This window comes from Glossina fuscipes, unplaced genomic scaffold (genome assembly GCF_014805625.2).
Source record: "Glossina fuscipes isolate IAEA_lab_2018 unplaced genomic scaffold, Yale_Gfus_2 90, whole genome shotgun sequence".
NCBI classification, from domain to species: domain Eukaryota; kingdom Metazoa; phylum Arthropoda; class Insecta; order Diptera; family Glossinidae; genus Glossina; species Glossina fuscipes.
This window is the reverse complement of record NW_023998444.1, coordinates 2,744,883-2,805,541: the sequence shown is the minus strand read 5'-3', so window position 1 is coordinate 2,805,541 and position 60,659 is coordinate 2,744,883. Positions and strand designations below refer to the sequence as shown.

Genomic DNA, 60,659 nt, shown 5'->3' with positions numbered 1-60,659 from the left:
CATAAGTATACATAAGTATATATATAAAGTATAAATATATTGTTGCAGCTCTCTCTTTTTTTCAACTTTATTGAAAATGTTTGCTTATAACAAAAAATACAACATAAAAAAATTAAAAAATTATTCGAGCGTAAATAGGCGGCAAAACTGAACCCACGATTCACCAGTTATTTTAGTAACGCCCTATAACAAATCATATAAAAATATAATAGAATAAAAATAAGAGGTATATAAAAACGGAATAAAATATCGCATTCACCTGAAAAGCTGAACCAGTAGCTCCTTTGCCTAATTCGCGATATCACTACCAGAAATCAGCGAAATCATCAATAATGCTTTGAATGCTGACGATATTAATCTTGACGTTGCCCATAGGTTCATTCATTTTCTGATTGTTCCCTTTAGTAAGTTCCGTTAGTAAGTTTCTGACTAACCTCCGGCTTATTATGTGCATTCTTCACTCTGCAAGCCTGTTCTGATATGCTTAATGAAGTGTCATTGCGATCATCCAACAATTCTTCTTTTGATGTCAAGGAATATTCCGAATTCGAATTCACATTGATTTTATGATTCTGATTAGTAGCCTACAAGCTTTGGGTAATTTCTTTGATAAATGGAATTCTCAAGGCGTATTACTTTCTAGGAAGTGTATAATGAAAAGGTTTGCGGAATGCTATTCTCGAACTTATTTCCAATTATAAGTACAATGAGAGGACCGGAATATTCTCCGTCTGATTCGTAGTATTTAATTATACAAGAATTGGACTTCAGTACATAGCGACAAGACGACACATAATGAGAAATTTGACTTGACCTTACCGACGCAGTAGTAAAAATGCAGGCTTTTCGGGCATTCGATGATTTTCTGGATGAGTCTCGTTAATATTAGCTATGACTATGAATTGCAAGCAGAGACCATATTAAAGCATTTTCACAATACTTGACTGGATATTGTGATGCCACTTACTACCTTAATATGTGTAGCCAACCTTTAGAATAACCCAGACTTTTCTTATTCAAAAATAATATGTATTGAGCCCTCAATTAGCTGCTCCTAGCGACGATACAGACCAACCATTATCTCGAATGTATCAAATAACAAAAGTTGTCCACTTCAAAGTCCACTAATCGCTCCAAATTTGCTGAATATATGAAGGAGTTTTTGTATGTAGCCAGCCTAAGGGCTGCACAATTTTCTCTTCTAGAACTTTCCAAGTAAAACTTTATGCCTATCACACGTGTTCACAGATGTATAACAAAAATCAAATTGAAAATCATTTCTCAATGAAAAATTGATTTTCAAAATCAAAACATACTTGATTTGGAAAAGAACAAAGAGATATAAGTATAAAATAACAAAGTGTTTTGTTACTGCAGACCCTTTTTTTGGTGTTGTGAAATTATATAGAGGTATGTAATGTCTTTTCAATATATGTTCGAAAATCTCTTTATTTCTATTATCACAAGATGCAGAATAAATGTAAACCACATGACATGACTACTATTTAGCAATTTTCTCCTGATCAATATTCTATCATCTATATGAATATATATATTTATCTTAGTTATAAACATGCCGTTAACTTGGGATGTGTGTTCTCTTTAACGTAGACGATATAGACGATGGACAGTAATGCCAGGCATATCCGACATATCTATTGATGAAATTGATTTTTATTCCTAATTCAATTTTAATTTTTGTCATTCGAAAAATCAAACTTCTTTCCTGTTGTATATTAATTTATATAATTTATATATAAATATAAATGAAATAAATAGCTTTACTTATATAATACCTTTATTATACATTTAAAATACTTTATTAATATATATACATATATATAAAAGAAATTGTTATTCTTTTTAATGGTTTTGATGGTTTCCTGATTGTTTCCGATTCTTCTTCCTCGACTTGATCGCTTTTGCTCTTCTATCATCTCCTCTAGATGTATATATAGTGTTTTGGAAAATACGCGAACTAAAGTTATTTAATTTTACAAGTTATCCGCCTGAATGGCAAGAATCTCGATTTTCAACTCAATGTCGTGGGTTCAAATCTCAAGTGCGGTAGAGTTTTGTTTATGCAAGCGCTTTAAGAAGAAAAAATTTATTCTCTGGCTAAATTTATAATAATAACAGTAATAATAATAATAATTTTACAAGTTAGCTTAGAATTAAACCGTGATAATTTTTAAACAACGTCGTCGCTAAATTCCCTGTTCAAAGGCAAAGCACAGAGTCGCTTATAATAAATAAATGGTTAAAAGCCTAACTTAACAACTTAAATGTTAACGCCAATCAGTTATGTTAAATGCTCAACTTAAGAAACCAAAGGGAAACAATTCTGTTAAATAACAGACCAAAGGGATTCAATTATGTTAAAATGCAAAGCCGTCGGCAAAACAAAGATTCAATTCTGTTATATTGAATAACCAGGGATGTTATAACGGTTTTTATTTAGCGTAAAAATGAACATAATTAATATCGTATCAGATAATACTGCAAGTTCTTAACATAAACAAGACGCCTTTACAGGGCTGTACAGCGTATACTAACTGAAGAGTAATAATATGTCTGCTTGAAGTACTAGTTACGACAAGCTAAGAAATGATTTTATAATAAAAGCCAAGGTATGTTGGTATTATTCGATAGACAGGATTGAGTTTCTTTTCTTTCCGAACGTTTATACGAACAGATGAAGACTGAGAACCAAAGAAATTGAATATTATACGCATTGAATTGTTTTTGTAGCATAAGAATCCTTCTTGCTAGGTAGAAATAGGAAGACATACTAACATTCACAGAAAACTCGATCAAACCAAGCAGTTCTTCATAAGGTTTTATTCATACTTCATTTTCTAAATCATTGTTTCTGCTGCTTTTCAAGTTTTCATGAAAATCTCTAAGGCCTATTGCTGCCTTCAGCCAGTTCCAGCTTATGTATTTATTGTAAAAACACAAAGAGCAAAGCATGTTAAGTTACCCTATTCCTATAACATTTTGTTTTTTACACGATAGATACGTTCTTTATAAAACCGTGCAAAAAAGTCGTGTAAAAAAAATGCATGCCACATATAGTAAAAGTGAGGGCATGTTCCGTGACTTCAGAAAATCGTACAAGGTGGAAAAACTCTAAAATCTATTTTGAACACTCGTAAAGAAAAAAGTTTTCACATAATTTGGGTATTCCTCGTAGTAGACCAAGTCAAACGCACAAAAACAGAGACAAAGTTAGACTTGTTAGAAGAAATAAATTCGTGTGAAAAGTGCATTTACCGTATTTTTCGAATTGTAAGACGCATCTCAAATTTATCAGATGATTTTTACAAATATATATTTTAATGCTATTCTTATTTATTGTTAACATAACTCTATTCTAATGACAATATTCAGTTCATTTTCACTCTCGTTCAGTTCTATCACTCGTCTCATAATGTCACCGTCCGTATTACTTTCATCTGAACTATTGTTGTCACTCATTTCAATTATCAAATTTAGAGACGTTTTCTTGAAAAAATATATTAATGTTACCTTCGGACCATAAGACGCAATCAAAATTCAAGTCTACTTTGCTACGCAAAGAGATGCGTCTTATAGTCCGAAAAATTTTGTGCTTTTATTGGTGAATCGTGCGAAGAAAAAGGTGGGTATATGTGTAGGAGGCAATTGTAAAAAAATGAAAAACAGGCAATGAGCAACAGGTCCATAAACAAGGAGGTATGGAAATTCGATTGAAAAACATATGAAATGGAAATCCTTATTAAAAAATCTATGTTGTTCAGCATAAAATGATACTCTCATTATTCAATTATCTGCTACAGGAGAAAAATTCATATTCATATTCTCCCTCTAGCTTTTTTAAACAAGTTTTAAAGATTTGAAATTTTTTCCCAATAAATATATATATCTAAAACATAATAAAATGAACCATTCACGATAGAGTAGAAAATTTATTCAATCTTCGATTCGCATTGCTTCTCATGCATACTCGAATACCCAACAAATTGCCCCTAATAAAATCTATTCCTATTTTTCGTAAGGGGAAATTTTTGCCATTGGCAACGCTGCCAAAAAATGGAGAAAACAAGAAAAAAAAAACATTTAGGAGAAAGAAAAGGCTTGGATCAAAACAGAAATGAAAATAAGTGTTAGAAAAATTATTAAAATATCTCAAAGAGTGTAAATTTGTATTTTAAAGAGCCCATAAACAATAATAATTAAACTGCAATATAAAATGTATACGAATTTATAAAATTATTAACCAAAAATTTAAGTAAATGAATGATGAAAGAAAATCTGCAAGAAAAAAAAAAAACGCCAAAAAAAATGAGTGAAAAACTAAAGAAAAAATGTATGAAAATGCAAAAAAAATTTAATAAAATCAAAAAATAATTGTAAACGATAATGCAAAAGTTTGAAATTTTATTACAACTTAATAAAATTACTAAATAATTAATGTGAAAAATATGGGTAAGTTCGTAGGGGGTTTGTGCGAAGCGAGGAGAATTTAAAACAACAATTCCCGTGTATATAATATATAGTACATGTGTTTGCGCCTGTTTATAACTGTATATATAGATGCCCGCGCGTTTTCATGTATGCTAATATCTATTATTATTAATTATTATTACTATTATTTCATGCCGGATGATTTGTTTTATTTAATATGGATAATTTTTTTTGCCCTTTAATTGTTCATCTTTTATTATTTTTTTTATAGCCGATGAGTTATCAGAAATATTGCGAGCTGCCGACAAGCATCCAAACTCACGAGTTTCTAAACTTATACGCACGGTACAGGAAGAGCCCTGTCAAAAGAATATCGTTTTGTTACTTGTCGATTTGGCGGAACATGCTGAATATTCTATAGACTTTGCTATATCGTTAAAATATGTAAGTTGCTTTTTCCTTTTTTTTTATTTGATTTCTTGTTAAATTTAGTAATTAATTTTTTCTCCTTTTTTTTGTTTTTCTTTTTAGTATTTGAACTTATTTGAAGAAATGGGTTTAAATCATGATATGATTTTAAATGAAGCTGGACTTCTATTGATACACTCATCAAAAATCTACGCTAAACGTGTTGATCATGTATTTGCTTTAGTGGAGAGGCAAATTCTGTCTTTAAGTAAAGCCGATCAAGAAATGGAGAAAAAAAAGTGAGAACAAAAAAACAATAGCATTAATAATTGGTCAGACCATAAATTCGTAGCGAAAATCATTGACTTTTTAAGGGCAAAAATACCATGAAAAAGTTGAATCTGTTTGTAGTTCACTTCCGGGGTACATGTTGATGTGATTAGTTTTTTTTTTTTTTTTGATCCTGTAAAATCGGAAGAGAGCGTTGATTTACCTTGGTATTTAAAAAATTGAAATCTCGCCAACAATGCATATTTAAATACTCACAGCTTACTGCCCGTAGATGGTTTATACCTTGAAAATCCTCTACTGCAATAAGACGCATACGGAGACAAAACGATCGACAAATTCTTGCCGAATTCTTTTTTATCCATCATCATGTCTTCGCTGGACTTAGTATATGCCTGAGAATATTTATTGAGTGTCTCTGGTAATTTGTGAGTAGGGAGCAAAAAGTTGGGAAAGTAAAAGTGTTTAATAGTTTATGGTGCAATGTAGCTTAAATTTTTTAAACGGGTCGTGAAAGATGAAAGTGTTTTAAAATTTAATGCTTTATGGATTCTCTGAAATTTCCTTTTGATTTTTAAAAACGTTACAACAAAATGCATACATCCCTCATTCATCGGTAATATATACGTATATTTTTTCACATTCGCGTCTGTACATATTGCTACGGGATTATACCTGCAGATCTAATAATAGAGATTTTCATTTCTTTTTTTTTTTGGTTTTTTCTTTTCTTACATCTTTTTAGAAAGCGACAAGAAGAAGAAGAATCTCCAAGTAATGAAACATCAAATGAAAAAGATACTGGTTTAGAGCGTAAACGTGGCGGTCGTAAACGTGCTCTCGACGATAATCTCGATCCTTATGAAATAGAATTAATTCCGAAAAAGATTCGGATATTGAATGCTGATAAACGTTTCAATTTATCACAAAAAAACGTATCAACAACAACAACAACATTAACAAAAGTTAATAAAACGTCACATTCTCGTTTAGAGAATGATCAATATTTGCATCCAGCTTGTTGGCTATACGGCACCATTTATGATTTAGAAAATGAAGAAGAATTCGATAGTAAACGCAATTATAAATTGTTTACGTATCATATAGAGCATCGTTACAATACTTTAGTGCCGGATATAAATTTTCGTTTGCATTTTAAGGTAAAAGATTTTTTAGAGGCTGAAGCGGATCAACGCGTAGAACTGGGTAACGAAGAAGGCCGCATTTGGCCGCCATTATCGCAGGCTTATGTACAACAATATATCGATTTGGAAAATCATATTTTAAATAAAGAAAAACCAGTACAAACTTCACAATCAAGTACAAATTTTGAGGTTAGAAACCGTGACAAAGAAAGTGCAATTATAACATCGGAAACGCTATTAACAGCAGATGCAGATGCGACAGCAGAAGCGTCAGCGTCATCTGATGCAAATTCTTTAATTAATGTAAATGAAAGTGAAAATCATGACTTGTCATCTATAGAGAATTCCGGCAATAACAACAACACTAGTCAAATATCTGAGACATTAAATGAATTTTGTGAACTTTCAACAACAGAAAATGCAACACCCAATGATACCCAAAACTCTAGCCTTAATAAAACTTTAAATAATACATTGGAAAGTACAATCGATAACGGAAACCTTCAAGAAACCGAACACACATTAAATGAAAGTTCAAATCTTATGGAGAATGAAAGTCAAAATCAATTAACAGAGAGCCAAAATGAAACCGGTCCACAGGATAATAACACAGCAACCGAAGAAAGCCAAAGTCAAAGTCATTCAGTCGAGGCTAGTGACGTGGAAAAGAATCAAACTGCAAATGGTCCCGAAGATAATAGCATAGTTGCAAGTAGTGATGCTTCAAAGAGTGTTGAGTCGGAAATGCAAGATAAAAAATTAATGGAATCTCAACCAATGGAAAATGGTATGCATTTTATAAATTATAAACTGTTTTTATCCAATTTCTATAAACGGGGCCTAGAGAAAATTCATTTGACAAATCCGTTTAAGATTTTCAAAAAAGAAAAAAAAAAATGTAATCATTTTTTTTTAAAATAGTTGCTAATAATTTTCTACGAAAAAAAAGATTGCATAAAATTAAAAATAAAAAATACAAAAAAAAAAATTCCGTTATCTTTAATAAAAGCCAATATAATATGCAATTTTCGAAAAAAGCAAGTCTTAAAATTATGCAAATTTTTTCAAAAAAATGATTAAAATATTTATACATATCCCTCATATCACATTAATGTTGTACTAATTTTTTTTCACTTTATTTCTTACAAGCGAAAATACGTAACAGGGATCCCTTAGAGTTATGTCCTTCCGTCTGTCCATCTATTATTTTTTATGATTATTTGATCAATTCTTAAAACTGAACACAAGATAAGATATTGCAACCACGCCCTTATAGAAGATTTTCGTCGACAGACAGAAATTTCCTGCCGACCAAAATGCATACGTTCTCTTCCTGAAATTGTTTGTGTTCTTGGCAAGCTCAACTCTTATAATGCATTAAGTTTTTTCATCGAAATTAAATCCTCCCCTTTCCCAGGGACTTTTTCCTGATATTCGTAATAGTTTTGCGTTTTCCGATTTCAAAACTTTAAATTCTTTACACAATAACTTCGATGCATGGATAATTTCATTTTGCCGCTGGGACACTGAATCCGCATATTCATGTTACGTTTCCAACAAAACTCTTTTGCATTCTTTTAACTTTTTCAGTTTTCGAAGCACTTCAATAATTTTGCTTTTGTTCATTGTTCTTTTCGTTCGTAAGTTCATATAACTTTTTCAGTTCTTGCAATGATTTACTGATTTCTACGTTTTCCTCCTGTAAAATCTAATTTCTAGATTTGGCTTGCTGCAGTATGTTCACTTCATCTTCTAACAATTCTAAATGTTGTTTCTGTTCATGACCCAATGAACAAATATTTGTTGCATGTTGTGCTCCATTCGCTGTGAATCATTATCGCCGCTTAAACGCTGCAATTGACGTTTAACGCATTCATTCTCGACAGATAGTTTTTCCACAGGGCTTCCACATCCATTCTACGCTGATTTTGATGTTCAGATACTTCAGATACGCTAATTGAAGTTTTACTTTCTGTATAGGACTCTACCATTTCTTTCATGATCATTAGAGATTTCTTGTCGGCCTTGTTATATCTAATCCTCCTTCTTCTGTTATTTAGCAAATTAACATCCGAAAATTCGCTGGGATGTGTACAAAAAGCGCAAAATGCTTGACACATCCAAAATTAAATGAGCGAGTCTACTGCATACAATTGCTTCCTATAAATTTGGCGGTTTAAGAGACTGAGAGTTTTAGCCTCTTTAGCTGCGAACTTCTTCAATCGAACTTCTTGGGATTTTATTTCTTCTAAAAATACAACGGATTTCAACTTTTTTTGGTTTCAATAGAACTTTTTACTACGAATCATAAACTGGCCGACAGACATAGGCGAAAACAAATGTAATTTCATTTATGAAGTGTAGGCCAATGGACAATATTCATAGGTTCAAATCTCAAGTCCGATAGAGTTCTTTTTTTTTTTTCTTTTTTTTTTAGTCATAGCTTTAGCCAGTGCTGCTTAAACGGTAAAGACATAATATTTATCGATCGGCTACACATCTACTACGCCGTAGCCATAACCTCCTTATTCCTTTCTTACTCCTCTTTTCTTCCTGACAGTTGCCGTGTTAACACGTATCGGCGGACAATCCTTTAGTGATTGGTCATAATAACAAAAAATACATATGTAAGTGTTTAGCCATTGATCACGTAAATTGTTCAGGCTAGGGGGGAACCTTTCCAAAAAAAAAGAAAAAACAAAATTTCCTTACTCTATAATATTGAATGGGCGCGGCTAATTTTTTCGTATAAAAGTGAAAACTAACTGCAGTTTATAAGCAAAAAGCCATCTTCTACATATGTTGGCCCGCCAAGCCCACCTATTTGATGCCCTTATCGACGGGACGTCGGTACTTCCACGATATTTAATTTAGAATTAGTGCATTTTTAAATGCATCGCAAATCTTCATGTGAGTAATACATAGTACAATTTTCCTTTAATTCTGTCTTGTTTACCTTATGAACAATAAACTGAAAAAAAAAAGAAAAATGTGATCGCTTATAATTACTTGTATAAGCCTGACCGTGTTTTTACATTTTTCTACAGATGCAGCAGGGCCATCCATAGAAATTAGATACGAATTTTTACCGTTGATTTATAAGCAACGAACAAAGAGCCAATTTTTTATTTCGTTTTAAAAACAGAGAGGTTCCCGGTTTAGGTGGCGCTGTGATCGTCCCCTTTGACCGATTTGCCCCGTTTTCAATATCCATCTGTGTGCAAGATCTTTTAACGTTTCGGCTGAATTTCAAGCCGTTAGATTCGTTTTTGCGACTAGGAGCATGTTCATCGCCGACGACATGACAGACGGACATACTTAAATCGATTTATAATTCGATGTTGATTAAGAATATATATAGACTCTGCGGGATCTCTGAAGGTTTCTTCTAAGATGAATATAAAAAAACTTTTACTTCATATTATTAACATTACTTTCATAATTTCTTTTTGAATTATTTACAAAAAATTAATAACAATTAAAAAAGCTTTTAAAAAAACTCCTTTGAAAAATTTTCGAATTTATAAAAAATTTTTTTTTAAAATGCTCGGCAAATTATTTACTAAAATATTTATAAAAATGCTTTGGCTTGGACTTATGCAAACATTTTCTTCGAAAAATTAAAAGTAAAATTTTTTGTTGTTGTACAATTAAAAGTAAAATTAAGATTTGTACATTTTTTATATATATATATATGCGGAATTTTTTTTGTGTAAAAAAAATCTTTTCTCAGATGATTGCAAAATCAATCTGAATGAAATACGTATACACCTGCCACATCATGATGACGAAGGAGTTTATTTTTCCGATTTGGATGAAAATGAACAGAGAATGTTATCACCTAAAGTCATAGCTACAGATATATTGCCCCTCATACCCAACAAAGAAAACATAACCATTGTCATAGATGCTGAAATACGATCTTTATTGAACCTAGGCGATGATCATGATCAATCGGAGGGGGCTATTCATCTGCCCATTACCGTAAAACCGAACGAACCGGAATTGCATTTTAATATTTTTCAAATTCCTGAAAAATATTTCAAAAAAAAGGTCTTATTTAAATTGGGCACAGAAATGGATTTATATATGAAAGCGGTAAGAGAATTATTCTTCTTATTATTTGATTATTAAATTAATTAATGTTGTCATTTTTCTAATTTAAAGCGCCTTTTGAAACGGGCCCGTGGCGTTCAAGAGACCTGCAATTTGCGATTATACCGTCAGTTAAAATTATTCCCTTTAAATAATACCGATATCTCAGATATTTACTTAACACCGATGCAAAGTCCGGCACAATCTGATTTCTTGGGTTTTACCGATAATGAAGATTTTTGTAGAATGTCGGTGCAAAGTCCAGCACTGTCGGATTTTTTGGGTTTTACCGATAAGGAAGATGAAACGAATCAAGAACGTCGTTTAACTCTAGACTCAGGTGTGGATGTTGTTACTGCTGGCAATGGCAACCAAAAAAAAACACACAATAATGGCGAATGTGAAGATAATGGTAATAAAGTAAGTGGAGATAAGGAAAATCCCGCAGATTTAAATGCATCAGAAATAGTACAAAATCTAACAACGACAGATAATGAAAACTCCGAGCGAACTCTAACTGCTGAGAATGAAAGCCAAGAAGAAAACTTACAATCCCAAATGACTTTAAATGCCACGCATCTAAGGAATACAGAGTTGGAAAATAGCGATTATGTTGACGATAACACGGAATTAACTAACATGCTTCCAAACGACGATGACTTTAGAGACATAGAAATTCAAAGCAATAAAACTAAGGTAAGTTTAGTTGCAAAGTTACAAAGAATCATATTTATGCATCACATATTTCGAAAAAAAAAAAAAGAAAATCATACAAAGTATCTAAGAAATTTTTCCTGTTTCATCGCTTTTGAGCGATTTTGGAGTTTTACGCAACACGTTCTTGTTATTATAAATCAAAAGCCAATTTTATCTTGTTTAATTAAAAGATGGTGACTCTGCAAGTTAAACATAAGATAAATGAAACGTTAAGGTAATGAAATTGTATGAAATAATTTATCAAACGCATATACTGAACACACCTCCCCGCAGTCCTGCAATAGTACGCTCCTGCCAGCAGTTGAAACGATAATGAATGAAAAAATGCAATATTCGGAAATATAAACAAAAAAAATTTCATTTTCGTATGGATGAGAAAATTTCATTTTTGCTGAGAGTGAAGAATATTCAGCTTTTATTGGTAGCGCGAATTTCAGAAACATAAACAAAGTTTCTATAATTTTAGTTGCCTGGGAGAATGAAGAGAATGAATGTTTAATTTTTGTGGAGAGCGAACTTTGGAAACACCCGAGATTGCAATTTTTTTTCATTTCTCTCTTTGATCATAAAACTTTAAACAAAATTCAAATTTTGTTGTGAGAGCGAAAGTCAGAAACATGAGCAAAACATCAAACATTGTTGGGAGCGACACTTGGAAACGAAAAAACTTTTCAACTTTTGTTGAGAGCGACATTCCGACAAATAAAAAATATTGGTGTAACCTTCGTTGCGTGAGAGAATATTCGATTCTTGTTAAGAGAGAAATTTCATTCTTTTCTTTTGTTGTTGGTGAAACTCTAATCAAAATTTAACTTTTGTTGTGAGAGGAACATCCTCAGTTCTCTTGAGTGCGACCCACAGAAACGAAAAAACTTTCCCAACTTTCGTTACAGCAACACTGGGGAACATAATAAAACTTCTAATTTTAGCTGGATGAAAAAACTCAAACATTTTTAAGAGCGGGACTAGGCAACTAACAAAAATTGTATCTCGAAGCGAAAGTATATAAACTTTTGTTTAAACTAAAGCAAATAGAAAAAACTGTATTTTGGAACGAAACTCTTGGCAAAATCACTCTTTTTGTTGAAAGTGAACACAGAAACATAAATCAAAATCCACTTTTGTTGAGAGCGACACTGAGAAAAAAAAGAAAAACTGGGAGCGAAACTCTACACAAAATTCATTCTATACCAAGGGCAGCACTCAGAAATCGACGAATGAGAAAATGAAATTTTCGTTTTGAGCAAACCTCTCAACAAAACAAAACATTCAACTCTTGTTTGAACTGAACCACTGGCGCATAAACTAAAACTCAATTCTTGCTAAGAGCGAATCTCTGAAGTAAAAAGGGTGCATCTCAGAGAGAAATTCTCGGCAAAATTCACTTTGTTTTGAGAGTGAACGTAGAAACAAAACAAAATCCATTTTTGTTGAGAGCGACACTCGGAAAACGAATAAAAATTGGGAGCGTAACTATGAACGATATTGAATTTGTATTAAGAATGAAAAGCAGAAACGGATGGATGAGAAAATTCAGTTTTAATTTTGATGCAAACCTTCAAGCAAAATACAATTTTTGCTCCGTGTACGACACGGAAAATCTGTGCTTGCTTTGCTAAAGGAAAGTAATTTGGTTTTGAAAAACTGACCGTAAGGAAGTTATGCATAGATTTCATTTACATAAGCATTGATAGAAAGCAAAATGCAATTCATAAACTGAAAGAAATCTTGTTCTGTACAAAAATCGGTAGCTGTATGCTTAAAGCACTTAAATATAAGATTTTTTTTTTTGGAAATGAACTCTTTAAAATAATACGGTGTTTGAAATATGGAAAATATGATTTTGTTTTATTTTCATTATTACATTGCTGTTTTACCTGTTAGAAGCGAAGCATGCGAGAATTTTAAAATATTTGCTAACAATTTGTGGCGATACAGTAAGCAATGCAAGGTCTTTATCCGACTACTTATGAAGGCATCCAATCAATTTCATTATATTTAACGGTTTACAAAAAAAGCTTTACTTTAGGTTTTATGAGAAAGCACTTAAGAGAGAGGAAATAAAGCCAGAATAAACAAAAAATGGTTAAAATCGGAGTGGTTCAAGAAATACGAAAATGCTTCCCTAGTGGTTCCGCTGCAGTTCCTTATATTGTAAGACCTTATAAACAAAAAAATGATAATAATAAGAATCAAGGAATAAGAAAATTCGATAATTCTTTTGGATGAGACTGATGGTGTTGAATGGCCTACAAACTTCCAGGTTTAAATAACGGAAGAACCCCTTTGTGTGTTTGTCTTGGACTACTCCGCTTTGATGATTAGCAAATTTCCTAAATTTTGTTTTTTATGGAAAACAATTTCGGCAGAAGCGCCTTGCAAGTAGATGATTTTGCATGCTTGCAGATAAGTTTATCAAGAGATTCACAAATCGTTCATGCTTCGCATTCTCTTGGCCTGGTACTACGTCACCCTAGAGTATGGTTTACGAAATGTCTAAATATCTAAAAAGACGGAAACAGGAGAAATATATTTTTCCACAAAAAGAGAAAACGACGTTTCCCTGCTGACAATATTTTCTGATTTCATTATCGTTACACCGTCCACCCTCTTGCCCTGGATTGTGATTTTAATTACTTAGAGAGTAAAATCTGAGGCTATTTCATAAATTCATTAACCTTATTCCTAAAGCTAGCGATTCCCAAAAGCCTTGTATTCGGGAATTACATGCAAGCAGTTTTTTTTTTTTTACACGATTTTTAAATAGCACAGTTCACCAATGATAACAAGAATTTCGACGGTATCTGACAGAAACTTATGTATACCACAACAAAATACAATTGGAGGAAATATCATGTGGGAAATTCATTTTTATTCGTAATTTCAATTTCCATTTTTGCGTTTTGTCCGTATGGACTTAAATTTTCAGTGTAAAATAATTTTAAATCATTTTTGTAATAAATTTTTTTTTTTCCCCATAAAACGTCATATGGACTTTATTATTACTTTTTTTGTACGTTTTTGTTGCGAAAATATTTGCGATTTTTCATCTTGCACGATTTTTTAAAGTTTTGTAACAAATCCCCAAATTTACCATGAATTGCATTTTTTTTTTACACGATTTTATGCAAAGATTTATAAGGAATCCATCTACAATGTAAGAAAAAAGAGTTGGGTATTTTAATATAAAAAAAAAAGCAAACATACGTAACGACTCTACTTGGGAGTTTAAGCACTGAATATGACGGTTCCCTTGTGCATGGCTAACGAGCTTTCAAAATAATATATATTGTGCGTTTTTAAATGTGATGTAATTATAGCCTGCGTTGCGTTGTGTTGCGTGAACGGAAATTTGTAACAAACTTTTATTATTGCATATGTAAACAAACGCTAGTCGTATGATTTTATTTTAGCAGCTTACGCAAGCTATGGGTTTAAGTGGTCACCTCGACGAAAGTTAGTTTTAGCAATTTAGCGAAAATTGGCGAAAACGAACGTTAAATTTTCGTTACATGATTCTCCCCCAGATTTTGTGTTATACGTTATGTGCGGTTGCACCCCACATTGTGGTCAGCGATTTAGAGCAACGCAGTAATTAAAATGCCAACATTAGAAACATTTTGCTATGTTAAATATCATAGCTTTTTTATTTACACATTTAACAGTGATCTTAAAATTATTTAAATCGACATTTTAATGCATAGAATGGATTATTTTTTTTTACTATTTTTTAAAATGATTGATACTGCATAATATTTTACATAAAATATAAAAAATGGTTCAAATGGTAAACATTTATTGTGCCCTATATCATCAATATATTAAGGTATACTAAGTGTATATGGATGTATACAACAGGACTCAGGAGAAAGATTCACATTTTATTGGGAACCATTTTTTGAATCGATTTATGCTTGTCTGTCCATTTGTCCGTCTATCTTTTAATGTAATCAATGTACAAGTTGGAATTTGTGAGATATTTTCATGAAATTTGATACACTGACATAGCCCAATGACGAAAGCTATTGAAAATGATTTCGATCGTAGCACGTTTTCGTCCAATTCCCTTCTAATGCCTTATCTTGAAAAGTCATTATGTTCATAATAGTATTAAGTGTTGTAGGGTACGTAATGATCGTGGTGACTTCTAAAAGGTATAGCGGATAAATGCGACTGTCAAGTCGATATACATGTCTAGGTTGTAGCCCTAATGCACTAGACTCTTATTTGTAAAATTAATTTTAGATAAGTATTATTACAAAAAACATTAATTTCGGGAATAGAAGGGTTTATGTCCAAAAATTTAAATAATTGACCAAGCTCTTTCAAGTTTTTAATCGTTTAATAATTCACTTGAAATTTTTAAAGCCCCTTAATAATAATCTAGTACGTAGCCAAGCCAAATCTTCACTAATCAGTTCATTATCGGTTCGTTTTTAATAATAGTGAAATTATACTGACAATACAGAGTTTGCTCTAATTGAAATGGTCGCAGCCCCCAGTAAGACTAAACTGTCTCTTTCGGTACATGCACTGGTTGCGCCCACTTTCCTATCTCTTTCTCTTTTCTCACTTCTTTTTGACCACGACCGTGTTACTTGTCTTCTAAATGTTTGGTGATAGTAGTATTTTTGTAGTACAACGTAACGCTTTCACTTTATTTACTTTATCAAGATCTAAAAGCAATACGGAATATGTTTAATATATCTTTGTCGCATGCGTATATATGTATATGTACGATACGTCATCTCTATCGTAAATTTTGAATCGATTGCGTGTTCATTGTTTAAAGCGGAATTGTGAGTCTGTCGGGCACGACGCAATAAGATTTGTTTGAAAAATGATAATCCTTTGCCTTATATATGTACGCTTCAGCATTTTTGTCCCAAACTTTGGAAACGATTGAATCCTCTTTGCTTAGAAAACGTGGGCTCTTTTGTGACTGTGGTCATGTAAGGCATATCGTAATAAGATTCGTTAGAAAAAAGGGGAGTTCATCTTGACATCGCAACTAATTGTCATTTTGAATTTTTGTGTTAATTTTTCAAAGGGCACAAGGTGTGTCCGATCAGGTTTACGAGAGAAAAAATATATATTTTTTTTAAAAACTTTCACTTATACGCGATTCTTTGAATATTCTTATTGCAGATTCAACAGTGGCATGATAATTTACGCCCCATACTTGCCAAATCCCGTGATCGTCATCATTTCGATGTATTTCAATTGGGTACGGAAATCATTGAAACAATTCAATCGCATTCTCATTCACGACGAGACGAGAATGAAACACTCGAAAACTGCGATAGTAATTATCGTTCATCGTCGTGTACATCTACTACATTTATGGATATTATGAGAGAAAAGGACAAATCATATGTTTCGAGATATTTTTTATCGACTTTATTGCTGGTCAATCAAAATAACATCGAATTGTCCTTAAAGCAAAAGAGTAGTGAAAAACCCACTGATTGGAATGATTTGCATATGAAGTTAAAAAGCACTAAACGTTATACGGTGGCGATTGAAGACAATATTGGTCTGATAACGACGACAGTTAATACAAATGTTAACGTATCGCCAAACAATACAGAAAATCAAACGCCCGCCCTCGACACTGAAACGAATAACAAAGAAAGTCGCGAAAGAAAGGCGCAAAAGCGAAGTAGCCTTAGTACGGGAGATAAATTGTCCTATAGTAAAATGAGAATTTTACAAAGATTGGAGAAAGAAAGAACAGAGCAGGAATTGAATTCAAATTCAATAAATGATGATGATTTTGCTGACCACTTTAAGGAGCCTTCGCAAGCAACCCAACTAAAAGGGGTAAATGCTTTAATCACATCGACGCCTTTAAATGCTAAACGAAAAGCATACTTTCAATCGGATGAAGTGCAAACACCCAAACAGCAGGCTTTAAGTAAAGATCGTTTATCGGAAACGATATTGTTAACATCATCACGTCCACATATTAATCGTAGATCTTCTACAAATTCCAAAATTTCTGCCTTAAAAACAAAAACTACACCCGCTCAAAATTCAAAATGTGATAACAGTTGCAATATTACTTCACCACCTAATCGTGAGATCAATTTAAATACTTCTTCGCAAAGTTCCGATCAACCCACTACAAGTCTGCAAGCGAAACGAATGGAAACGTTGCAATATAATTGCAATGCGGTAATGAGATCATCGCCTCTTTTACTATTAAATTCAATAAAACCATTAAAACCGATACAAAAAGCGCCGCAGCAAAGTGACGATTATGATTCCGGTATATATTCGAATGATGATTATTTAATCCCTGTATTACCCACCACAATATCCTAGCGAAAGCATGACAATTTTAATTTTAATTTCGATATTTAAGTGATACAGTATTGAATTTATTTAAAAAAAAAAAAAAAAAAAAACAAAAAAAAATCGACAATTTTCATGGATGAAAATTATGGAGAGTGAGAGCAAAAAAAAAAAAAACCTCGTGGAGCAATCACATGTGGATAACATCACTTTCGCTTTCAGCTGTTTTTGCGAACTACCTGAAAGCTGAAAGTTAACTTTCAACCATATGTAATTACCCCCAGCTATATATTTACAACTCATACACAAGTTTACAATTTTTTTTTTTTTTTCATATATATTTTTTATATATACACCTTTTATAGTTTCCTTTAACAATCATGTAAAGAAAATAATTTTCTTATTAAGAAAGCGGGGAAAAAGAGCAAATAGAAATGAAAATTATTTGATTATCAAAATGCAAGAAAGTATTTTTGATGGCTTAACTAAAAAACCAGTGCTTGTAACATTTAAGAATAGACAAGGTGATAGTCATATATCTGAAAGCTAGCTTTCGCTTCGGTATTCAAACAGCTGGGATACAAAAGCGAAAGTTAAGTTTTTCATAAGTGATTACCACCATCACCAAACAAGAAACTTTTTTCATCTATTGTTGATTTTCAGAAAAGAGAGAAAGATGAATAAACAGACTAGAGTTATCGCTCTTTATAAAGCAATTATATAAGAATAAGATCACTACCTTTTAAGTTTTATTATTAGATAATTGAAAATGTTTTTTATTATAATTAAAGTGAAAATGCAAAAAAAAAAAACATAATTGTAAAGCGTATTGAAATCAAATAATTTTCCCTTTTAAGTATTTTTATAAAAACAAAACTGCATGCAAAAATATATATTATTTTTAATAATTTAAGCGCCCCCCCCTATCATTGACAAATTGACATTATCGACTCCATTTAAGATTACTTTTAGCTTTGACCACGTTCAAGAATTTTTTATTGCTTTTTTTTTTTCTTTTTCTTTCTTTTGGAATATTTATTTTTTTATTTATTTTTTTTTTTTAAATATATATATACTTTTTACTGCCATATATTTAGTTATTGTACCTGATCTTCGTATGAACGAGGTAAAGGCTTTTTTGCTTTTGAATTATTATGCAATTAAATTTAATTTCTATAGCAGTTTTGACTTAAAAAAAAAAAAAAAAAAAAAGTACATTTTAAGACCACATCGAGTACTTTTAGTACATTTATATTTACACTTAGCTTTTAAGCCGAATTACTTATAATGTAGATAATGGACTTAAATGAAAAAAGTTGGAATAAGAAAAAAAACAAAAAAAAAATACTTTACATAGACCTATATTTTTGTTAGAAAAAGTTTTTAAAACAAAAAATATCAATAATAATAAAAATGAATGAATTAAAAAATCTTTAAAAATCACAAACTTATTACTATTATTATTGTATAATTTATTTAGATGAAATAATAGATAAATTCTAGGAGTAAAAATACGATGAGCAAAAATAAGCCAGATTTTCGGTACTTGCTTCTTTTTTTTTGTGTCGAGGTAAACTACACGGTTGACCCAGTTTTAATGAACTTCTCTGAAATATTCTACAGATATTATATAATCTCCCAGATTAGATGCGAAAAGCGAGTCTGAAATTGACATTCACAGAGCACATGTTTAATCCTAAAATTTTATTCACAATTGCAAATTGAGCGAAAAGATTTTTTTTAAAGATCCGTGATACGACCCAGGAGGATTCTTGAAAATCTGTTGACCCCGGGCGGATGGAGGGATCAAATAGTTACAAAATTTATTTGAAGTAAAGAAACATTGATCACAGATAAATGAAAACGTTTTTAGAGACCTGACGTTCGATTTTCGCATATTTTTGAACATTTTGCGTTAATTCTTCGCATATATTTGTACAAGTGGTTTTATATAATATATAATCTTATATATATAAATGTATAAAGGTTTTCATATGTTTCTTTTCTCTTCTGGATCGGGCAGTCAACGCATTGACATAATATTGTACGACAGTCTTTCGTTGCCCGGTCCTTGAAATTCGTGTATAACTATAAACAAAGACTGTTCGAGTCTGGCACCGCAAATGCCAGCAGTCTCGGAAACAATTTTCTGCTTTCTTCTGGAAGTGAACATTTACTTTTCATTTATTTTTTTTTTGTTGAAAAATGATCAATTATTTAGCGAACGCGGTGAAGGTCAAGAAAAGAATATGTTCGCAGGCCTATGGCCGTTTGTCCCAATCGGTAAGGACGTAATGTCTATGTCTGAAAACACTCACCATCTGTCTGATCGTTCGGCGTCTCCCATTGCAAATCACTGGACGGAGTAGATAATAGGTAGGCTAGGATAGAGAATCGCCAGCGGCCTATGCACGTTCGATGAGTAAGTTTTGTGTGTCCGTTCTTCCCTGTAAGGATAAAGCACGTGTATTTCTTTTAGATGTAGTCGTGTATGGAGTGACCGTGGGACAAACACCCTCAAATATTCTGGACTACCTAGCGCGGCAATGACACGTCCGTCCGTCTGTACCACTATCAATCGTCTTCAAGCGCATTTGGCGTAATCCTATAATAATAATTAAGTCAGTAGTTCGATATTTAGACAGGCAGGGAGGATTGGCAGACATAGCCATTACAAGTGCTATGTTTTCACATGCTGAGCATTTGCGACCTAGAGTAAACTTTACCGCGCTGAGATTTCAACCCATTAACATTAGCGATTCTTATCTATCTTACCTACCACTCACCCGGTAAATGCTTGTGATAAAACGGTAAAGGTAGGTTCGGCCTTGAAGACTTTTTTCATATTGAGTTTGCACTATCTATGGTATGTTTTAAATTTATTCAAATGAATATTAAATTATTTAAATGACATAAGACAAACTAAATATTATTCAATCGATTTATTAGCGCTCGTAGAAGAGTCCCTTTTATATAAATCATTTAACGATTGCTTGATGTTTGCTTCAAATCTAATATATATAAAAAAGAAAAAAGTATTAACGAAATATTGTTATATTAATTAACACCTCTTCTCACCTCTTAAAGCGTTCAAAGCGATTAGTATAAGTTTTTAGTTCGCCTTCTAGATTTCTAACTAAATATTGTACACGGCTTTTTACTTCTTTCATTTTGACGCGTTGAGTCCCTGCTTCACTTAATAATTTTTTAGTTATTTGTTTTACTTTCTCGATAATATAATCCTCATCGGTTAGTAAATGCGAAGGATATAAGGGCTTAGAAATTTTATTTCCATAAGTTTTCAATGTATTATTGACTTCTGTAAGTAATTGTTGAATCATTTTCGTTAGATTTATACGTATATGTAACTTATTTACCAATGTTAATAATACTTTTTACCTTTTTGGCCCAAACAACCAGTGCCAGATGCATAGACTACTTGTGCAGAATTATTGGCTTTTTCTTCATTTCTATTATTACCGTAAGTGAGCGAGCGTAAGTCGCTAATCGGCTGTAAATCAATCTCGTCATTCCATAAATTTATCGATTCCACTGCCAGCTCCCTATCAGTATTGCTTCGTAAAGATAACGTATCGGATAAAGCTGATTTTGGTTCACGTATTAACGAAATATTAATCGGATCGCTTAATTGATTCGATGTCTGAATAATGTCATTCCTCAATACGCAGGGGCTTGATGAGTGTAAAGGATCACTTTTAGTTCCTTGATTATCAATGTCGTATATAAGATTGAGTTCCATTTCTATAGAATTATGTATATCATTGTCTTTCGCACTGCTAAGGTACGTTTTTTGCCGCAATAAAATATTTCGTATTTCGCTAGAAGTTGACGTAACCTAAAATAATTAAGAATATTACAGTCGGGTTATACATTACTGTCACGTATGAAATTTAACAAACCTAATTTACTTACTAAAGATTCAAGTAATTTTCATCTGTGATCGTTATAAAGAAGTATAAGGGCTTGCTTAGGTTTAAAACACGAAGATCTACGTGATTCAAGTTCCCCCCATTAGTCAATTTTTAGACTTTCTTGCTACTATTGATCAGTTTTCATTATAAAAGTTAAAATATAAAAAATTAGACCTTTCTGCCGCCACATAAGGGTTTAATTTTTCATAAGAATCCTTAGACTTAGACACTAGGTGCAAGAATTACACCTACTAGACCCAAATTTAATATACTTATGTTTTTTAACAAATTGCTCTCACTAACCCCTTTTCATCATAAAACATGGGACATTTCTTGTTTTTGCCAATGAATCTAAAGAATAGATCTCTTAATGTTCAAAATTCCCTAAGATTAGTTTCTATCACGAGTTATAACGATGGATCAATTTCAATGCAGAAATATTGAAAGTCTATATTCCTATCGTATAGATATTCGATATCTATTTATATGGCAGGGGATTCAAAAAATTTCCCTTACCCGATCCAAAATTTTCATATCAAACGAAACATTTTAATTAATTGTGATCGCGTTAGTTTGGGTTTCGGAATTTTTGCTTTGATACCGCCCCGATTTTCGAAAAATATTTCTGATAAGTCACGGGCAGATTATTTCAACGCTCAAAATTAATTTGTGATGACATTATCTAAATAGTAGTTCCAACTTCTTATCTCAAATTCTTCCCCGAGTACACGAACAACCGATGCTCGCACATACGGACTGAATAATATCGTTTTCGAATTTACCCTAATCTAGACTACATTGCACGCTTCTTTTTGAATCGAATATAAGAAACAGCAAAAAAATAAAACTTTTTCTCGTGTACCGCTCTTGTTTGGGGGATTTCTGCATTAAAAAACAACTAAGAGCATTAGAGTTTTTTGCAAAAATTCCAGGTTCAAGGACATTAATTTCATGAGCCTCTTATTTCAACTGACACAATAAGAACAAGAAAGGAAAACGAGTTAGAAAATTGTATTCAGCGGTTGACTGAACCCTTTTATAAAGAAAGGAGAATATCGTACACCACTTTGTCGAATGCAGTTATTCGCTCCTTTGAGTAATAATACACCAAAAAGTAGAAATTAGTTTCATGCAAAGCCATAATTTCCATGAAAGCCCTCCGCATATTGAGAGATTTTGTCTCCCTATAAGAGAGAACCGACCCATGTGATGGCCGAAACTCCCTACAGTTAATTTTTTGGTTGATACGCTATTATGAATTAATTTTAATCGTAAAGCACTAAAAATGAACACTTTTTCCGAAGAGTTTACCACTCATGAGATATATTATATGGAATGGAGCTACGAAATAGACCCATATGATTTAAATTAGGTCTACTTAATTTTTTTCTTTAATTACTATCATGAATAAATTTTCATTATAAAAACATTAACAATTAGGCTTTTTTGGCATGTGAGGGTTTACGTTTCATGAGAATCCTTATAAGCTGTGGTATCCAAAAAATAGACCTATATGGCCCATGAAATATTGAAAATTCGACCTTTTGATTATATAATGCTTCAGTTTTCGCAGGAACAATTATATGAGAGGGAGATCAAAAAATTGCCAAGCTTGGCCAAAGTTTTCATATCAATTTAAATCACCGAAGCATTACTACTCAGCCACATTTTTCCCGAGAAATTTTGAAAATTACAATTTTTTTGCATACAACGACTTTTCAAAATAGGCCCTTATATGGAGAGTGATCGAAAAAGTGGACCGATCCGAACCATTTTCAAAATCATTCGTTCTTGGGTAAAAAAACACGTCTGTGTGCCAAACTTCGTCAAAATATCGCAAAAATTCCCACCTATAGCCTGAAGGCAAAAGCACATGATAGACGGACAAACACGATTCTGAATCGATCAGTATAATAATAGGTGGGCCTATCTTAAACCCATCTGATTGTTTCAAACGCCCGCACAAACTTAATACACTCTGTACTGGAAGTGGTGTAGGGTGTAAGCACAACAAAACCAACTTACGCTAACTGCGGCTGATTTATTCTCATCGTTTTGGATGGTTTCCTTCTTCTTAGGTATGTTATTCATTGCTTTCGCTTTTCGTTTCCTGATTGTTTTTATCGGTGGGACTTGCAACGATTCATTTACTCCACTATTTGAACTCTTATTAACAGCCCCACGATCTTTCCAATTTGCCGCTTCTGCTATATTATTATCCTTATTTGTTTTAAACAATTCGTTAGACATCAGCTCAATAAACTCAGTGCTGTTAATGGGCTCATAATTGCTTATATCATTATATGTTGAAACTTTTCGTGTCCTCTCCGAGCGATTTAAGTTTACCAGTTCTACGGGTTGAACGAACGATTTTGATGTTGAAGCTAATGTACTTGAATTTGCTGCTTCCGTTGATTTTTTTCTCATTGTTGTAGCATTTTTAATTGATGCCGAATTTTTACTGTTGCTATGTAGTCGTTGCATAGAATGACTTTTCGTTACATTAGTATTCGATAATTTTGATGTTTTTGGGGTTTCGATTGCATCAATTATATCCATTGGTTGCTGAAACCTTGGTTCAGATCTTGCCTTCACTGACTGCATCGTAGGCACTGGTATTAAGCTGTTGTTGTCATTGGCTTCACCAATTAATAAATTCAAACTTTTTCGAAACTTATTAGAAAAATCTAGAAAATATATATTTTTTAAAATTTTCAATTAAATTAAACAAAAAACAATAATTAGCGTTCGTCTAAAATATCTCAAAAACTTGCGATCTGTAGCTTGAACACACAATTACATGGACAGACATCAACTCGGAATGGATAGACGGACATACACTTCTGCAATCTTACAGCGATGGGCTAAATAAGAATCCCAATTACCATGTCAATGCGCGCGAATTTAAATATCATTGTGGTAGAGTTCACCTTGATTGTAACTAGTGAGAGAAATGGGAGAGGAAATGCGGCCAGTACCTACCCTTCTTAAGTATAAAAAATGAACAAAAGCATGACAGAAAAAGTTCCGTTCACAAATTAAAAACAAAACACAGAACTCGCTTAAATGAACCTTAACCAACTATTGATGACAACTCTGTCAAAAGTTGCTAAATTTCGCCACTTCGAGCTCAAAGTATTTTAGACTTTTTTTTTTTATATTATTATATAATTTTTCTTAAATAACTCGAAACTGACCTCCTTGTCTCGATGAAGATTCTTGAGATACACTACTGCAATGTGTATTTACGCTGTTATGATCATTAACGTATTCATGTTCATTAAAGTGATCAAAAAAATCACGATTACATTTTAATCGGGTCACTTCCTCATCTGACAAAAATAGGCATATGGTTTTGTAACCATTCAATTCTTCCAATACATTTGAATACTTGGACAATCGCACAGGTTCAGTATAATGGACAATTAAAGTTTTTCTTTCTCTAAAATGAAAAAAATTAAAAAAAAAAAATAATTAAATAAAAATCAAGTTGCATTAAAGTTGAAATGCATAAGAAAATCAGATCCGTATAGGAAAATGAGAAGGGGTTCAAAAAATTGCCTCTTTCCCAAATTTTCACACCAATTTAGAACGCCCAAATACTATTACTAAGCGATTTTTGTTGTAAAATGTTGAAAATTGTACTACATTTTCATATCAATATAAGGCGTTACATAGAGAGCGATCGAAAATATCGGCCCTTTGTGCACCAAAGCACATCAGTCTACCAAACTTCAAGGTATCGCGCAAATTACGGGCTATGGATTGAACACAAGAATACAGAGACAGGTAACAGATGGACAGAGGGACATACAGGTTTAGATCCGTTCAGAAAATGATCCTACATCGATCGGTATAATAAAGACGTAAAAAAATGATATTCGGTCGTGACCAAGTCTTTTACGCCCATCACCATTAACCTATGAAGGATTGAAAAAAAGAAAAATATCTATCTACATATACATTATGGGTTTTCTTAATATTCTTGTAGAATAATTTGGGGGAAATTTATATTGTATATCATATTGTTGTACTTTATGAAAAGCAAACGGCACAAGGCAAAGGCAGGAAAACAAAAGTGTTATCATTTTTGATTGTACAAGCATGTGGACTATGAAGGCATGTTCTTTGATCTGTTTGGACCATTTTCAAATTCCTTTCAAACAATATGCAGTTGATATTTTCCTTTTCAAGGATGGAAAACTGTGTGCTACATATACTACATAATTTGGTAGACGGACAAATGGGCGAACTAGCAGACAGACAGATGTACGGACAGATGTACGGCAGACGGGCAGTGAGCCAGAAAATGTATTCATCTTATGTAATCCGGATGAATAGCCGAGTAGGCAAAGAATCGAGACTAATAATTCAATGGTTGCGGGTTCAAATCTCAAGTGAAGATGATTTATATATTATCTGACAGCCTTTAAATCCATACTTTTTAAATTTGTTTACAAAACATTATGGGATAATCCCCAAAACTTTTTTCTAGGTGTTTTGACAATATTAATATGCCGCTTATCCATCGTTGATGGGTATTAAAACAATGAAGAAAGGTGGAGGAGGACCATCTCTACAATTAATTTAGTGTCGTATGGATGTGTTATCAGAGGCGCGAACCACCTCTTAAAAAGCTATTCACAGTGAGCCAATTTCGCACCAGTCAATCATTATAATTTTGTTCTTATTAGCAGTAAATATATTCTTATTAATATATATATTAATATATATTAATATATCTATATATATATATATATTTTTTTATTTTTTTTTTTTGGGAAACTCTTAATAAATATTTAAACTAACGAATTACTTACAAATTTAATGCAGTAATTTTTACAGTCACGTGCACTGTATCAAAGCCTGATTTTATCAACTTCTTATAATGACCAATAAATGATAGTGTACGAGGACTATAGTTGAAATTTATCCAAAATTTATCGCAATTCTATAAATATATAGATGGATATAAGTATTACGATTTCTTTATACTCTCTAAATATTACAGTATTACATACCAGAGGTTTATAAAAATCGAAATTTTTCTGAAAGCACAAGTAATCGCAATATAATGAATAGACTTTATGAGGCAGCATTGTCAAGTTCATGTTGAATTTGTTTAGAAGCCCTCGAGCCACCTGAAATAAGTTTCATTTTATTTTTGTTTTAATGATAACTGACTTTTTAAAGGCACTAAATGTCTTACCCAAGCATTACGAACATGCATATAATGAAACAAATGAAAACATTATAGTCGGACAACTCCGACTATTAGACACCGCACACTAATGCTATTGTCCAGCAATTTTTGTCGCGAAATATTGAAAATTGGCATATTTTTTCATATGCGTTAGACGGGGAGTGGTCAAAAAAATGGCCCAATCCATATTCGAGCCAGTGTGTCAATTTCATCAAAATATTAGAGAAATTGGGATCTGTAGTTTGAACACGAAAATACCTGCAAAAACATTAGACGGACAAATCGACAGGCAAGCTTAGAATCACTTTCTGAATCGATCAGGATAATAAAAGATGTATCTATTTTAAGCAATTTTCGCTGCCGTTGCGCCATCAGTGATGCCGGCTACAATAATTCAGACATTAGACGGACAAATCGATAGTCAAGCTTAGAACCACTGTCTGAATAGATCAGTTTAATAAGAGATGTACCTATTTTACGCAATTCTCGTTATTATACACGCCCACGTACCGTACCCTTGCACCATCAGTGCTGCCGGATATAATACTTCAATTGATTAAGAGAATCTGATATAAAAAGTATCTACAATATCTCCTTATATTCTCATACATATTTTTCAAATCAAAACTATTTATATAGTAATCGAATTTACAAGCTCACTCACAAAATTTTATGGTACCACGCCATGTAGCACACAAGTTTACAATAAAGGAACATTTTTTTTTTTTTGCTTAAACAAATCTTACATTTTCAAATTGTCCTCGATTGGCTTCTTTTATCACCGCACTCAAATCATTCTCGATCAGTTTTATATTAAACCAAGGAACGTTCTTTAATTCTTGATTTTGTTTCTCAATATCAGCGTACTTTAAAAGTCTTGTCATCAATTTTAATGCTAGTAATTGAGTATTGAAATCACCAGCATTTTCTATAGGGTATTGTAAGCCAGCACTTTCAGTAAGAATAAATGGACAAAAGAAACAAGAAGAAAATAAGAGAACACAATTATTACTGAAAATGCAACTCTATAATATATTTAAAAAATTAATTGTGGATCAATATTCATACGATACAAAACTGGCTGTACGTGAGTACCTGTTTTATAGCTTAACCTCTAGATGGCACAATGGACTATTCAAGCACTAATTGCCGTTCCCGCTAAGTGAAACAATTTATATAAGCTAGCGGCCGCACTGCACCTGGAGAACCTGGAGAACCAAATCGATTTAAAGTGTATGGGCGGCAAGTCCACAGAACTCATTCTTTACAGCATTCTCAATAAGCTCACTTAACCCTATGAGGTTTGGACACCTTTCCAACTTATGCATACTAAGTGGCTTCGAAGATTTAATATCAAGTCTACAAACACGTTCTTAATAAGCCGCCCAAATGCCATGAAGAAATTTGAACTTCTTTCCAACTTACGTGCACTAAATAAATTTGAAGACTTACTTTAAGCCTATCTTCTCAATAAGTTGAATTAACGTTATGAGGAAGTTTGAACGCCTTTGCAACTTATGTAGCGGTTAAAGGCTTACTTTAGCTTTGAAGACTTACTTTAAGCATATCTAGACCTTCTCAATAAGTTGAATTAACGCTATGAGGAACTCCGAATGCCATCCCTGCTTACTTTTTTTAAATAGACTTTCAAGCCTGTACAGACGTTCTCAATGGTTTGATTTAGCGCCATGAAGAAGATCCTTCCAACTTAACATAACGCAAATAAGCTTAAAAAGAGCCTATCGAATCGTCACCCTCCAGTTCGTAAAATGTACTATAAATAATAATGAACTTACATGCTTCCGGGCCTAAAATTTCCTATTTCTTGCAAAGCAGTAAATGAAGCATTTCGCAATAGTGTATCCATAGTTTCCAATAGCTTATAATGATAAGTTTCGATATTACGGACTGAATATGGTAAATAACCAATTATGTGGGGGAAAACCATTGGTATAGAGTCTTCATATATCCGCTGAAGTTTTTCATTCAATGGATCAATATAGAAAGGAATTCTCTGAAATACAAATTATATGTTTAACGATTTAATTACTTCGGGCGATATGAACATGAATGCACTCACTGCGTATAAACGACACCAATTAATTATGCATTCAAATATGTCACGTTCTTCGAGTTCTAAACATATCGTTAAATATCTGAAACCCGAAAAAAATTTTCGCACAACATCCTTATCCTTTACCGCGTAAGAAAGAAACGAAAAAATTTATGTGAGAAAATTAAAAAGTTGCGTTGATAGAAGAGATAAAAGTTTACCACATGCTTAGATTTATTGAATTCGTTAGCAATTCTCTTAAGATCGCTTAGGCATTGCACATCATTGGCTTCTTGCTTTCTAGAGCTCATTTTAGAATCTTTGGATATATTTATTGTGTTCGAAAGAATAAAAATTTCTCGTTTTTTTTCTTTTTTTCCTGTTTTTTCTTTGAAAAATGCGACAAGACAACTATTTTTTTTTTTTTTTTTTCATTAGATAATCTCAACCAAAAATCAAAAAAGTAGGAAAATTATTTTCAGTTATGGCCGAATCTCTTACACTTGACGAAAAACAAAAAGGGAGATATAAGAAAACTATGTTCGGTTGACATCAAATCTTTTATACCCATCACCGTTATCTTATCAAAGATTGAAGAAAGAAAAGATGAAAATTTGTACATTTCATAACATTGAGAGAGTGGAATGGATTTTTTCTAGTTTTCTAGAGCATTTTTCTGCACATTCATATCGCGTGTCTAAAGGTGTCCTCATTTTTAGTTGTAAAAGAAAGGTGGGCTTTATAGGCGTGCCTATTAACCTGTTTATGTCATTTTCAAAATCTTTTGCAAATTTTTATACGATATCTTAATTTCTGCGAACGGGAATAAACAGGCGGACCAACAGACAGATGGCGGGGAAGCTTATGCGCATTCCGAATTTGAAACTGGCCAAGAAAAAGAAGCCTTTGCATGCAATGTTTTGTTTACATTTCCCTTCAAGTGCTATTGTTTACAAGCAAAGTAAATTTTACGCTCAGTTAATTGAATTTCATATTCTCAGCATTTTTTGGCTCTTAATTTTGTGTGCGGTTGTTGTTGTAAAAGCAGTACAGTGCGTATATTGTTGTTGCATTTTGCGCCCATCTTTTTATTTGTTTACATTTGGAAGAATGGTATTTATTTATCATTTTTATATATGTAACTGTAAACATTTTGATAAGCTTGAAATTTCGAATAAACAATAGCACGTGTTTGGCAAACGTAAACAAAATAAGAATTCGCAACCGCATATATATATATACATACGGTGCTGCTTTTCCAACAACGAACATACATGATACTAGTTTTCTAACAACAACACTTTCACAGCAACAAAATAAATATACATAAAAATGGAGGTTTTTTTGCCAACAGCTGTAACCAAGCTGTCTCCAATCAACAGAGTTACCAATACCAACTAATTCAATTTACATCTGATAAGATTTAAGCAGTGAAACACACTCGCAGCATTATTATTGAATATTTCATTTTTTTGCTTACTACAAATTGGATTACAAAAAGTACTTACTTGAATTACATTTAATAAAAAAGTTCAAAAGCTCTAGCAACAAACATTACCAGCTTATCATCCAATCGAATATACTGTTAGTATTTATACATGGAATGAAAATCAATAGCCAAGTCTGAAATCCACTTCAATTTAGAAGATTCTGAGAGTAATTAAATGAGCGGGCCTGAAATCCACCTCAATTTGGAATCATCTGAGAATAATTAAATGAGCGAATCTGAAATCCACCTGCAACAATAGTGTTGCCAACATTGTATGTGATAAATAATCGCCATGACTGTGTTATTGTATCTTTTCATCGTGAGGCAGGTCGAACAAAAACTGATTAATCCTTTTTTTTGGAATTCTTTAGAAAATTATACAAAAAAAAAAAAATTCGAATTAACGCTAAAAGATTTGCCCCTTGGAAAAAAAAAGAAAAATGCCAAAAATTACGGAACTTACTTCCAGTGATGATGAATATGAAGATGCCTTCAGTGACGTAGATAACGGCAATATTGCGATGCGAAAGAAGGAAGTTAATGATAATGTTGCTTCATTCGATGCATTGGATGATGAGAATCTTATCCAAAAACTGAATGATTCACACATCGTGACAAAAGAAGATTCTGAAAAAGCAAACAACACTTCAACAACAACATGTCCATTAAACTTTGAGGAAGCAAATCAGCAAACCGGCCATGCAGAAGGAGACGCAAAAACAGGGGAAGATTCTGAAAAAGCAACAACATATGCAGCGAATTTTGAAGAGATAAATCAAACTCAAAGGGATTGGATTCCACCCGATGAAAGTGATAAAAATTATACGGAACAAGAAGGCGAAGAAGTCAAACCTGAACTCATTGATGAAGATATTGATGAAAAAGCTATGCGTGAAAAAGAAGAAACTTTAACATTTGAAGAATTGGAAGCTAATAAGGAGAAAGCGATAAATATGAAACTAGAAGCTAATGAACTTTTTAAAAATGATAAATCAATGGAAGCCATTGAGATTTATACAGAAGCTTTGAAAATTTGTCCCACCAAATATGGCAAAGAAAGAGCCATTTTGTATGGAAATCGTGCGGCGGCAAAGATAAAAATCGAGTCAAAGAAATCCGCAATACAGGACTGCAGTAAAGCTATTGAACTCTGGCCAGACTATGTACGAGCACTTTTAAGGTAAAAAAGAAAAAAAATGAAACAAAATTTGATTTTATTTTTTATTTATTTTTATTTCTTTCTTAGAAGAGCCAAGCTTTACGAATTGGATGATAAACTGGATGAAGCTTTAAAAGATTATAAACGAGTTTATGAACTTGAGCCAGGTCAGCGTGACGCTTGCGAAGCTATGATTCGCTTACCGCCATTAATCGATGAACGTAACGAACGTTTAAAGGAAGAAATGCTAGGCAAATTGAAAGACTTGGGTAATATGATATTAAAACCATTTGGTCTATCGACTTCGAATTTTCAAATGCAAAAAGATCCTACAAGCGGTTCATATTCAATCAATTTCAATCAAAATTCAAGTTAGACATAATTTATGTAACATTTGGATGAAAAGTAAATTTTTATATTGGCAAAGTGAAAAATGTGTAAAATGCGCTTGATTTGCTTTATATACAGTTAATAAAATCATGCATGTATCAGGTTAATCATTTTGTTTTAATAAAGTTAAATTTCACTACAGCTTTTTGATTAAAATATTAAAATAAAATCAATTGCAATAATTTTCTTAGGTAATAATATAAATATATATATATATATATATATATATATATATATTAAAATTATTAATAAACACTTTAAATAAATTTTCTAAACTCTACACAAAACACTTTTTTTTTGAAATTATAACAACCTGCTTCCTTAAAATAACTATTAAAAAACTAAAATTCTAAAAAAAAATATATATATATATATATTTAGTTTACATAAATCCGTCACACAGTTTCTATAACACCTCTACGCCGGCCATTAGAACCTGAAGATAACGAACCATCGACTTGATCACTTCCTATAAAAGAAGTCTCCTCCGAAGAGCTATTAATATGAGTTGTAGAGTCTTTGGTTTTAGCTGCTGCCGTAACACCGTTCACTTGCGCGACATTGGATATATTAACTGAATCGGATGCTGAATTATTACTTATAGAAACTTGATCAAAAGTTAGAGCTCTTGAGGGTGTATGCGAACGTGAGTTGCCTGATCCGGAAGGTACACGACTATGGGGACTATTATTACGGGATTGTTGAAAGTCTTCTAAAGGGATTTCTTCAGATCTAAAAAATATATCAATATAAAAACAATCATTTTAGAATAAAATTTCTTAAGAAGAAAACGAAACCTTGGTCTAATCAAACGAGGACTACTTTCTCTCGACGATCGTGCCTGCGAGTTTTCGCGAGAATGAGTAGAACATTTACTGCTCGGTGAATTGGAGTTTTCCCGTACTTGTGATTCACGGCTTTGTTGCGATGTGGAAGATGTCGAATTCGTGCTGGCATTTGAATTACGTCTACGAGAGCGATTGGCAATCACTTCATTGCGTATGCTTAGAAAAGTGTTAGGATACAAACAAGAGTTAGTGCAAGACGGGAGCAAGACAAGCCATCTTAGAAACAACTAAAAAATCTTTATTCGGCGGAGACCGATAATATATTTTCCTTTGAGAAATGTACAAAATAGTTTTAAACATTTTGTCTTATCTGCCTTATGGTAAAAATAAGCATAGAAACCCCAAAAAGTGAAAAAAAAAAATTTTTAATCATTTGTAAATAGGTGCGGGCGTGGCCGATTTTTTCCACTTTTGCACGCTAAGTAAATGCAGACAAATTTCAGCTTTCCGATTTTTAAAACGAAATTGCGTTCAGTTTACGCTTCACTGCGGACCAATTGCTGTAATCAATTTGGCTCATTTCCAATCTTTGTGCAAAAACTTTCAAATGTTTCTATGAAATTTGAATAGATATCGACCAGGAGAGTGCCGCACAGACGGACCGACATGGCTATATTAGTTCAGAATTTGACGCTGATCAAGAAGCGCCTCTTTCCATTTCATTTACTTTTGGTTCTTGCAAACATTACAAAAACAAAAATACAAAAAGGGTACCTTATAAAAATTTAAGCTTAAAAACGTTAGCAAGGGGGAGAACAACAGGTGAGTTAGGGCACGGAATCTCTACAAAATTATTCTAATAACGATTTGGTTAATGTATAATTACCAGGCGTTCTTGAAAACTGAAAAAAAAGAAAAATTTTTTTTTTTCAAATTTTTATTAAAATGTAGCCTGATAATTATACACAAACGCAATATTATTTTCTAAATAAATAAAAAACTTTTGATTAATTTTTCTCAAGAATTCTTTAAAAAATAATTCTCACCATAAACAAAAAAAAAAAAAAAAGTTTAATTAAAATAATATCTTAAAATGTAATGTAATCTTGTAGAAATTTCGTCAACAATTTTCGAACTGACTTCATGACAATGATCAGTTAGTTACAGGTGAAAATAAACATATAAAAATTATACATTTTTTATGGTAACTGATTAGATATTGAAACAAATATATCGTTGAAACCAATGGTCAGTTTTTTCTATATGGGAAGCAATACCTAATGATACATTTTTTTTTTTTTGGGAAAAGTTTTGCAATCCTTACCCCTCGATGGAACGATTTTGAGCCATTTGTATGCGACTAACACCACCGGGAACATTTTCCCGTCGTAAGGCAGCCGCAAAGCCGGGCACACGATTACTCGTAGAAAAGATGGGACGATGATCGCGGGCCGATAAGCGTGAATTGCTACTGCTGCTGCTAGCACCGCTGGCATTTCTCATGCCAGCTTTAGCATAAATCGGTGAATCTATGACTTGTCCAGGTAACTCAATCATCTGAGCAATTTGATACATTTTTTTTTGTCGCGCCTTGCTACGACCTTTCGTTAAACGTTGCTTTGCCGCCAAGCAGCGTATATGATCGTCGAACATAAATTTCGCTGATAATAGCGGTCCACGATTATGTACCGCACCGCCACGATGAACGATTATATGCAAGCAACGGCTATCGTCTTTATCGCCTGCCACTTCAACGTCTTGCAAGAAACCAACGAATTTCGCTACGCCCCACCCTAAAAGTTTAGCATCCGGCTCAACTAGAATTAATTGCAAAGGATCGACAACCAGAAAACGTCTTTGCTTAATATTATCCTTAGCTATCACAGTGCAAGCAATTAAATCACTATTGTCTGAAAGTTAAGGGAAAATTTAAAAAGGTTCGCTTATTTAATCAGAAGTTAAGCTTACTTAAATCCAAAACAACATCGACTTGCACCAAGTCCAGTGCATTCGTTAAAGGTAACATAGTTTCTTTTTCCTTAAGGAACTCTTGACACGTCTTACGTAACAAGAAAAATACTCTTATAGCTCTACGAGCTTTCTCCACTTCACCGCACGGAAGACGACGTGTAAATGTTATTCCTGTCAACGGTGTCCCGGTGGGTGGTAATAGAATTGTCGAATCCATGCATAAAAATTCGACATTTAATTGATTTTTTTGCATCTCATTATATTCATCTTCAAATAAATCCAAGAATATATCTTCGGATTTATAAAAATTACGTAATATCGTCATCGATTGTTGACGTGCAGCAAATAAAACTTCCTGTTGAATTTCCGTAATATTATTAATAGTAATACTTTCCGTTGTTGGTCCGTTCCGTGGTTTCGTGAAACTTAACAATAAATGCAAGGCCATCTCAACTGTTATCAAACGTGTACGACACGCTGCAAGTGATCGATAGCGAAGGAACAAAGAAAATGATTGAAAATGATTTGAAAAAACGAAAAATATTATCTCACATTGACCTACTGGTGGCTTGATTTGATAACGTAACGATATTCAATAAACGTTCAATCAATTCGCTTTTATAGCTTAAGGAACCGTTATTCGATTTCGATAGCACTTGATGGAACCAATCATTTTTTAAACCTAAAATTAAAAATCAATTTTTGCATAAATTTTTTAATTCATAAGAGAAATTATACGAGTTTTTAGAACCAGTATGTTTGTTATGTATGATAAAACAAAAATTAAATAGTTTACATTATTTACATACCGTCTAGAGAAATACACACATACATACATACAGAGTGGGAAATTCAAGTAGTTAATAAACAAGCGGCATTTGTTTTTATATTTTTTTGTTTGTTTTTTTTTTTTTTTTTTTTTTTTTTAGTAAATTAGTCGGAGAGTAGGAAAAGAAAGAAATTTAATGTTGATATGAATATTCCAAGACATGACAATGATTTGATGTTTAATGGCATTGGTAAAAGTATGAAAAAAATCTTACGCAACCTTTATTGAAACTCATCGCGTAGATTAAGCAAAGGGACAATAATGCCAAATAATCGTTTTCACTGCAATCTAAAGCCAATAAAACAAAATCCAAAAACGGCCTTTGAATGATGCTAGCACTACCGCTAGATGATGTCATTTGATGTTGTTGTTGTAGTTCTTGCTTTTCTTCATCGGTGATATTCGCCAGCTTGACAGTAGGAAATGCAACAACATCTGTTTGGACGGTGTCAGCATTTGACGTTGAATTGTGTTCCGTAGCCGTTAGATCAATTGTGGTATTTTCGGCGGGCTCTTCCGCAGAAGAACAGCCCGAACTGCTGGCTAGTGCTTGCTCCAAACTCTCCCGGGGTTCGGCGAAACTTGGTATTACCGCCTCACGATTCTCTACATAAGCGTTAAGTACAGCAGCAGCTCCTTCTTTAAAGACACTATTGTCGCCATTCAAGATAACCCAAGCTAAAGCATGAACTAAAGGAGCGTGAGTAACAACCAGGAAGACCAATGATAGTAAATACAAAGCTACTATGGAAGAAACTCGAGGATTTTGCATTTCGTGAATATCAATGTCGACACTACGTTTCAAGACCGCTGCCAAATTTTGAGTTACAATTGCCAAAGGTGGAGGAGGCGGTGGGGTAGGTGTTAATGAATATATATAGAGTGGTACAAATAACTTGTGTAACAAATGTTCGGTGAGGACGGCATTCAAATCCTTAATCTCCAGCAATAGAATATCATTTAAATAATGCAAATGATCCAAATGTTCCGCTACCAAATTTGATAGTTTTTGATTAGATTGATGGCTGAAAAAGACGAAAAAAATTTCTTAAAGAACGAATTTCAAAAAGACGTGGAAAAACTTACTCTATGTCGGTGCGTACACAACTATCTAATTCCAATATATGTTTCCCTATAAACCACACTAAATTGCTAAAATAGGGAGCAGCCGTTCTAATAATGCAACTTAAATATTAATAATAAACAAGAGAACAATTAAGAAAATTAACTTACTTGTCTGTTATAAAACGTAACATGCTGGCATTTTGTACTTTATAAACATTTAACGATATGGTGCGAACTGCGATTCGTACCATACTCTCAGGATGATTAAAAAACTTAATAGCCTCCGTATATAAAGGAAAATCGTTTGTATGCTAAGAGTTAAGAATATATATATATATACACACATATGAATTTAATTTATCATTTGCTTCTCTTATTGTATTAAGTACCTCGTTATAAAAAAAATGTATAGTATGAGTGTTTAATTTTAAACTCAAAGTTTTCAAAAACAATATATAATAACCCATAACATCTTCGTCAGAAAAGTCAAATTTATGCACGATTATTGAGTTTACGTGATTGTTACTTAACAAATAATCTAAGAATAAAATAAGAAGCTATTAATAATTATAATAATGTTTCACTAAGTTAACATCAACCTACATAATGAAGTTTCATTACGTATATTTTCGAAGAGAATATTCAAAGTTTGTAATAATTGAACACATACAAAACTGGAACCTCCACTTTTTTGACGCATTATATGCAAAAAGTATGATAACATATTTTTCTCTAGGAAAAAGCTGGAAAAAGGAAAATAATTAGTATATAATTATAAAGAGTAAGTTATTAAGCGCTGCTTACTCGAAAACCGAACTGTCATGTTGATCACCCCATATTAAAATTTCCGCTATACTTCTTAACGATTCTACCAGTAAACCCCTATTACTCTCGGATACAGTTGTATTTTTTTCTAAAATACTATATAAATATTTTAGATGTTCCAACGATAAACGGTTTTTTGGCTTATTCCAAGCGCCACCGAACCAACTCCGACTACGAAACATTTTTCTTCACTAGTTTTTGGGCAATTTTCACTAGTTTTTTTTCTATTAATATCGTTTCAATTTTTCCGCCTTTCAACCACAAATGCAATTTAATAATTTTAATCCGAAAATGTTCTTTAAATTACAGCTTTTTTACTTGATTTTAATAATTGCGTTTATACAAAAAAAATTTTTTTTACATATTTTCCTAAATAATTTAATATTTTTTACTTGAACGTCAAGTTCTTGCGAAAACAGCTGATCACGGTATTGCCAGAACAGAGATTTATTTTTATATATAATAAATAACATTTATCCGGAAGAAATTGAAGCCCCATTTTTATTCGTTACTAATCCACCAGGTTTACGTGATGAGTTGTAGCACCCGTTTAATATTTAAATATAACATAAATAAAGGTCTTTTGCTTTTGTTTCATACAATATAAGAAAAATGAATAGAATAATTTGTATTACTCACTAAATTCATTCCATAGCTAAACATAACAATGTAAACGTAACAATATAAACGAACATAAACAATTCACATGTTATTCCTATATTTCTTTTACAACCATCTTATTGAGTTCATATATCTTCCACAACACCTTTTGAATTCATATGTTTTTATATATTTCTTTCACACCACCTTTTGAAAATCGCATGATATATTTCGTCAATTGAAAACCTTACCAACACTTGCGAAAATTAACAAAGTCGAAACTGACATAACCATCATAAATTAATGTTTAAGTAAAATAAAAATTTATCAAGAAATAATGTCTGCTTATAAATATAATGATTTAATTAAATTAACTACTCAATATGCACATCGTATGAACTATTTATCAAATCGTATATTCGGTGAAGTAGCGCGAGCAACAAATTCAAAGTCTTTGAAGGTACTTATTTTTAATGTAACCATTCCGTCAGAAATAAAATGTTTATTGTTTATCATAAGGTGGTGAAAATGTACAGTGAAGAGCCTGTGGGAAAACGTGATTACGTTATCAACTGGTATCCAAGACATGTGGAGACTCACATACTTATGAAGAACTTAAGACTTTATGGTTTATTTAGAGATGAGCACGAAGATTTCAAAGAAGAAATGAAACGTATGCGTAAACTTAGGGGCAAAGCTCCACCCAAAAAAGGAGAAGGCAAACGATCCAAAAAATAAAATTCCACCAAGTTTTAAAAGCATTTTTATTCATTTATGGCGGTTAATAAAAGTTTAGCTTCACCTTGAAATATCACACGTTGATTTTGCATACATTCGTAACTAATTAAAGAGATTTTACGTGCCTTCAATAAGCGTATACATATTTCCGTATCAGTTTCTAGGCGGCAAGGTTTGAGAAAGGCAAATCTCTGCTCCAAAACAATAGTACCCGGCCCAGGAAATTTTGTACCAATTATGCCTGCCACGATTGCATTTAAAAAGGCCCCATGAACTCGGCGCTCCTCAATAGGTAATGAAGACGAGTGCACAATATTCTTATCTCCAGTCAGTTGAGAAAACTGATCCAATTCGATTTGTGTAAATCGTTTAATGACCTTAACTTCCGGATAAGGAGCAGCAGGTGGCATCTTTTTACTGGATAGAAGACGTCGTGGCAACATCTTTTAATTCAACAAACTCATGCCTTTGAGCAAAATCTTCCAATATTAAAGTTGAAATGTTAATTATTCTCTGGTCTTTAACAGAGTGGCAATAAAACTTAATTTTCTTCAGAATATCTATAGTTAGAATAAAAGCTTTGTCATAACCAGCATCCAAGGAAGTTAAAAGCTGATAAATAAGCGTTAAAATATTTAGTGTAATCTCAAGATTTTCCGTTTTCACTAATAAAGTTTGTATGAACTTTAAATGCGCTTTTTGTAATATAAAATCATGACTTTGTTTATCTACAAAGAAAAGAACAATTTGTTTTTAATCAAATGTTGGAAAAATGTTTTTAAATCGTGCCAAATACCCAAACATATGTTACACAATCCGGCTATACCGTATAATTGCAAGTTCTCATTAGGAGTTTGTAGAAGTTCGACGAACAATTTTAAACCTTCTGCTGATTTCAAATAATCCCAATTTATAGGATCATAAGCGAAATTTGCCAAATTTGCACTAACTTGTTCTTGGGCCTCTTAATTTTATTTGAATATATTTAATAATGAAGATATATACTTTCTTTAAATTTAATTACGTACCGACATTAGTTGTTGTATAGTACTCCTCAATGAGATGTGCAATAAACTCCTGACGATTGACACCTGTTTCGGGAGTTTTTCTTTTCAAGTAATTATGGCTGCTATACATAGTTAAAGTTCAATGTTTTATTTTTATTTCTTAAATAATTAAATATTAATTTGTCTAAAATAACTTTATATAGGGTTGCCAAATTACGTATCAGAAAAATTCACTAAAAAAAAATTAATATATAATGTTTCAAAATCTTTCGTATGGATTTTTAAAGCGTAACACATAGCTTGCGTACTTTGATAACACTATAGCTAACGTTTATTTACATAAGCCTTTATCAAGCGCAAAATTAGTAAAGCGAAAAATTTCTTTGAAAAATGCCTTTTTTGAAGCGAGGTACAACTAATGAAAAGAAGAGAAAAAATTTTTTTCCACATAGAAACAGCAAGATACTACAGTTTAATTTTTTCTTCTTCATAAAGATTTACATTAAAACATTAACCATATGATTTTGCTTTAATAAATACATCACTGTCTTGAACGTCAAAAACTTTGCTAACAAACATTATAAAAGCTTGCGAAAAATTTAAGTTGACGCACAACGCAAGTCAGGCTGTATGTTCACTCAGATTTAAATACAATGAATCCTATTTTTGCAAGGTAAGCAGAACGTAAGCATTTTGTTTGCACTTAATAGAACCCAAAGATGCATTATTTCTATTTTAAAGATGCAATTTCAAATTTGCTGCAGTTAAGACAATAGAGCGTTATTCCCTTTTTCGGGTTAAAAAGTTCTAAGTGGTCAAAACACAATGAGAAACTACGGTACCGTACAAAAAAATAAATATATAAATAAATAAAAAATTCGAAAATATAAAACAAGTAAGAATGTTATAGACAGGCAAGGCCGACCATTAAATGCCCTACACCACATTATCCAACACAATTCTTATTTCCATTACAGGACACAAGAATTATATCTCTATCAATTTGGTGAAAATTCTTTTTAGGGTAGGATTCAAAAAATAGACTGATATGGTCCAAATTTGAAATTTACAAGTCAAGGATTGAAATTTATAAAGTTTTGTTGTGTGAACAGACAGGCTTAGATCAATTCAGATTATGGTTCTGAATCGGTCTGCATCTTAAGCCATTCTACGTGTCTGCACTAATTTCATATACCCTGTGCCACTTGTGGTAAATAGAAGTAACGTATCATTGTGTTAAAGCACATCACGTTTAAGCGGCGCCCACTGGAAAATTGATGTAGCAAATGAAAACTAGGAAATTTGGCTATCCTGCTTTATAGGTTAGTACAAAAATATGCATTCCTACATTTTAATAAAGAAATGGGAAACCCTACAGCCTTCTATGAGAATCAAATGCAGCCAACTTAAGTTCAAAACCATGCACTATCTTTCTTTCTTTAAAAACTAACTGAAGTGACTGGACACGTTTTTCTTCACTTGGGCGTGTTTTAATTAAATAAGAATGGTGAGTTGTTAAAATTGGTGGCCTTAAAATTGAAAACAAATTTGTTGTAGTGTTAATAGAGAATTGTTAAAAAACTGTAGTGAGCAAATATGTTGTAAAATACGACCTCTTATCTTAAAGTTATTTCATTATAATAACCTCACTTTTGCAAAATTTTATTTCATCTCTTAACAGTCCCATCGTAAATTTTCGGCCCCTCGCCATGGTTCTATGGCCTTTTACCCGAAGAAACGTTCTCGTCGTCATCGCGGAAAAGTTAAGGCCTTTCCTAAAGATGATGCCAGCAAGCCTGTACATTTAACCTGCTTTATTGGCTATAAAGCTGGTATGTCGCATATCGTTCGCGAAGCTGATCGTCCCGGTTCAAGTAAGATAATAGTATTTATGCAGCTTTTTTTCTTTTTTTATTGCATCTAATGATGATTTTACTTAGAAATGGTTAGAACAAATCTGATAACTCATGAAGTTATTAACTAGGGCGATCTGATTAATTTTTTAAAACTGAAGTTTGTTTTCTTTTTCTATGCAATCTTCTAAAGTGTCGTTCTCTCTTTTGTGTATAATTTCTTTTAGAAATCAATAAAAAAGAAGTAGTGGAAGCCGTCACGGTTTTGGAAACACCGCCCATGATCGTTGTTGGTGCGGTGGGCTACATTGAAACACCTTTCGGTTTGCGTGCTTTAGTCAACGTTTGGGCGCAACATTTATCCGAAGAGTGCCGTCGACGTTTCTATAAAAATTGGTATGTCTACTGATTACTTCACTTTTCTTTCCCTTTCCTATGAGATTTTCATTCATTTTTTATGAAAACTTTACAAAATGATGAGAGATGGTATCTGACGAGTTTTTGTGAAGAATAATAAATATATTATTTTACCATCACTGCTTGCCTTCCTGCTGAGTAAAGTTTTTTAAAAGAAATGAAAAAAGATTTCTAACCTCTAAATCAAAAAGCTGATGTGAGAACCACGTGGTTTTACACATATTGTTACATATCAAAGGATCGGTTGTAATTTCAAAAATTTTTCTTCATAATTAGATTTTTATTCTATTAATCACTTCTTCTTTTATAAAAAGATTTTATTAAAATGTGATTTTTTTTTATATAAAGCTCTTGGATCAGCAAACTTGCTGAGAGGGCTTTTCAAAATAAGTTTTTTAGTCGTGTGAGCCCTGAGACTTGCACTGGTCTCTTGATGGCAAACACGGCCTGGAAGTTGTAATCTCCGCTCGCTATATTATCAAGCGATGAGGTTCACTTCTTTTTGTGCCTCTTTTTTCCGTTTTCACGAACAGCAGCTAGATTTGGAGAGTTCCAAAAAGGCGAAATATAAAATCCTTGATCTTACGCACTACACTTCGATATCATTTCTATAACCGTTAGGTATAAATCGCAAAAGAAAGCTTTCACCAAGGCCAGCAAGAAATGGGGTGATGATCTCGGAAAGAAGAGCATTGAAAATGACTTCCGTAAAATGTTACGCTACTGCAAAGTGATTCGCGTCATTGCTCACTCTCAGGTAATAATTTCTTTTTTTTAATCTTTCATGCGAAGTCCTTGGTCATCAGCGCCGAGTACTATTGTTAGACTTCTGTTTGGCAATGGTTGCTTTGGTGTAGATGTTCCTAAAAGGCGGTCTTGCTGTGATGTTCAATGCACAGTTATATAACCGCAACGTCGCAGAGCAAATTGCCCTTCGGGTGGCGAATTATGATATATTCCAGTAACTGTTTGTAGCCGCTTAGGCTTTGATCAGACAGTTAAACCATATCAAAAACAGTTCATATTCTATAAAAAACACCCTTAGTAGAATTTATAAACTAACTATTTGTTTTTTCCATTCTTAACTGTAGATCCGTTTGATTAAGCAACGCCAAAAGAAAGCCCATATAATGGAGATTCAATTGAATGGCGGCTCTATTGAGGATAAGGTGAAGTGGGTGCGTGAGCATTTGGAAAAACCTGTAGCGGTTAGCAATGTTTTCGGTCAAGATGAAATGATTGATTGTATCGGTGTGACCAAAGGTAAAGGCTTCAAAGGTGTCACTTCGCGTTGGCATACCAAGAAGTTACCGCGTAAGACACATAAGGGTTTACGTAAAGTCGCGTGTATAGGAGCTTGGCATCCATCTCGTGTGTCGACCACTGTTGCTCGGGCTGGTCAAAAAGGCTATCATCATCGCACTGAAATTAATAAGAAAATTTATCGTATTGGTGCCGGTATACATACTAAGGACGGAAAGGTTAGTAAATGAATATTTTCGATTTTACCACATTTTTATTTATATCAAGACTGATGATAAGATCATTAATAAGTTCCGACATCGAAAACAAAACTTGAAAAACTTTTGATTACCGCATGATAATCGTAATGATAGGACTGATCAAATTATAATCAAAAATATTTATGAATTTTATTATTTAATTCTTATTAAAAATGTTTTCTTTTTGTATTTCGTCTCCTTTAGGTTATTAAAAATAACGCCTCAACTGAATACGATTTAACAGATAAAAGCATAACGCCAATGGGTGGCTTTCCCCATTACGGTGAAGTGACAAACGATTTCGTCATGATTAAGGGTTGTTGCATTGGCTCGAAGAAGCGTGTCATCACTTTGCGCAAGACCTTGCTGAAGCATACTAAACGCTCGGCTTTGGAGCAAATCAAATTGAAATTTATCGATACTTCGTCGAAAATGGGTCATGGTCGCTTCCAGACACCGGCCGACAAGTTGGCCTTCATGGGTCCCCTCAAAAAGGATCGCATCAAAGAGGAACAAGCAGCTACTATTGCTGCTGCCGCTACCACATCGGCTTGAGAATTTTTACAAGTTTTTTCTTTAAAAATCTTAATATTATCCACTTCTGGTGGATGGTAAATAAACAACATTTTACTTTGTTTATATGAATTTTGATTTTTTGTTGAAAGAAAGCAAACTCCACATTGGGGCCAGGTGTGTGATTTTATAGATCGATTTGCTCGAGAGAGTTTATTTAAAAGTAAAGGAATTTTCTTTTGAATACTGATTACCAGCGAAGTGTGTACTTGTGAAGGGGTCAAAGTGCATTCTCCTAAAGCTTTCAAAGTCGCAGTGATTTTGATTTTCCAAGTAAAGCCTTGGAAGTTTTAGAGGCATAGGCAAGCTAGGCAAAGATAGTGGTTTACTTTGGTAAATGTTTACGGTCGAACCTCGGATTAATATCAGCTACTGCGTGCCAGATTTTTATAACGGATATTTTATACAAGCTATGGAGTTGTCACCTGCAACTTAGTGTTTACTAACGGCTTTTTATTAAATTCCTGTCTCGATTCGACTAGATTGGAACTTAATATATTCCGCGATCGAAATGTTTTTCATTGGATATAGGGTAAGAGCAAAAGAAGAAAACACTAAATATCTTGGATCCCTTCGCTTAATATAGTTATATCGAAGAAGTGATTCCATAAGGTACTATTGCCAATAGCTAAAGGAGAGACGCAGAGGCATGCAAATTCACATACAAGATAACTCGGAATCAACTACTGTAGTAGAAGGTAGTAAGTTTATTACAGTATTCCTTTTAGGCGTTACGTACGTCGGGACAAAGTTAATATAAATGTAAAGTACTTTATCGATAAGTGTAAATAAACTCTTCAATAATGTACGGAAATTATAAGAAGACTCTCTTAAGATTTTGAAATACGAATACAAGGAAAGACAAGCGCTAAAAAATCAAATATCTGATGTCGAGGATACTGATGATGATGACGATTAGAGTAACCTAGTAGAAATTAACACATCAGAAAAATCCCTGACGACATATGCGGATATCAATGTTTTGGTTTTACAAAAATTACGGATAGAGGAGCAAGAAATACCAGCTAAAGTTTTCGGGGATTTGAATATTAAAAAACAATTATTTATATATTTTGTGTATACTTTTCAACTAAACGCTTTAGCGGCAAGCGTTTGCAGAGAGTCCCATGATCTACAGGTATCAAGTCACTGGCAGTACATGTACATGTTGGAGAGAATCCAGTATTCACGTGCCCTTAAGGGACTCATGCACCTTTCAAACAACTTATAGCAATGACTGGAGTATAAGCAAATCTACCAATTACTAATAAAATCCCATAGGAGCAAAAGGAGTCAAAAGTTCTCTAAGCGGTTGACGAATTCTTAAATGAGGCCGGTATGAGCTACCTCCCAAAATTTAGGGAGTAGTGCTCTTCCTTCCCAATGATTATCACAAAAGATTTCTCTACGAAATTTAAAGCTAGCGCATAAAACTCTTTATATGGTCGCATGTTAAGGGAAAAGTATTTCATGGACCTGTTGCATAAACTTTCCCTTTCTATTTGCTGTTATGTCTAGGAGCTCATATTGACCCTTTGCTTGCTTGAATGCGTACAAGTGCGCGAAATATCATTAAGTCACCAAAGCGCCGCAGAGAGCACCTCCTTTGGCTAGTCCTCAGCGAGTCTGCTTTAATTTCTTCCCCAAGCTTATGAATACATTCTTTGTTGCGCGAATGTAATCAACGGCCAATGACTTTTCTAATTTTTAACCCAACCAACATTATATATACATGTGCTGAAGCATTCTATTAAATTTCTATTAAATCATATTTAATAAAATCATTTTTCATTTTATTAGAAAACATACAAACATTTTTATGTATGTGTTTTTGAAAACTGACAACAATTTGAACTAAATAGAAGGAGGTGAACAACAAATTGTGCCAGGTGTATTTGTATTTGCACACACACTCTCTATTGTACATTTTAATTTAAGTTAAAAGATATATATACACATTTTAAATATCACAGAGAACATAGTTTTCATTTGTAATCTGATGGTGAGGCGTCATGTGTTTATTCGTTTCGCTTGGCTGTTTTGAAAACATCACATTCATGGGGAAGGAGAGATGACTGAGGTTTATAATGAATGATTTCGTAATGTAACTTTGCCTCTTAATCTTACGCACAAAAATATATCTGTTAATTTACTGTTTGTTTAATTTACTGTAAATAAATTAAAAAGAATATAAGTTGAAAAAAAAATAAAACTAAAAATAATTAACAAACAAAAATCTTTTTAAATAAAGTAATAGGGCGAGAACATTTTTACAACTTAAAATTAATTTACGATAAAGAAAAAAGTGTATTACTTTTCATCGGATTTTTTAAGAACATGTTCGTTAATCATAGCGTAAGCCAAACCGATCGTTAAACAACCAACGACCGTTCCCTGAGCTGCCACACGTAATTGCATTAGAAATACACTTGTACTCATTGTTCCACGATGTCGATATTTATAAGCACCTATCAGACCAGCCACCACAAAACCTGCCATTCCTGTAAAAAATGAAAACGCAATCGTTAGATAAACATTTTCTTTAGCGCAATAATAATAATAATTAAAAATCAATATTTTATGGCTCCCATTCACATTGATCTTATCTAAGCGTTAGTAGCCATGATTCAGAACTTTTCCATTTAAAATTGAAAAATTTTGAATTACGTATATCAACATAATTATTACATCATATTTAACAACAAATTATTACTGTGCTCAAGTTAGCTAAATAATAAGGCATTTATTAGATAATCATTACAAAGCATTTTTTAATCCAAAAATATCCTAAATTGTTATAAGAAAATAATTCATTAAAAAAAAGCACATTCTTTTCATGGTCAAGGTCACATGTGTATCTGACATTGAAACATTCTTCACCTCCATTGAAGCGTTTTTTGAACTTAAGGAGAAATGAAAGCGTGACGTCGATGACAGCATTTTCTTGTCACTTCACTTAAAACTTACCCACAATCATAAATGGTGAATCTTTTGCCTTTTTAGCAAGTTTGCTACTATCCTCGCCTGGTTCTTCGAAGTACGATTTACTACTCATACTCTTCTTTTATTTACAACTAGTATAACGGGATACGTTACAATTCTATCACTTATAGTAATTATTCCTGTGTTGTTTGCCTTGGTTTATTTTTTTGTAGTAATCCCGCAGGTTATATTCGTTTCTAATACAATTTTTTGTTACAATAAAAAAAATTTACTTCACGTCATAAGGCACTGTCACTTGTCATTTTAAGGCTAATACATCTCTGATTTCTTATGAAGTAAACGCCATCTTCAGCGAAAAGGAATTTCTTTTTTATTTACTGATTTTTCTTTTTATTAAAAAAGAAGAAGAATTTATTTAATATGCCCTTTGCTTGGAATATAGTTTCCCGCTTAAAAGGTTGTAAAATTTTTAAAGTTTTCATTAAAGTTCAAGCAAACCTTTTTTAATCAACACAGGGAATTGTTGGCTCGTAGAAGAAGAAGGAGAATATTGATATAACATTTGAAAACAAATTTCCGAAATGTATCACATCAAAAGTCGAAAATTGTACCACGGTAAAGACCATTTCCCGTAAGATAATTATAGTTATGGTTACATAGCAAACGCAATATAGAGCGAAAGTAATAGTCTTTTTTTTTTTGGTATGTTGAACGGAGGTGGACTAAGCCAATAGACTTGTGGCTTATATGTCCAACGTAATAGTCTATGCTAATTAGCAAAGCCGTCGGCAAAAGTCCTGAATTTGTTCCAAATTCTCTGCCAATCAATAAAAAAGATGTGTTGAAATTCTATACAAACAAACAAATAATTAAAAAACATCTGTTGAAATTCTATACAAATAAACAAACAATTTGGCAATTTAACAACAAAAGCAACAGTAGTAATGAATAAAGCATATAAATAAATAAATAAACCGTTTATAAAAAAATAAAGCATATTGTGGCTTTTCTTTGCTTTTTTCACTTTAAATCCATTATACAGTATAGGAAACGAAGAAAAACGGAAAGATTATTCTTTGATTAGACTTAATAACTTGATACGCCTTCTCTCTCTCCATTATATACACCTACTATAAACATATATAAACAGTGAATGTATTGTATATTTGTATATATATATCGCCAATTTTATTAAGTTTCAAACAAGTACATTTACGTTTACATTCTACCTTTTTAATCAACAAAGGGAATTATCTGTTCCCAATTTTATTGATTTGCGGAAGAAAAAGAAGAAGAAAAGATATTAGAGATTGAAAGAAGAAGAAGTTTATTTTATAAATAAAACATTTCACAATTATTAATTTTTGAATATTAAACTTTAACATCTTTCAAAAACATCTTGAAATGGCTTCTTGGAATCCAGCCTACGAAGTCTCGATATCTGATTCTGAAGATGAGGAGGACAACTTAAAGCCTACTTATACTGGTCGAGAAGCCTTAGTTTTTGTGGTTGATGCTAATTTATATACGAAAGAGTCATCTCGCTTAACAGACGCCTTAAACATTATACGGAGTGCTTTTCTTTCTGGATTATTGTTTAATGATAAAGATGTTATGGGTTTGATGTTTGCCAATACCAACGAAAGTCCTCAGCCGTACGAATCGAATTGTTTAGAGGATATTGAGATGCCAGACAATTGTGCTGTGTTTTTACCGGTACGTCAACTTACTAAAGGCGTAGTCGATCATTATTTACGTTTCTTAGAAACTATGCCGGAAAGTTTTGTGCAAACTTATGGTGTTGCTAAGGATGGTAGTGAGGCGAATTTTTCTTATCTGCTGCGTTTATGTTTAGATTTAGTGGGTAAATGTTATTATGCCGTCGATAATTCCACAATTGTTTATCTTACCGACAAGGAGCAACCACATCCTACAAATTCGGATAGCTACGCTCAAGCTTTCCAAAAAGCTGCCGATTTAAAAGATAAAGAGGTGGATTTTAAATTAATACCTATGTTGGATGAATTTGATTACAATAGCTTTTATAAAGAGTTTCTTTCGTTGGTAAAAGATGAAGATATGGAAAGTTTTGTGCCCGTTGTTCCAGAAAAATTGCGCGAGATGTTGGCTGATCGTAAATTAAAACAAAGTTTCGTCAGACGTTCTTTGGGACATTTCAAATTATCTCTGGGTCCTGATTTGGCTCTTTCGGCGCAATATTTTAATTATTTCCAAAAAGATAAGAAACCGCGTAAAATATTAGTGCAGCGCAGCGATAACGCTGTAGTGAAACGTAAACGCCTTAACACTGTACGTAAAATCGATCCGGAAACTAATGAGTTGGGAGATCCGCGGGCAGTTAACATAACCAATGCTTGGTACGAGATACGATTAGGTGATCATTCCTTACGTTTAACATACGAACAAGTTAATCGAGTTCGAAACTTGCACGTTCCTGGCATGATGCTTTTGGGCTTTCAATCAAAAAGTGAACTCACAAAAATTGTTTACTGCAAACCATGCAACTTTATGTACCCAGATGACCGACACATTTTGGGATCAAAAAGACTCTTTCGGGCATTATGGGAACGTTGTCGCGCCCGAGATAAAGTCGCCATATGTTTATTTATGAGCAGACGTAAATCTATGCCTCGCTATGTTGCTTTAGTTCCCGTTTCCCGCGAGGACGCGACAGAAGGTTCTTATTATTCCTTGCTGGCGAATGATGGTTTCAAAATTGTTTATTTACCTTACACTTCCTATGTGAGGCATGTGGATTTTAAGGACTGGAATTCATTGGAGAATCATGCTAGCGACGAAGGAGTGGCAATCTGTGAGAAACTAATTCGTAAATTGCGCTTGAAATACAATCCAAGCTTGCTGAGTGACCCTGAAATAGATCATCTGCAAAGTAAATTGCTGGCTTTGGCATTCGATCAAAAATTTGAAACATTAGGTTCGCAGTATTTTCCCGATCCCCAATCGCAAGATGCTGTTATTGCTGGATTATTATCGGAATTCGAAGAAATATTCGGTGAGGATGCAGAACCGGCCAAGAAAAGAGCAGCCAGTAATTCGTCATTAGCCAGCACCAAAAGCAAAGCACCTAAATTAGCAGCAGAAGATCTGAATAAAAAAGATTATGTCATACAAATGATAAAAAATAGATCATTAGATTCCTGCACTAAGCAACAATTAATGCAAATACTTGAAGAACATTTTAACAAAACCATGCCTAAAAGTTCAAAAAAACAAGATCTTCTAGAACGTATTTATGATTTAAATGACTGAAATGTGGATATCAGATGCCTATATGTATGTTTCACAAAACACACATGCAGCCAACTTAAGTTATATATGTATTTGTTACTTCTTCGAAAGTATTCGAAGCAGAAAATAATAGTAAAGAAAATGTACTAAAAACTATACTAACATTACCACCACCACCAACAACAACAACAGCAGCAACAGCAAAAAATTTGATAACTGGAATGGGGAGGAGGAACTTATAAACTTTTTTAAAGTATGAAATTAAGAAAGCAGGGAAAAAGACAAAGTAAGAAGAATTTAAAAAAAAAAAAAAAAATGTAGAATATATTACTCACTTAAGTTTCTTGCAAAAAGTAAGTTTTTATTTTCAGCCCAGAAATAAGTTAATTCAGCCATGTTCGTCTGTTCATCCTCCGTCTGCCGAGGGCTGTTCTGCCTGCAAAAGTCTCAAGAGAAAGAGAGGGAGATTGTGAGCTGATATCTGCTGCACATCCTCTTAGTTTATAAGCCATAAGTCTAGTTTAACAAATGAATGAAGGCAACTTGGACTATGTGCACACAAACAATAGTTGACAACGAAAAGCATTATAGTCGCCCGTGGTCCGCCATTAAAATAAAACACGCTATGGCATTCTACACTTATCCATGTAACGACTTTTCAAAATGAGCACTTCCATGGGAAGTGATCGAAAAATTAGGTGGATCCAAACCATTTTCAATAGTGGTCGCCCCTGAATCGAAACATGTCGATGGAGTAAATTTCATGAAAATATCGCAAAAATTTCGGCCAATAGATTGAACAAAAAAAACAAGATAGATGGACAGACAAGCTTAGTTTGATCGGTAAAATCAAAGATGGATCGTATGTGGGCGTATGTGATGTAGGGTATAAAATTTGACGTATTTAACATACATCGTTCCCAAATTTTTCAAACAGTCCAAAATTTTTTGCTGGTGTTCTTATGGCTAACAATATATTTTGCTAAGGTTTTATTAAGGCGTGTGATAATGAATATAATAGGTATTCAAGATTCGTCTTAAGACGAATATAATTTTCTGTTGTTTTTTCTTTTATTAAAGGTTTTTTTTTATTTTTATATTTTTATACTTTTCCATCTTTTTGAATAGGTATTTAAGAGGAGAACATAAGCGCTCTTAGAAGTAATAAAATGCACTCCAAAGTCATATTATATCATAGTTTTCTACTTTATATGGCGAAAGAAAAAAATAAAAGTTTTCCGAAACTTATTAAGTTTTGTTGAAATGAAGACGAAGCAATCTTGGTAAAATATTGTCGCTAAAATTGTATGAGATTAAGTAACTGAAGCGGAGAAAGACACTATTTCTGCAACTAATGAAGTGTTTGGTAGCTTCTGGTGGCAATTTACTTCATTTTACTTCCTTTCTACTGCAAATATTAGATAATCTAGTAGTAATGATCGTAAGTCATCACATTCCTTGACAGCATTAATTGGACTTAAATGGTATTCAGGAATTGAAAAATAAAGAAAGCATAGAGAAGGAGCATCTAGAATGTGTCTTATGCTTTTTTAAAGCTTTCACAAACAATAGTAGATCGGATACTTCGATCATCCAACTACCAACACCCCACCCTCTTTTCGCGCAGAAGTCACCGGGCAAAATGTCTTACTGAGTCACTCATGTCGTAGATTATGTTTTCAACCAAAAAGTTGCAAGTCATTGTAGACAAGCGTCCAATAAACGGAATTATGAAAGCATATAACAGTTCTCGCTACAGATATTGGATTTCGTTCTTCCGACGTATCTTTTCAGATATTAATCAGAAATGTTGTTTTGCTTCACATGCTTTTTCGGACGCTAACATTCGGACATTAAGTTGCTTACATGAGAAAATTGAGTTCCGGAAAAACGGACAATGAATTTAATCCTGCTTGACCATAGGTTTTTCACAGTGCTGTAACATTATGCAATTCCATTCCATATCAAGCCTAAGTAGCCTTAAAGAACTGATGTTAGTTTTTTAATCTATGAGTCGCAACTGTATCACATCTATAAGTGATTCGGTCCAAACCATCTTTAATAGCGTTCGTGGTAGGGCTCAAACATGTCAGAGTTTACCAACTTTCTTTAAAATATCTTAAAAATTTGCGACCTATAGATTGAACACAAGAAAACAAGAGAGACCGATGGACGGATGGACAGACAAGCTTGAATGGATTCAGAAAATGATTGGAGTATTTGGCTTCATTTCATCTTAAGGCGCATACTATTCTCTTACATTACCGTGCTGCTGGTAACACTTATTGACTCTTTTAGTCCCCTTTTCTGACCATACGTACGGGAGGGTTCTCCTCTTGCTGCTTTGGTAATGCAATGAAGGTCCGCTCTCACGTTTCTCTGCATTTGAAACCGGAATCCATGATGATTGGACGTACGTGATATAGATCGATAAATCAACGTGAACCTACAGACGCTTGGGTTTGTGTAAGGAGGTTTCCAGAACAAGCCTATAATCTGGACTGTTTGCTTACTGCAGTCGAGCAGGAGGGAGATGCCACTATGATTTGAATGGACGTGCTTCAGCGGCCCTCTCCTTCACATCACTGGCCGGACTATGGCGAATGATGAACTTACTACTACGCTTAACACATTGCCACATTCCAATTTGAATAATGCGGTCGTATACATAATTAAGAAGGTTATTTTAGGTTCAGATTCGAGAAGTATTAGAACGTCATCAAATATCTTCCCTGGCCAAAACAATAGCCAGATGTCAACATACTGCCCGTCTTTGGAACAACTTGTCAGCAGCGATATCTATTTTCAAGTCGGAAACTCGCTCTACCCATCTCTTTCTAGAATCCTTTCTGACCACCACCGTGCCCGCAAATATGGGGGGCAAGCCCTGTGTTGACTTTATTAATATAAAATTTATAATAACAATGGAACGGTTATGGGAAGAAGCATTCGATTTGCATTTCCAACATCGTTGAAGCAATTGGCGGACACTTTTGGTGCAAGAATGCGACAACATTCGATCACCCGTTCTACGAATCTATTTCGCAAAGAATTACAGCTGATCCACGAGCTAACACTAGTTACGACGTCTTATCGAGAAATGAATACTTTGTGTATCGCAGGTGTTTACATTATTTTGTCCATTTATTGTACAACATATACGGGATGTATATATGGGGCGAATGAACATCCAACGTGTTTATCTATTCAATTCTTGTTTCTTGTTTCTTCATTTCGTAAACGCGTGCATTTTATGCTTAACTACTTTTATATTTATAGTTCAGGCTGCTTGTTTATAAATGCATGCATGTAATTGTATTTTTCATATGCACAGGCATGTTAGTTAGCTTCAGCCGTAGGGAGTTATAAACATTAATCATTTCATGTTGTTGTTTTCATTCTTGATTTTATTTTCGTTTTCTCCGACTTTTGTTTTAACATTTTATTATTGCATCCATCCATAAAGAATATTTGTTCATTTTTGCGCTACGCCATCACGATTGAATCGTTTATTTTCCATTCTTCTCCCCATAGTTTACTAAGATAAATATATTCTATTTTCACCGCATCGAGCAGAGTGCTTTTAACGACATTGTTCATATTTATGTATGCCGTAGTAGCGTGAAGTTGTTGTAAAAGTTATTTACTTTTTGTAAATAATAACTTTTAAGGAAAAAGTAAAAAAAAAATATATATATATATATATATATTTAAAAATCTATATCCGCTTAAGTCATCAATTGATTAATAAACTAAATATACCTATGAATAAGTTCTTTGTGACAAATTTATAAAACCAGTTGCTTGTTTTCATCCACATGTGTGTGTGTGTGTGTGTGTGTGTGTGTGTGTGTTGAACTCGCAGTTGTATTGCGGTAAAATGCTAAATTATCTTATCATACAGGAAAAATGTGTGACTGCGTGTGTATGCGCTTTTCCCATAAGCATAAATAAAAAAAGCACAAAAAAAGAAGAAGAAAACAAAGTGAAAAGCAACGACTTGTATATTTCTCTCTTCATTTTTTATTTGCGGTATAAAAAATTGTTTACTTGATTTTGGTTTTAATTGAATAAATTATGTTAAGTGCAAATGTTTTGTATTTTATGGGTTACTGGTGCATATCTCTACCTTTCTTGTTTTCTTTTTTTTTTTTTTTTTGTTTCTCATATGCTTATTGTATTCCAGTACAAGTTGTGTAGCATTTTGCACACATTAACCGAACAACAACAACAAGAACAGCCAGCAGCTATAAGCGCCCTTTTATTACATACACATTGGAAAATAGCACAATTATAATGCATAGGTGTTGTTGCATCGTTTGCATCGCTATTTCATTTATACATATTTCTCTGTCTCTCCTTCTCTATCGCTCTCTTTCTCTCTCTCTCTCTCTCTCTTCTTCTCGTTTCATATATTTGCTACGCTTAAAAATGTTTGTAAATCTTTTGTATTTATTTTCCACCTTGACTGAAAACTGTACACGGTACGTATGAGCAATTTACTGTGCATTAATATTAAATAAGTTTTTATATCCAAAAGGAGAAGATTTCATTAAGCAGGGATAATTAACACTGATGGCTTTAATGGAATCGAATGTTGTGCATTTTTTTTCTCGCTTTTTCGCTTAAAGATCGAGCCCATGGCAATCTCTTGCCCAGCTTAATGCGCGAACGGAAATCGGCTCGCAACTATCAGCTATAAGAGGAGTGGGTAACATTTTTCATTCGCGGGTCAAATTTTATTTTTGTATTATGGTAGTGGGGGGGTGGGAGCTCGGAAGAGGTTCAGAATAATGTCCAACTCTTGTTAAAAGTTCTTATTGCCGATCCGAGGTAATGAAATCATCTTTTAGATTCAATGTGTTTACGGCAAAGATCGTTTTGTGGACCTCACCAACACCATTCGAGTAACATAAGGGCAATGGATTCCGTTTGTTTACAATAAAAATAGTTTTGTGGATCCCACATCATAGGATAGGCCTCACTAGCGATTTGTACATCAGAGGAGTAGTGTAAGGATGACGTAATTCGTTTGGTTAGTACTTAATAAATTCCAATGCACTTTTTGCCTTCTTCACGATAAGATTTATATATGTGTATTGAAGGGCAACTTTCGATTAAACAGGACCCAGATATTAGCAAATGAAGCTGGTGGTATCGACTTGAACATATTGACCGAGATGACGAGCTTGAGGAGCTGTAGAGTGTACTATGGTTAGAAGCGAATCCATTTTACAAACAGCTTATTCATACCTAAGTCCTCCAGCTTATTTAGAAGTATACAGCGGTTGAACTCATCGAAAGGTTTAGTGATATTAGTATATACTATATGTGTGCTTGGTTCCGATCATTGAAAGCTTGGTTAATTAACGAAATGAATCCGAATAAGGTGGTAGTTGTTGATTGATTTTTCATGAGGTCGTACTTTCTTAGAAATTGCCTTGAGCTAGAGATAGAGAGATGCTTGAGCGGAGAGGATAAGGGAAAAAGTAACTTGTCAAAGATTTAATAGAAGTGAGATTTTCAAGTACAATTTTTCCTTTAATTTTTTTTAAGAACTTCAGACCTTTTATTATTTTCTGTTCATTTGTCTGGCGGTCCGTCTATCCGTCTGGTCTTTGTATTTTCGATTATTTTCGCTTAACGCTTAACGCTTTTAAAAACCCGTTATATGACCAACTGTAAAGCGGTGTGGGGAGTCGAACAATGGGATCCATTTGGGTGAACCTAGACATACCGATATCCTCACTTTTTTATGGTGCTCACTATAAACGTTGACTGTTGCTATTTAAGGCTCTCGCTTTCGAGAGTTGCACGCCAAAGAAGGGTTTAAGGTTTGTTATCTACAACCTGGCAATGAGGTTTTCTCTTGGTAGCGTAAGAGATGTATCAGCAGTTGGGCTTTTTTCTAATGATAGGAGAGCATTTTTCTTCGCATTTTTGGTTCTCTTTTATGGAGGTCATCAAACACATGATGGTTAGCGATATCTAGGAAGATCGGAGCACAGTTAGGTGTGTTGTATGTTATGACGACCTTGGAAGAATTTTCGCCTTGAGAAACGATAGTGTTTGGAGATCTTCCGGGACGTGTGGGTTTGGCTCTATATTGGTTCTGTAATTAGAACGATAAGTCTTGAAGATAATGGGTATCCACGGGGAACAGGTTGCCCAAAAGTAACATTGACGCTGGTACGAAGATGCACTATCCATCCGACTATCGGGATGAATGTCTTCTTACCTGACTACTGGGTACGGTTTTTTTGGGTAATACCGCGGCGGCTGTGGTTCACCCGAAGCTTCGTGGAGAAACAACAAAATGGCTCGCGTCCATTCTCTACTTCAACTTCTGGTACCTCACAACTGGTATGGCTCCCATTAAATGGGGATTGTCCTATTTCTTGAGGGCTTTGGTTATCGCTTGTCAAAATAACTTGTCTGCCATCGGACGTCATAAGGTTAGGCCTTCATGGCAGGAACCCATTTAAATGAGGAATGTGTATAGTGCTGCAGCCTATTTAATGGCGGACCGTAGCTCATCATAATGTTTTTATTTGTTAATTTTACTTTAAGTTGTTTTAATTCTGAGTAAATTCTTTTTAAGTTAAGGAATTTTGGACCGAATATTCTTTTTCGTAACAGCACCACACAATAATGATTCTGCCGTTTACCATATCAGCGAATTTTAATTAAAATAAAAATTACATTTAAATGAAAACTATAAAAAATAATTAAATTTTTTATACGTTTACATGTTCTTCGTCTCTTCTTTTTACCTCATCTTCTCAATTCATTGCTTTCAATATCTTTACACTGCAACATTAATAAGCAAAAAAAAAAATGTTCATATGCAGCGCTGAGACGAACGTTAAACATCTTTCAGTTAAGATAAATTTATGATATACGCGGGTTCTTATACCCGTCACCGAAGGATGAGGGATTCGTTCACTTTGTCAAAACGTTATCAGAAGGAAGCTCTAGAAAACCCATAAGGTATATATATATTCTTTATTAGCCTCAAATTGGAAACTGATTTAAAGATGTCTGTCTGTCCGTCCATATATCTCTCTGTCTATGTAATGTCTGTAGTAAACATGCTCTTGGTCGTAAAAAGAAAGCTGTAAGCTTCAAATTTGCATTGGAAGCATTGGAAGTTTTTGGATGCTCGTTGGCATCGGTTAAACCGATCAGCAGTACAATATAATGTAAGACGGCCTCTGTTTTCAAAAACAAAAAAAAATTTTGGGTGCGAAAGTTGACTACTTGGGATTGTTATAGCCTGAACCTCTAAAGGCATTAGGATCACTTCTTAATCATTTTCTGAATCGATCTAAGCTTGTCTGTCCGTCTTTTCGTCTTGTTTCCTTGTGTTGAACCTATAGGCCGTGATTTTTTCGATGAAATTTATTGCAGTGACGTGTTTTGCCTCAACGATAAACGCTATTGAAAATGGTTCGGATCGGACTACCTTTTGGATTATCTCGTATATAATACCTGAATTTGAATGATCGGTGTAGGGTAGTTAGTGCTGAGCTGTGGCCCTCTGAAGTGCTTTTACTTTGCTTTGCTTCGACTTTTTTAAAGTAAGTGATGCTGGAAAATAATCGCATCAAGCTTTATCTTAATATCTGATGTGACTTATAGAATATAATTTATCTGAATTTTAAATTATAGAGATCTTGGGTGAACCTTTTTTTTCTTCGATCAATCAACAAATGTCTAGTTTCCGTTTTGATTTTTGTGACCTTGAGTTTTCCATTACCGAGTGAAGGACGGACGTGCAAGCCTCAATAAACCTAACATTTTGTATTGAATACATATGTATATCTTCAACGATTCAACGTTTCAAAGTGAGTATTGTATTTTAGCTTGAAGCTCAGATATGGCATTTATGTTCCAAACAAAATATAGTTCAAGGGTCCACCGAAGCTATAAGCACATTATCGCGCACAAAGGGTGCAATCATTCTATTCGACATTAGTTACATTGTCTTTGAGATAAACTGATGAATGTTCCAAAGTTTGTAATTTGTCAGCATAGACATGGAACTTGATGTGGGTCGAAGAAAAGAAATCCTTGAGTGTTAAAGAATACAATCGCTTCGGGCTGAATTCAACTCTGTGATGAACAAACGATAAGCCTCCACAACTGAGCTGTCATTTTGGTAAAATTTTTTAATCATATCTAAATGTTTAGAATTCGTGAATGCCTGAATGATGGAACTGCAAAAAATGCAGCGGACATGTTCATAGCTGGAAGAACCCAAGACAATATTGGCGAAACTAGAAATTTTAATATAAATAAATAAAAGTGCTATGGTAGGCCGCGCCTCCCACATTACTCTGGTTGATACAGTTATTCATAAAAGGACATCTCAAAAGAAGGCGTTATATAGAAACTGCTCGAAAAAGTCGTCCGATTCGAACCATTTTCAATAGCGTTCGTTTTCATTCATCAAAATATTTAAGAAATTTGCGATCTATAGGTTGAACTAAAGAAAACAAGATGAATAAACGGACAGACGGACAAACGGGCGGAGAGACAGACAAGCTTACATCAGAAAGGTATGACAAAATGATTTAACTCAAGCGCGTGTTCCACTCCAATCATTCTCTACCAAGTGCACCAGCGGCAGGGTAGTGATGATACTAAACCAATCACTCGTGATGAAAGAATATTTTTTTTTTTGTAACAAATTGTAGAAAAAATTTAATACACCGTCATTGTTTGTTTGGATAGCAAACAAAAAAAAAAAAAAACCTTCATTTATTGAATATTTAATGTCATATATCACTTCTCAATTTAACATATCATTTATAATAAACAAATATTACCTCTCTTTGTCTTACTTTACCATTTTCTTATGTTTATCACTTTTGTAATTCTTTGCGACGTTCTTTTCTTTAACCTTCAGCCTTAAGCTGTAACCGAAAATTTGCATACAGCATACGATATATGTACAGCGACAGCACAACGAAAGATAATTAAGAAAACCGAGTTGATGTGAGGAGCAAAGGGAGAAAAATACACACAATTCATTTAATTAATGACACTCATACGCCACATGTACGACAGACAGTTCAAGAATATTGCTCAAATTGAATTACTGTACGTGCAAAAAAGCAAGAAAAATAAAAGAATAGTGGGAAAAAATCTCCAAATCTCCCTTTAAACCGAATTGTTTAATACCTACGTTTTGTTATTGTTGTGATGGCTGTTGTATTTTCCATGATAATTAAAAAGAATAAACAAGAAAAGACTTTAATAATAAGCATTCTTGCTTGGTTGTTGTTGTTGTTGTTTTAGGCACGTCTAATGAAGACGATAGACGAACCGTGACATTCATATTTTTACCGCCTAAAAATGTATGTGTTTCGTTGCATTTCAAATATTTGACGAAATTTATATAGCGTCTACCGTAATGGGTATAAGAAATGTATCGAAGTAAATAACAAATATGTGTATTCTCTTCTATATGTATTTGTGTATGTATGTCAATGTATGTATATGACCGTGTGTGTGTGTGTGTGTTTTATTATCATGAATTCTGTTTTAAAAGTATTTTTGATTATTCATAGGAGAGTGAACAAATTTACACAACACTGCACGTGTTTATATGAATATATTGTTGTTGCTGTATGTATTCCGCTACATGTGTCCCAATGAAAGCCAGAAGCAAAAAAAAAGAAAGAAAAAACCAAGCAAAAACACTATAATGAATCACGGCTGACTTTACATCACCCTGCAGGTATTACAACAATATAACAACTTTTCAAAATAAAGCATGATATGGGAAGCGGGTGAAAAAGTGTTTCAATCCGAATCGATTTCAATAGGGTTCGTCTTTGGGTAGATGCATCAAATTTCATCCAAATATCTTAAAAAATTGTGCCTTCTAAATCAAACAAACGAAAGCAGAATAGACAAACGAATATATGGATAGATAAGCTTAGACGAAATCAAGAAATCGCTCCTCTATATGTAATAAAGCGTGGGATTATTTCAAGTCCAAAGTCATCAAAACGTTGTAAAAATTGCGACCTGACGGACAGACGCATAGACAAGCTTAAATTGATGTCATAAAAGATGGGCTTATCTTTTTGTTGCTACATACATCTACACAAACTTAATATACCTTTGTATTGGATGGTGATGTGGGGTATAAAAGGCAAAAGATGAGACCTTTATAGCAGTTATTGGTAAGACAAGAAAAAAAAGACCATAAAAATAAAGATAAAAATGAAAAAGAAAAAATTATGAAAAAAATGTTTCCAACTTGTAAACGTATAAAAAAAGTAAATAAACTGTCTGGCTTGAAAATATATATTAACATTTACGAAAACTTTATGTTTTTCACATATGTTTGTAGCCCAAATACAGCCGGTATTGCTGCTATATACAATGCAATAATGAAGATAATGATGATGATGATGATGATAATGATGATGATGATAATGATGATGGTAAGTAAAGGGGTAAATTTGCTTTATATGTATTTAAAAAAAAGTTATAACTGTGTATGTGTCAGTTACATTGAAAAAAAAAAAGGAAAGGAAAGGAAAGGAAAAAATCACAACCGAAAACCATAAACAGACATTCATATGTGTATGCATTTGTAGATGTGTACAAAAAGTTAAGGAAATATAAACAAGTTGA

The 60,659-nt window shown here is 33.2% G+C and overlaps 9 protein-coding genes and 1 non-coding gene across 14 annotated transcripts; 6 read left to right on the top strand and 4 right to left on the bottom strand.

The window, feature by feature from the left end:
- The first annotated feature begins 4,428 nt into the window (after positions 1-4,428).
- On the top strand, positions 4,429-17,499 carry LOC119638501. 2 transcript variants are annotated; one of them, XM_038035312.1, is made up of 7 exons: positions 4,429-4,470; positions 4,721-4,893; positions 4,981-5,156; positions 5,891-7,077; positions 10,228-10,388; positions 10,458-11,081; positions 16,251-17,499. In XM_038035312.1, exons 1-7 carry the CDS (start codon positions 4,467-4,469, stop codon positions 17,427-17,429), a joined length of 3,504 nt encoding a protein of 1,167 aa, XP_037891240.1. In that variant the 5' UTR covers positions 4,429-4,466; the 3' UTR covers positions 17,430-17,499. The 2 variants fall into 2 exon arrangements, with proteins under 2 accessions (XP_037891240.1, XP_037891239.1); XM_038035311.1 differs by having other exon boundaries at positions 10,024-10,388.
- A 2,628-nt stretch (positions 17,500-20,127) lies between these two features.
- Positions 20,128-28,898, bottom strand: LOC119638581. Its single transcript, XM_038035449.1, has 11 exons — positions 28,809-28,898; positions 28,615-28,728; positions 28,331-28,548; positions 27,281-27,485; positions 26,353-26,472; positions 26,152-26,282; positions 24,529-24,773; positions 23,357-24,018; positions 20,799-21,255; positions 20,478-20,718; positions 20,128-20,410 (listed from the first exon to the last, which is right to left on the bottom strand). The coding sequence occupies exons 1-11, from the start codon at positions 28,896-28,898 to the stop codon at positions 20,329-20,331; spliced, it is 2,565 nt and encodes an 854-aa protein (XP_037891377.1). The 3' UTR covers positions 20,128-20,328.
- A 1,277-nt stretch (positions 28,899-30,175) lies between these two features.
- On the top strand, positions 30,176-31,732 carry LOC119638495 (tetratricopeptide repeat protein 1). The gene is made up of 2 exons (XM_038035304.1): positions 30,176-31,256; positions 31,323-31,732. Exons 1-2 carry the CDS (start codon positions 30,517-30,519, stop codon positions 31,609-31,611), a joined length of 1,029 nt encoding a protein of 342 aa, XP_037891232.1. The 5' UTR covers positions 30,176-30,516; the 3' UTR covers positions 31,612-31,732.
- A 273-nt stretch (positions 31,733-32,005) lies between these two features.
- On the bottom strand, positions 32,006-37,351 carry LOC119638502 (protein CLEC16A homolog). 4 transcript variants are annotated; one of them, XM_038035313.1, is made up of 11 exons: positions 37,083-37,351; positions 36,882-37,021; positions 36,668-36,816; positions 36,447-36,589; positions 36,300-36,398; positions 35,433-36,238; positions 34,947-35,066; positions 34,382-34,861; positions 33,738-34,323; positions 32,423-32,629; positions 32,006-32,357 (listed from the first exon to the last, which is right to left on the bottom strand). In XM_038035313.1, the coding sequence occupies exons 1-11, from the start codon at positions 37,283-37,285 to the stop codon at positions 32,021-32,023; spliced, it is 3,270 nt and encodes a 1,089-aa protein (XP_037891241.1). In that variant the 5' UTR covers positions 37,286-37,351; the 3' UTR covers positions 32,006-32,020. The 4 variants fall into 4 exon arrangements, with proteins under 4 accessions (XP_037891241.1, XP_037891244.1, XP_037891242.1 ...); XM_038035316.1 differs by having other exon boundaries at positions 32,423-32,593; XM_038035314.1 differs by having other exon boundaries at positions 36,300-36,386.
- Positions 37,352-38,040: 689 nt separating this feature from the next.
- Positions 38,041-38,512, top strand: LOC119638505 (28S ribosomal protein S33, mitochondrial). Its single transcript, XM_038035321.1, has 2 exons — positions 38,041-38,163; positions 38,223-38,512. The coding sequence occupies exons 1-2, from the start codon at positions 38,041-38,043 to the stop codon at positions 38,439-38,441; spliced, it is 342 nt and encodes a 113-aa protein (XP_037891249.1). The 3' UTR covers positions 38,442-38,512.
- LOC119638506 (armadillo repeat-containing protein 7) lies at positions 38,451-39,578 on the bottom strand. Its single transcript, XM_038035322.1, is given in 4 exon segments — positions 38,451-38,872; positions 38,874-39,169; positions 39,238-39,405; positions 39,470-39,578. Coding segments are annotated over 4 exon segments (978 nt in total). The 3' UTR covers positions 38,451-38,467.
- A 1,271-nt stretch (positions 39,579-40,849) lies between these two features.
- LOC119638512 (60S ribosomal protein L3) lies at positions 40,850-43,865 on the top strand. Its single transcript, XM_038035331.1, has 6 exons — positions 40,850-40,955; positions 41,130-41,322; positions 41,529-41,697; positions 42,340-42,475; positions 42,810-43,199; positions 43,425-43,865. The coding sequence occupies exons 1-6, from the start codon at positions 40,953-40,955 to the stop codon at positions 43,773-43,775; spliced, it is 1,242 nt and encodes a 413-aa protein (XP_037891259.1). The 5' UTR covers positions 40,850-40,952; the 3' UTR covers positions 43,776-43,865.
- Positions 41,372-41,446, top strand: LOC119638585. The gene has a single exon (XR_005247456.1). It is a non-coding gene; the product is annotated as a small nucleolar RNA U43 (small nucleolar RNA).
- A 1,754-nt stretch (positions 43,866-45,619) lies between the features above and the next one.
- On the bottom strand, positions 45,620-47,020 carry LOC119638494 (HIG1 domain family member 1A, mitochondrial). Its single transcript, XM_038035303.1, has 3 exons — positions 46,761-47,020; positions 46,108-46,294; positions 45,620-45,961 (listed from the first exon to the last, which is right to left on the bottom strand). The coding sequence occupies exons 1-3, from the start codon at positions 46,846-46,848 to the stop codon at positions 45,943-45,945; spliced, it is 294 nt and encodes a 97-aa protein (XP_037891231.1). The 5' UTR covers positions 46,849-47,020; the 3' UTR covers positions 45,620-45,942.
- A 1,115-nt stretch (positions 47,021-48,135) lies between these two features.
- Positions 48,136-51,199, top strand: LOC119638528 (ATP-dependent DNA helicase 2 subunit 1). The gene has a single exon (XM_038035372.1). It carries the CDS (start codon positions 48,141-48,143, stop codon positions 50,025-50,027), a length of 1,887 nt encoding a protein of 628 aa, XP_037891300.1. The 5' UTR covers positions 48,136-48,140; the 3' UTR covers positions 50,028-51,199.
- Positions 51,200-60,659: the final 9,460 nt, after the last annotated feature.

Bases quoted from the DNA above. Each gene is read 5' to 3' on its own strand.
- LOC119638505 (XM_038035321.1), top strand. From the start codon at position 38,041: ATGTCTGCTTATAAATATAATGATTTAATTAAATTAACTACTCAATAT. The intron at 38,164-38,222 runs GTACTTATTTTT...GTTTATCATAAG, and splicing joins CAAATTCAAAGTCTTTGAAG to GTGGTGAAAATGTACAGTGA.
- LOC119638528 (XM_038035372.1), top strand. From the start codon at position 48,141: ATGGCTTCTTGGAATCCAGCCTACGAAGTCTCGATATCTGATTCTGAA.
- LOC119638502 (XM_038035313.1), bottom strand. From the start codon at position 37,285: ATGTTTCGTAGTCGGAGTTGGTTCGGTGGCGCTTGGAATAAGCCAAAA. The intron at 37,022-37,082 runs GTAAGCAGCGCT...TCCTTTTTCCAG, and splicing joins CATGACAGTTCGGTTTTCGA to CTTTTTCCTAGAGAAAAATA. The intron at 36,590-36,667 runs GTACTTAATACA...CTTAACTCTTAG, and splicing joins TACATTTTTTTTATAACGAG to CATACAAACGATTTTCCTTT.
- LOC119638512 (XM_038035331.1), top strand. The intron at 41,698-42,339 runs GTATGTCTACTG...TATAACCGTTAG, and splicing joins CGACGTTTCTATAAAAATTG to GTATAAATCGCAAAAGAAAG. The intron at 43,200-43,424 runs GTTAGTAAATGA...CGTCTCCTTTAG, and splicing joins TACATACTAAGGACGGAAAG to GTTATTAAAAATAACGCCTC.
- LOC119638494 (XM_038035303.1), bottom strand. From the start codon at position 46,848: ATGAGTAGTAAATCGTACTTCGAAGAACCAGGCGAGGATAGTAGCAAA. The intron at 46,295-46,760 runs GTAAGTTTTAAG...CATTTTTTACAG, and splicing joins TTCACCATTTATGATTGTGG to GAATGGCAGGTTTTGTGGTG.
- LOC119638501 (XM_038035311.1), top strand. The intron at 4,894-4,980 runs GTAAGTTGCTTT...TTTTCTTTTTAG, and splicing joins TTGCTATATCGTTAAAATAT to TATTTGAACTTATTTGAAGA. The intron at 7,078-10,023 runs GTATGCATTTTA...ATCTTTTCTCAG, and splicing joins ATCTCAACCAATGGAAAATG to ATGATTGCAAAATCAATCTG.
- LOC119638581 (XM_038035449.1), bottom strand. From the start codon at position 28,898: ATGAGCTCTAGAAAGCAAGAAGCCAATGATGTGCAATGCCTAAGCGAT. The intron at 27,486-28,330 runs GTAAGTTCATTA...TCTTACTGAAAG, and splicing joins AATTTTAGGCCCGGAAGCAT to TGCTGGCTTACAATACCCTA. The intron at 21,256-23,356 runs GTAAGTTGGTTT...TAATTATTTTAG, and splicing joins ATAAATCAGCCGCAGTTAGC to GTTACGTCAACTTCTAGCGA.
- LOC119638495 (XM_038035304.1), top strand. From the start codon at position 30,517: ATGCCAAAAATTACGGAACTTACTTCCAGTGATGATGAATATGAAGAT. The intron at 31,257-31,322 runs GTAAAAAAGAAA...TTTCTTTCTTAG, and splicing joins TATGTACGAGCACTTTTAAG to AAGAGCCAAGCTTTACGAAT.